The sequence below is a fragment of the Chanos chanos genome, chromosome 3, assembly GCF_902362185.1.
Source record: "Chanos chanos chromosome 3, fChaCha1.1, whole genome shotgun sequence".
NCBI classification, from domain to species: domain Eukaryota; kingdom Metazoa; phylum Chordata; class Actinopteri; order Gonorynchiformes; family Chanidae; genus Chanos; species Chanos chanos.
Genome location: NC_044497.1, coordinates 51,347,913 through 51,420,001, shown reverse-complemented (window position 1 = coordinate 51,420,001; position 72,089 = coordinate 51,347,913). Strand labels below are relative to the sequence as shown.

Genomic DNA, 72,089 nt, shown 5'->3' with positions numbered 1-72,089 from the left:
CCAACGTAAGGCAAGCTATCTACTCTACTCAGACACAGTACAGGCAGCCAGTGACTTGGAACTGTCTGACTGAGAGGCGTTTGTAATTGTTTTGGCAGCTGAGTATCATAATTGATGCATAGACTATGAGCGTTATCAGGCGTGGCAGCTTGACCTTTGTAAGTTACATCACTTAGATTTAATGTGTGGCAGACATTAGCTGCGAGTCAAGCTGCGTCTGTGAGTAGGCCAATCTGCTTCCTGGATAACCTCCTAATTTGCCGTTCCCTTGTATAATTGACATTTTTCGCTAATAACTTTTTCCTCTGTAATTATGGATTGCGGTTTATTTTAATATCCTGGATGATAAATCAAATGACCATACTGCTGCTATCATGCAGTGTAGTAATTTTTTTTTTCTTTCTTTCTTTCTTTTTTTTTGTCCGTGGACCATTTCAGGTGCCTGCATCCATTAAAAATGTAAATGCTGTTGTGGAGTGTGACCAAATGCACAATTTTGTATTTTTCAGACACTAATTGAGGCGAAATGCTTGTAGAAATAACTGACTAATTGTTTATGCCCTGTCAATGACACTTGTCATAATTTAAACCGTACCAGATATGAATGCCTCGACCCGACTCATAAAATTAGCTCCACAGAAATGAAGGGAAATCGACCCATTTCTTACTAACACATAGATTTATGACTTCTGTTGTTTTATTTACATTGCCGTTTTTCTGTAAATCGCTCGCAGACCAACTCAAGGAAAGAGCCAACCTCTTTACTGACTGAAACCACTACAACGACACAGAAGACCTTACTGAAATGTGCATGAATATACATTTGCATACATCTGAATGAAATCTCAGATTGTATCTAGTTCACCTTTACAGGACTGGATGGGAGTGTTAGCACTCAGATGGCTTGTGTGTTTTGAACCGTGGCCCCTGGTCCATCATTCTCTTCTTCACATAATTGCCCCAGTATTTCTCTCAACGTGATTGAATTCATCAGGAGCCCTTTGTGTGCGGCATGCTTCTGTGAGAGTCCGGGTGTGAAGTCGCTTATTTATATTTATGAATTCACACTGTTTGCCCTAGTGTGAAATAATGGGTCATTCCAACACAACATGGAGTGCAGAGGCTGAATTTCAAATGGATTCCCAGTTTCGCACCGCTGAACTCTATGAATGCTGAACGCATAGAGGAGGGAGAGAGAGAGAGAGAGAGAGAGAGAGAGAGAGAGAGAGAGAGAGAGAGAGAGAGAGAGATGATATAGTGAGAGAGAAGCTCTGTAGGGCAGCATATGTTTAAGTACAGGCTTACTCAACGTGGGCCATTGTTCTGGTCTCTGGCTTTATCATCAAGAGTCATGGCACAGACGGACTCTGGTGACACTCACTGCCTGTTACATACAGCTGGAACCTCTGTCATCGTCCCAGTCACTGTGTTTGTTGGAAACATATAGCATGACACAGTAGCATGTTGTCCAAGCAGGATATTCCATTCACAACCTGGCAACGTGGTTTGTTTACCATATGCCAAGGCAATATATTACCACAAATCTGACTCAGGTGTGTTTTTGGTAGACAAGGGAAAGTTGTGGAGTCCGAGCCTGGTGGGCTATGACTCAGGTCGTGGTGAGCCATGGCTGCTAACAGTGTACTCCGCCGAGGTTTCTCTCAGCTGTGACTGACTGTGACAGTGGAATGTTTTTCTGAGATGAGAAATACTGAAGCTTGTAAAGACACAGCTGGGTACTTTGAAGACGGCACCTGGGTACCTTGGCAACCGGAGACAAAACAACGCAGGCCTAGCAAAAATGATATGAGCTTAAAAAACGAACAAAAATAATCATACTCTAAAAAAAAACCCAAAAAAAAAAAAACACAATTATCCTAAAAAAAGAAAATAGGTAATTATTGAAGGTATGTGTTATAGACTGCTGAGATCTAGTTATAAAACTAGGTTGGAGTCTTTTTCTAAGCCCTCCTGCTAATACCCCTACGAAAAAATAAAAAAATAAAATAATAATAATAATTTTTGCAACTGTGCTCTTTCAGCTCAGACTCCGCGTTTTATTCGGTAGTTGTAGACTTCCTTTCATTTCCATTCTTGCACATTTTAAGTCCCTGATGCTAATTTGGAGTTTTTTTTGTTTTGGTTTGGTTTGGGGTTTTTTTGTTTAAAATGAGAGTAAGTCCCATGTGGCTGACATGCAGTTCTTTTGTTACTAGTTGGTTAGTTTTGTTAACACTTTTAATATGCCTCCTTTTCATCTTAGTTTGTTGTCTTAATGGAGTAAGCAGATCCTTAACAAGCTGTTGACATTATTAAGGATGCAGAAGCACCTCCCCATACTGCTTCAATGAATATCTTCGGGGCTGTCCACAGCAAAGCCATTTAGCCAATGAGTGTCAATCACAACTCATGTATTCTCTCAGAGGGTTTGGGGATGGCAAATAACCAAAGAACAGTCTCCACAGAGGATGTCCAGATTTCAAATTAAATTTCCAGATATATATAATTACGGGTCTTTTAGACGTTTTAGTGCGTGATTCTATACCTCAGGCAGCGGTCATTCTTTACGGATGACTATTGCTTAACGTAACAAAAAAAAACAAGCAAAAATCCTGTTCTAAGTTGGCCGTCTCTTGGGATAACAGTTTAGCAAATAAGACGATCAAATTTCCATCCCTTTCGATGCATAAGACTTTTGCTCTTTTTCCCCCCGATGTGTCTCTATTCGTCCTCCGAGTCATAAAGCGCATGATGAGAGTAATGTGACTCCCTCATGTCGTAACTGGCTTTGTATGACAGCAGTGATGTGCGGGGGTCTCAGCAGCTGCCTCTCAGCAGTGAACACTAGGCTTCATGCTGTAATTCACTCCACAGCCGAGCACACCAAAGGAGAACGCAGGTGTTAGACTGCGTTGATGCTTCAGTACACTGTGACGGCTTCTTGGAGATGATTGGATTAGCTCTATGTGACGCCCCGGAGCCGCGAGCGCTATGCCGAGGATTTCAATGACAGTAAATACTGGAGACTCCATTAGCAGCCCGCGCGGCACATGAATGAGTAGAGAATAAAAAGGCTCTCAGGAAAGAAAATGCTCCATGGTTAATTAATTGAGCTGCAAAAAAATAAAATAAAATAAAATAAAAAAATCATCCGTAGCAGTACCGGGGCGCTACAAGAAAATGTGTCAAGAGTTAAGACAGCTTTCGCTGCCCCGAGACCTAGCAACCTGATTAGATTGTGATCCACTGACAGCGTAGTCATGGACAGCTGACATCGCATGTGGTCATATCTGTGGGGGATAAAAAAAAACAAAAAACAAAACCTACATCAGTATTTTTGATAAGACTCAGAGTGAAGGGAGAGGCCAGACGGCTGCCCTCTCCAGCTCCCTCTGTAGGTTTGACATCAAAGTGAAAGAGTGCGGTACCAGTAGACTTATTACAGCTGTCACAGAGTGATGGTTTCTCCAGTGATGCCAAACAGAGGTGTCCTACCAGGGCTGAGAGTTCTCCGCTCATTATTCTCCTCACGAGCCAATTCGGGAAATGATATGGTTGCTGCCAATTCACCACTATTTATGTTTTGCCATTTGGCAACCCACATTCTGTTACTAATGAATTATTGTCAGTTTTAAGGGTTGAACTGCTTGGAAAACAGTGTTTGCGGGAAACAAAAAAATATGTATATGCATACAAACAAAGCTGTTTTGTGGTTGCAACTGAGCCAATGTTCATAATAAAGTCATTAACTGAACAGAGTACAGACTCTTAAAATATATATAGAGAAACATCACTTAGGATAATAAGTGCATTACTGATCTCATTGTTATTGTGGTTAATTGTGACCTTGTTCATCAACACAGAGCTAACATGCTGTGTGCTAATCAGTGAATTATAGCTGTGAGAGGAATATGCAGTTCTAATAATTGATGATGCAGTGGGACATCTGAATATTTTGTAGTCTTGGGGTGAACCAGATGAGCAGCATGTCTCATACTAAAATCTGTATTATTACTTTTAGTATTTTGTAGTTTATTTCACCTGTTTCCATGAAAGACATAAGTGAATTCAGTCTTGTTTCTACGTAAAGTAACTTCAAGGCAGCATTTTGTCATGTCGTTCTCATGAATGTTCACTCTTTGCTGAGGAAGCAAAAAATCAAGTGAACTATAATGTCAAATTATTCACTTGTGTTTTTGAGTGTAGCTCTTTGACCAAGCGCGGGCATGTTCAAAGCTACAGTCTTCAATCAGCTGAACACACATCAATTGATTTTTTTAAACCCTTACCTGAAATATCTTTAATGAAATATCTTCAATTCCGTGTGGTAGCATAAATTACGATGGCATGTTGACAACATCCATAGAAACAGGAATGCTTCTCGCTGAACTTGATAAAACAAAGGTAAATCTCATGACCCTGGGCTTTTACACCACCACCCCTTTGTCCTTGTTCAATACTTGAGCCACTTAATCCCATCTGCTTCCAAATGATAAATAAACCAGTCATTCCGTTGCGAGTCACTCTACTTGATGAATATAGATTTGGAATATAGATTTTTTTAAAAAAAAAAATTCCATCAGGATTATTTTGTGCAACTTTATAGAGCTTCAGAGAAATTCTTGTTTTCTCTTCCGAGTAGTCTCCATTTTTTTTTTTTTTTGTTATTGATATATGTATATATTTTTGGAGTTTTGGTGACAAATCAAAGCTATCTTTCAGTGAGAATTTGAGTTGGGTATGAATGTAATTTTGACTTGCCTGTACAAAGATACGGATTATATTCCCCCGGACTCTCCTGTGAAGCAAAGGTAATTTCATTCTTACAGGCTCAATAGCAAGAATTCCATCTTATTTTTGGGGCTTTGGGCTTTACTGCCAGCGTTCAATGGTAGAAAATTTTCAGCCATTTTCTCTGGCTCGGCTAAACTGCATGACCGCTAGAATGCCTGTTTTTCTCGAGCATTCATATGAAATCGTGTTCTGTGGCCATCTAGAAATACGGTGAAAACATCCACATGACTAATTATTGTTTTTTTCTTGTGTATTGCACATTATGTCATGATTTCTCAGCGTGAGGCTAATATTTTCTCTCTCTCTCTTAGACAGAAATACAGGGTTTTTTTTTTGTCACTGCATCTGCCAATCTTAACAATTCCACTTAAATCCCACTCACTTCTTGAGAGCTTGTTTGTTGGCATGGGAACAGCTAAAAAAAAAAAAAAAAAAGTCCCATTAGATGATATGAAACCGCGTGCACCGTGATTGCCTGAAGCACGCAGGATTGGGTTTAGTTTCCATCGGAGCAGATCTTCAGTGCGTCATCCACTCAGACAGCATGAACAAAAGACAAGTGATGGCTGATCAACCGTTGCCCCATTAAACTGTCAATGCGCTGCTGCCACCGCCATCTCTGCTGGGAGTGGATGAGGGGAGTGGAGTCTAAAGAGTGAAAATTAGTGATCCTCACACTGAGAAGAGTGATTAAAACATTAAAAGAGCCCGAAACAATGTGTAATCAGAATTTACTGGCAAATGATTTCTTTAAATATTACAACATTAGGTATATGTTGATTGTGTATGTTTTTTTGGTTTTTTTTCCTGAAACTGTACTTCATCCCTAGCCCTATCACAGACTCTCCATCTCTCCCCCCCTCTCTCTCTCTCTCTCTCTGTCTCTCTCTCTCTCTCTCTCTTTCTCTCTCTCTCTCTCCCTCTCTCTCTGGCTTCTTCATGCACACATACCACCCACTGCACTCACACACACACACACACACACACACACACACGCACGCACACAAAAGTAAATGACGGAAATGATCTGCCTATTCTCCATTCTCCCTCTCTCCTGCATTGCCAGTGACTGAGCACTGCTGTCCTTCAGTCTCCCTGTCAAGGCTCCATTTTCATAAAAAGCCTTCTCTCTGCCCAGACTGGTGATGGGAATGATCACATGCATTTGTTACAGGAGAGAATCAATACTGTGTTCTCTGTTGATCCTGTCGGTGGAAGGTTACACAGGATATGGTTGGCAGTGTTACGGATGGCTCGGCCAAGACGTAACATACGAAAGGTTGAATGTGATATCAGAAGAGTGCAGCGCTATCTTTACTTCACATTATCATTCCAAGGCTCAAATAATATCAATGCAAGCATTCAAATAAGTCATTTAAATAATGTCCCATTGCCCTTGTGAATGTAATGGATTTATTTACAATTCATGAGGTTGACGACAATACAACACTGTGTTATCATAACATATTGTTTGATCTGGCTTTCTGTTCAACTGAAAGACAGATCACAAAGGTTCGTCTTGTGTTTTGCCTGATGGTGTTTTATATCCATGTGTGTGTGTGTGTGTGTGTGTGTGTCTTCCTGTCCACTGAGCTGTAAAACACTTCCCCCAGCGACATTAATTACCACACCATTTCAGATGCTTCTCCTCTCTCCTGTCCTCTGAAAACAAATGTCAATATTAAATCTTACCCATGTATAAAATGTGTGTTTGTTGTCCAGTGGTCTTTTTAAAACATATACATTTCAAAATTAACACTCTACCTCATCTACAGTCATCTATAGAGCCTTTTTTCCCCCCATTCATCCATAGGTTTACCAGTTATGAATCCATACCAATAGCTACAGACAACAAATGTGTTTTGCTTCATAAAAAAATATATGGCAGTAAAAAATGACCTCAGGTAAGGGTACGTTTTTATTTCGAATCGAAAACGAAAACCGTACTTGTCAAATTGTTCAAATTGTATATTGTCTGCAATGTGAAATGGGCTGTTTATATCCACATTTATATGGAAAACAAGCACACATAATATCCCTTATTTTGTTATCATCCAGTTCAATCTGAGACACACAGAGTCATATAAGATGTGAATACTGCAGTAATGGTTTCAGATTCTCTCATCTGAGGGCATACCCCCTCTCCGCATGTCTCTTTTCAACACAAAGGCGCAGTCTTCTTACAAATAAAACCCGTTACACGTGAAATGACTTTGTGTGTGTGTGTGTGTGTGTGTGTGTGTGTGTGTGTGTGTGTGTGTGTGTGTGTGTGTGTGTGTGAGGACAGCCCTCTAGACAAAGGTACGAGTCCTTTTTCAGTCCCCTTTGCCTGTGCTGTGATAAAGGTGAAGTGTTTGCGTCAAGTCTTGAGGCCTGTTATCTCTAGCTTTAAGAAGATTACATCTCAAGTTGTCTCTCCTGTCCATTTTTCTCCTCTTTTCATATTGCTGCCAGATTGTTTGAGTTAGTAATATATACAGTAAATCTGTGTGTCAAGCTGACTCAGTCCAAGACTGAAATATGGCTTTGAGTTCACACTAATGCAGCACGGACCTTTTTGGCTGCAGTCCTGTCTACATTAGATATTCCCACTTAGTATTCCTCTACTCTTACTGCGTGTTTGTGTGTGTGTGTGTGTGTGTGTGTGTGTGTGTGTGTGTGTGTGTGTGTGTGTGAGAAAGAGACAGAGAGAGCGTGCGAGAGAGAGAGAGAGAGAGAGAGAGTGTGAGGGGGAACCACTAAAAACAAGTTTTAAACCTCATGGAATACCAGTGCATATTGCTTTACATGATTTAAAACAACAAAAACAACATGAATTCTTTGCGAACATTCTGCAACACACACAGCATTTTAAAAGAATGATGGTTACCATCTTTCATTTTTTAACATCTTTACCATCTGTTTCCATTTTTAAATAGACGTAAAGACCAACACGTATGACCTCCAGATGGATGCCCACGCTGAGCCTTCACGTTTGTCTCCTAATTAAAGAATGGCAGATTACATTACAATGCTCCAGAGTCTATATTATTGATTATGTGTGTACAGTCTGTAATAAATATTGTGAAGAAACATTGCATTGCTTTGCTTAATTACTCAACCTTAACGTAATTAATTTTGAGTGATTGGTTTAAAACTCTTGTGAGATTTTCACTTTTCCAAAAAAACAAATCAGGGAATATATACGTTTACAACCTCAGGGGTGAAAATCTATGTCGGACTAACATTACTAAACCAGACATTAGGCGTTCTCAGCATATATCACATACGGATAAAACTTGACCACATCTGTTTAACCTTAAGGCTATTACACGTTTGATCTGAACGAGGGTATTAAAGGAACAGTGACACATTAGCCGTTCTGCATTCCATTAACAGCTTTCTCAGTTTGCTCTCGTTATGGCATCTCAGTCGTCTGGGGAGATTGCAAAGCCTCCATTTGACTTTATGGTAGCATGATATGCACACCGCAGTACTATAACTATCAGCGTAATTCTGTTCCATGAATTACGTTGAGACTTGTGGGGAAATTCCTTTTTTTTTTTTAAATGTAGGTGGATCATACAAAGGTCATAAGATCACTCAGCAACTCATCTGAGCATTGAGAGTAAAGGACCTGAATGCTAGTCTGCAACTACAATTGCTCCATTATTTATGTGAGTTGAAGACAGGATGGGAGCCAAACCTTTTTTTTCTTCTTCTTCTTCTTCTTCTTTTCTCCAAAGGTGCTTCATTTATTTATTCATATTTGATTTACTAATCAGATTTTCCTGGCAACACCGATAGGGTCAACGCACTCGTTCGGGTTGGAGCGTATACTTTTGGAAAATGTCAACGCTTATTTAGGGTTTGTGTAATGGAGTCTAAATGCTGGTATTGCACCTTAGTGGGTGTGATTTATGTGGTATGAGGGGCTTAGTGAATAAATATGAAAACACTGGAATGGCAAGGCTGCCAGCAATAACAGACTGTCTGGTTTCCTGTGCTGGGCTTTGATTGCCTCCTGCCTACAGTCATTAACATGATATAGACCGAGAAAGAGAGAGAGACAGAGAGAGACGGTGGGGGGGGGGCAGAGGGAGATAGAGAAAGGGGGAGAGAGAGAGAAAGAGAGAGAGAAAGAGAGAGAGAGAGAGAGAGAGAGAGAGAGGACATTCCGTGAAAGAGCCAAATGAGAGAGAGGATGAAAAGACTGTGGTGAATGGCTATGAACTGACCTGACGATTAAACTGAAGTGAAATCCTATACACTGTATGCGAAATAGCACTCGGACTTATAAGACCTCTTTATTCCCGCTCTCACCCAAGAAAGATAATTGTCACGGACAGCTAAAACACTTAACACGATACTGTCCACTGAAACTTGACACAAAGTTGGTTTCAAGCGCGATTAAAATGAAGATTTTATACCAGTGGCAAGCCTTTGAATGAAGTGCAGTAGTCGGGAAGTTTTTGCCAAATCCACGACTGTTTCGCTTTGTATTTAACCACACATTTTTATTTTCAAATATCCTTTTTTTGTGTGTGAAATATGACCATCAAACTCTTGTGAATCTGAAACACTTAATTGTTGACACTTTCTAGCATTGTCTCTGTTCTATACAGCTCAGGGCAGCGGGGGACCTGTTTGTTTTCATATGAAGGCTGCGGTTTGTAGGGGTCAAAGTGACCCAGTGCACATGTAAAACCCGGAGCCCTGCTGCTCCACGAGCCCCTGCCATAGAAACCCTCATTATTCTCCTCATGAACCTTCTTCACGAAGGGCTGCAGCAAGGGGACCAGAGACTTCTACATTCATTAGAGTACTGAGGAAACACATACCATTTGTGTGTTTCTGTGTGTGTGTGTGTGTGTGTGTGTGTGTGCGTGTGTGTGTGTGTGTGCGTGTGTGTGTGTGTGTGTGTGTGTGTGTGGATGTGTGTGCCAGTGACGGAAGGTTCATTACAATTCATAATCATCATACAGTGAAACTGTGTCTCTAGGTGTTATTTTAATTGGTACACATGATAATATCGTCCTTTTATTTTCATGGTCTCCATGGTTTATTGATTCGTGCGAATGAGTGTGCACGTGTGTGTACGTGCACACATACGTGCAGCGGTGGTTGAGGTGTTCTCGCCGTAGTTAGGGGTTTTATTGGTTAATGGTATGACACTGAAGGACTGGCTGTATTGGCACAGTGATAGATATGAACACCAGGTGCTCCATCATACACGCTGTGTCGAGCCAGCGAAGGCACATCACTCCTGACACTGCACAAATGGGAGGCATTCATTCCCTGTTAGTATTTCAAATGAGAGAGGACTCTCCATCATTCTCCAACTATGAGGAGAGAGGGGGAGGAGGTGAAGGAGAGGGAGGGAGAGAGAAAGAGAGAGAGAGAGAGGGAGAGACAGAAAGAGAGGGAGAGAGAAAAAGAGAGAGAGAGAGAGAGAAAGAGAGAGAAAGCGCTCAGGGGCTTGAAATGCTATTGTAATTTGTCATGAAAGTCTAAAATTGCATTGATGCCGGACTATAATCTGTCAAGATGCACCTAAAGGCGCGACCATAGATTAAAGCTTTGAACCTAGAATGTAAGCAAAAGACAAACTCTTTTTTTTTCTTTTTTTGGCACCCCTTAAAAAAAGGAACGAAGGTGCCGTTAAAAGCAGGCAGCAGTGAGTCCAGATGGTTCAGATGGATAACCCAGAAAAGAGCGCTCCTTCTCTGTTGCATGTCTGTGGCAGAGGTGCTGTGATATGAAGTCATTCTTTGTCACTCTAAGTCACTACTGATGCTCCCATTGACTGTGTGGCTGGTTTATGCATGGTGATGTATATCGCATGGAGTCAGACTACATAACACTCTGTTGGCAAGGTAACAGCACACGTGCCAAAGCTCTCTTCCTCTGTCTCGGCTCTTAGACAAAAAAAAAAAATAAGTAGGATTAGAGGTGAAGGTATGTTCTCGTTCTGATTCACAAAAGCATGGGAACCAGTTGTTGTTGTTTGTTTGTTTGTTTGTTTGTTTGTTTGTTTTTTCCTCGCTCACACCATACTGCAAATGGAATTTCCTCAAAGTCCATCCGGCATTAAACAGGACGCTTATGAAGATGCACATTCAGCCTCTACTACAGCCCGGGATAACAGCTAGAGGCACAGAAACCAGGGCTTCAGCAGTACTGCGTGCAACAAAGAGCCACAGTTGAGCTTTTAAGAAGTCTGCATAGAAAAGAAAGAAAGGCAAAAGATTTTCTTCTTCAGTCTCTTGGCCGCCAGGCAATGGAGAGGATGTTTGGATTAGGCTCCGAATGATGTAGAGAGTGGAAAAGAGAGAGAAATATGGGAGGGAAGACTTAAGCTTTGGGAACCAACGTTGAATCCGTGCTTTTATAAGGAAAATGATCGACTTCCATGATTTCATGGAAGATCCTCTCCTGCTTAAAGTGTTTTAATGTGCATTAGTACGTCCTTCTCACGTCTTTATCCGTCAGCTTACTGAAACCTCTTGTCAGGGAAAGAATGTTCCATCCCATTCCGCCAGAACTGTTTTAAAAGGAAAATTTAAAACCTCTAAGTCATTTGTTTTACCACTGCAGCAAGTGTCTATGTGCAATGAATGATTATATGTGGAGACTCAGTCAGCAATTAGCTCTCCACACAGCAAAAAGAACGCCTTGTACCACTATTAAAGGTTCAGCTTCAGTTGGTTACTAATTTGTGATCTATTGTCTCTGTAGACCAACTAACACATTAACCCATTGACCCGCCATTCGACCAGAGTGACCTCTGACCTTTAAAGCTGCCGTGCCCTTTCAGAAATTCGTGCCTTTAGCTCTATTGCCAAACTAAAGTGAAGTAATTCCCCCCCACCCACTGTTCCTGCTTCTGCCGTGGATGGCTAATACCCTGCTGAGATACTTCACTAATGCTCAAATTTCTCTTCAGAGAAGTGAATAAGGGATTTTGAAACATATGCTTTCTCACAATGAGTCTTTGAACATTTCAATACAGCCGTAATGTCTCTCCACCCACTGTTGTATGGAGACATAATGATGTGCTCAGACGTTTCATTTGGATACTAATGATGGCACTGCGCTTTACGAATTCTTTTTTTTTCTTTTTCTTTTTTTTCTTTCCTGTAGAACGTACATTACATTTCACTGTATAGTCAGATTATAGATGTCCGTGCAGTGCTCACCAGAATATTCTGGACTACGGTTTTCTGATTTATTTTCCTATGGTAAATCTCAACACGTCAGTACGGATGAGAGAGAGTTAAAGATTTGGGGCTGATTTTTGAAGCACGCTTACTTTGATCTTCAGCTGAAGGCTGTAAATGCTTAGCTCTATTTGGTTTACACAGCTGCACCTTTCATGTGCTCTCTAATATTTATTACTCTTGACAATATAATAGTCTTTGTTGTTTTTAAATGTTGTATTGTAATGGTAGGTAAGCTTAAGAAGTTCACTAACAGCATAGCTTAACTAACAAAAAGAATATTTGGAGAATCTTGTCTTTGGCTTGATAATTTGGAAACTCTGTATGTAGAAATTTGGGTACTAAAGACATATCTGCAGTGCTGGGATGATTCACACCTTGTTGCTTGCCTTAAATACCTCTTCAGGCAGTCCTGCAGTAAGTCCAATTTATTGCGGTGAATGTTTAAAAGAAAGTGATGCACATGTGGTCATTAAGCTCACTTAACATGGAGATAGCTATTTGTTTTTATTTCTCTAAACAGCTCATAGTTGCTTAGCTGTTTTTACAGACAATATTTTGTCTTATTAGGTAGTCAGTACACTCTTTCTCATTTAGGGGGAAAATTCTTGCTGTACTTCCTGTAACCCAAAAAGTTGTTGTTTAGGTTTTTTTGTTTTTTTTTCTGACAAACTGTAAAATTACGGTTTTATCAAACCAAAGATCCATATTCAATAGAGCATGAAAATCATGTGTTTTCTTTCATTTAGTCTGTTTGTTGTTTTGCATTTGCAAGTATTATTACTGATCTATATTCACGCTGTGAGTACACTCAGTGAATATTGTCACTGTACATGCAAAACCATGCCCTCCGTTGTGAAGAACAGCTTGTTCCACACTGTGATAGATAGTCCGTTTTTCCTCGGCCTGGGAAATTGGCTGTTTTTTTTCATATGCATGTGTGTTTGATGGGAACCATTCATCATTATCATGACCGGCTGTAATGGCAAAATTCAGGAATGCTTTTTTTTTTTTTTTCTTTTGGTAACTACAGCAAATTTTGAGTGGCCCCTTCCATACAAAAAAAAAAAAAAAACCCTCTAACTCACATCCACACAAAGTCCCTCTCTGTCCTGTCCTCTTCTACATCCCCTGTCTGTGTTCAAATGAGTTTAATGGTGATCGCTCAAGCTGAAACGCTGAGCTGGTGACGCGACCCTGAAAACAGGCCGACGTGTCAGTCTCTCTCAGGGGTAAAAGCGTTGAAGTGTCAGGCTTGGATAAACTGACCAGGAGCAGGGGATTAAAAGAAGCATTTGAGAAGAAAAGAGCTCTGACTTTGACTAAATCACTGGGAAGTAAAGCAGGGAACATGTGCTTTACACAGGACCGAAGGGGAGAGGGGTCCATACCTGTGGCCCCGCTGATTCGAAAGGCCACTCTGCCTTTGTGAATGTTAAAAGCTATTAGCTAGCAGGTCACTGGTAATAAAGACCCTATTCTATCTAGCTGAGAGCCTCTAACACAGGAATGTAGTTTGACTGTGTCTTTATGAACAGTAGGAGATAATTTGACTGCCATTACTGTCATTAAATAAATTGTGAATAAAACCATGACTAAAATAATTGCGCAGGTTTTGAAATCTCTTCGTGTGTGTGTGTGTGTGTGTGTGTGTGTGTGTGTGTGTGTGTGTATGTTTGAGAGAGAGAGAGAGAGAGAGAGAGAGAGAGAGAACAACAGAGAGACAGTCAGAGAGAGCAGATACATGAATGTGTGCATGTTTGTGTTTATGTTTGTTGTTGCTTTGGATACAGGCTCATGCATTCATGCAGATCTGTAGTGCTTCAGCAGGAGGTAATGCTCGTGCTATTCTGTGTCAGTATGTGTTTGCGTATGTGATATCATCTCCCTTCTCTTATAAGCCCAAGACATCAGTCAGGAAGGAGTGGATCCAGGGGAGAATTCTCTGGTGCGTGCACAGAGAGGATCTCCAGCTGAAATGAAGCAGAGTCCTTTTGAAACAGCCCATGTCCTGTATGCTGATGGAACACACTCCCAGTATCATAAACACTCTCTCAGCTCCATAAACACCCATTATTTAGACTCTGATGGAGAGGACGAGTCATACCATGAGTTTCTCTCCTCCCATTCAGTCTCTCACTTTGCCTCGCCCTGTCTCTCTCTCTCTCTCTCTCTCTCTCTCTCTCACTGTGTGTGTGTGTGTGTGTCTCTCTCTCTCCCTTTCTCTGTCTCTGTCTCTCTCTCTCTCTCTCTCTCACTGTTTGTGTGTGTGTGTCTCTCTCTCTCCCTCTCTCTGTCTCCCTCTCTCTCTCTCTCTCTTTCTCTCTTTCTTTTCAATATGGATGAGAAAAACTGAAGAGATCAGTCTTGTCATTCAGCTTGTTCAACCCACCAATCAGTCAATGGCTGGCACCGGTCTTCCTCTTAACGTCATAGTCAAACGATTATTTGGAAGAGAGTGTCTGCTCTCAACACACAGGTGTGTTCTCTGAGAAGCTGTCCACTTTGAACACAGGCCTTAGTGTGAACTCAGTGTTTACATTCTGTCTTTCTCAGGGAGTAAAGGCTGATTACCACAAGTATGTTAGCTTAGCTTATCTAAATTAGCTCTAATCTCAGAGCTGGATTGGCCTGTTAGAGGAGAGAGAGAGAGAGTCATTGTCTCCCATTTATGGGCCCATTTAGTTTTTTTCTCTTTCAAAACTTTTTATTCCTTCTTCTGCCCCCCTCCCATCTAACCCCCCCCCACTTCTCTTTCTCTCTCTCTCTTGTTCTCACACACACACACACACATACACACTCTCACATACAGAGAGAGAGAGAGAGAGAGAGAGAGAGAGAGAGAGAGAGATTAACATGAGCACACTCACACAAACATGTACAAGTTTCTCATCCATTGAAAAAAAAGAAAAAAGAAAAAAGTGTTTCTGGCTGCTGGGTGTAGCTTAACCTCGGACCTGCTGAAACACTGGGCATAATGGATTGTTTTAGCAGTAACATAAACAGGTTTGGGGACCTGAGGTGGAGGAATGTGAGCTGTGAGGTCGGCTTGTGTGATTTATGTTCCCGTATGATGAATCACCTCCTGTTTCAGAAAGCCTGTAATGATGGAATCAGTCCCACTGAAAAGCAGTTGAGTAATCTGTGGATTCAGCTGTGACCCTAACGCTCTAAGCTCACCTACCTCTGCTGAAAGACTCCCAAAGTTTGTTTAATGTGACCCCCTGCGCTCCCTGAATGTTATCAGTGTGAAGATCTCTCCCTTTACAGGCCAGACAGAGCAGAGCAAAGGGTGAGCTGACCAGACGAGTGGACGGGAAGGTGGAATAGATTCGCTTCAAGGCTAAACTGAACAAAGCTAAGTGCTCAAACATGATTACATGGTGTTGCCCCCCCCCCTCCCCCACCCCCTTCTATCTGTATACACTGGAATCTAAATGTGACTCTTCAGTGAACAGCAAGTCTACGGAATAGCTTGACCATTCTGTTGCTCTTTCTGGAACAGGTTAACCAGCATCATTCAATGACTTGTGGTGGAGAAGCTGGTCATCAGACCTTATCATTGAATTACAGATCATGCAAATCTAATTGAGAATGCCATTTATACAGTCAACATGGTCCTGAGGCATATGACAGGAATGGAATAAGGCAAACAGAGTCTGGCTTTTTGACTCCATTACCTTTCTCAATAAGAGGACTGTTTGTGTTTATTCAGATATCCATGTCTGCTTCCTGGAGGGGTTTCAAAATAACTAATCAGTTCCAGCCGAGACACACACAGAGACCTGAAATCCAGGTCAACTCTGAGCAAATACAATCGCTCAGCCACACAGACATGCAGATGGTCTGAGAACTGTTGGCTAACTCAGACAGGGGGACGGTTTGCCTTCTGGCTTGTTATTCTCATAATCAGAAATGCAATGAACTTTCTTACGGAAATAAACGTACTCGAATTTTTTTACTTGTCACTAGGTTGAATTTTATGATCATTTTTTTTATCCATGCTTTGTCCATATTTCCTATTTGAGTGTAAGAATGTGTGTGTGTGTGTGTGTGTGTGTGTGCGTGCGTGTATGAATAGACTATTGTGCAGAATTAACTAGAAACAGCACATTTATCTGATTGAGGTCAAGTAGATAGCAAAGCAAATGCTTAATTAGCTTGTGGTGAGGGATTGCTGCGTCTCTGCAGGGCCATAGCTGATTAAGGCTCTGTTAAATGAAGTGTACCTGTGGCAGGTTGGTTCTCCTCACTGCATTGGAGATTCTAATTACGACAGAGAAAATGTGTGGCTCTTTGTTTTGTTCCCTCCTTTTCATATGCCAGTCAGGAGAATGGTCACACTCTACTAACTGCCTGAGTAATCTGCTACTCTAAGACATTCTCCTCACACACACACACATACACACACACACACACACAGACACATGCATGCCTACGCACAGACATGCATACAGTCACACACACACACACACACACACACACACACACACACACACACACACACACACACACTCTCTCTCTCTCACACATACACACACACACACACAGAGGGTAATGAGACGATCCCGAAATGAAATCCAATCCCAATTAACATCTAATTAACTGGGTTCTTGTCTATTTCTTGCCCTTTGGCTTATTTTGTGCACACACTCTGGCATACCATCTACTCTAAATGTAATGCGCAGTTATGTAAAATCTAATTTTACAACTGTTAGTCAGAAGTCAGAGGTGTCAAAGAGCAGCATGCCATCTGATGAATGTTTAAATCCCACACATGTGAAGCGTTTTGTTTTTCATTATCATGACAGCATACACAACACGCATTCATGTTAATGGAAAACTCAAGTTTGTTTCCTCGCTGGGTGGTAAACAGCTGCCATGCACACCAGCTTTTAAAGTTTATATATTCAATCGTATGTTACATATTCAATCATAAGTTTAACCGAAGAAAACGCTGTGCATGCGTTTGAAACGGTCAGTAAATTGTAACGACACGAATCATGCCAAAATGCCAGAATTACCCCAAAAATGACACACCAAATACCCCTATTCACTCTTTGTCTGATTTTTTTCCCGTTTCCATGGAAATGAAAGGCTGGGGAAACTTTTTTTTCTTCCCCTTGATATGCTATGCAGGAAATCAGCCATCAAGACTTGTCTTTGAAATGTTTATCTGCTTAAAACTTTCTCATTTTCCATTTTGGTTTTGAGTGTTTGCAACTGATACAGATTTGCTCCAGCTCAATCTGCTAAGCTGCTTGAGGTAAAAAAAAAAGAAAAAAGATCAATACATTTTATTTTTTAAACAGAGAGATGATATTGATTGTAGAAAGTTGCTTTACATGGGACAGAGTCTCATTGTTGTTCACCAAGACGCGTATTATTTTAATCATTGAGATGTTTCATCTTTCAATCTGGCCTCTCCAGAGTGATGGCTGGGGGTTTTTCTGAAATACTACCACACAGAAATATTCTCAAACACAGAGAAATACCTCAGACTCCAACTCTCAAAGTCATGCTGAACAAATTCTTGAGACAGAAAATGTATTTTTCATGCAATTTGCTCTACTATTTTTCCTCTCTCTTGCCTCTCCCCCAAATGCCCTTTTGCTCTTGCCTCTTCTCCTCCCACTCTATCTCTCACTATTTCTCTCTCTCTCTCTCTCTCTCTCACACACACACACACACACACAAACATCCACTGACACACATACACACACAGGGACAAACACACACGCCCCTACCCACCCACCTATATGCACATGCACGCACGCACACAGACACAGACACAGACACAGACACAGACACACAGACACACAGACACACAGATACACACACAAACATCCACTGACACACATACACACACAGGGACAAACACACACGCCTCTACCCACCCACCTATACACACACGCACACACACACACACACACACACACACAGAGGTATGCTACGGGACGTGATGAATGAACCACTCAGATGACTTGATATGTGAATGAAATATTCACTCTAAAATCATTTTCATCTGTAAAGCCTCATTAACCCAATGCGCATCCATCACCAGACCTCAGGAGGGCGGTGGAAACTGTCCATCATTCACAGAGTGGGCAATCAGAAACAATTTCCACCCTGAATCACTGTCATAAAGCCGCTTCTGAACCCTGTGCCTGAGATGCCAACAAATCACGATCCTCTCCAGGGAAAAAGGCCGTGACATCACGGAGGCACCCGATCACTCCTTTATCCTCCAATCTCAATAAACAGCTTGGGGTGGGGGGGTGATGGGGGAGGGTTAGGGGGGCATTCAGAAATCCCAATTCTACTGGTAAATAGCATGGCCATTAGAATAGTGTAGTGCTGATGCGATGAATGACAAAAGACGATCTCAGTGGGAGCAAACTAAATGTCAGGGGGTCAGTGCTGTGACACAGGGGCAAATATCATTGGGCCATATCACAGATGCTTAACCACATGGTAAAAGGGCACATCTTGGTGGTTTGCTGGATGTTGGAGGAGCTTGTTCACATTTTCGTGAAATTTATGTTGGAAAGATCATCTCAGGGAGTCAATGCATAAACTGCAAGACACTGAACATCTTCCCACGATTTTCTGTGTTTTGCTTTTTTTTTTTTCACTTACAAGTGAGCTGAAGAACTTTATTAAGTCTTATTAAGTCTGACTTTACTGGTCCTTTTATGCTGTTATATTTATATCCTCTGTTAATTTGCATGAATCATGGCATCAAAATGACATTAACAGAGCTGAGAAATTGCATGTACGTTTAATTACTTATTAGAGCTCTGTACATTCGTTTAGAGGAGAACATCAATTATGTGTATGTTTTCCAATAATTCATTGTCAGTCTTTGCAATAAATGCCATTCTGTAAAGCTTTACTTAAATTGTTCTGTTTACAGTTGGATGAATCTTTTTTTGTTGTTGTCGACTGTTCTTACTTGTGATCAAGAGTGATCAAGACCCACCTGCATATTTGTCAATCTAGAAAATGTAAAGGATTCATCTGAATGAAAGTATATTCTTATTCCCCTACGTCTGTGATTTTTCTCTTCTGCAAACATTTCTGTCCTATTTTACACCGCTAACTCCAGAAATGTTAATGCCAGAAAAATCTAGGATCACAACATCATATTCAAATGTATTATTTTGAGGCTGAAATAAGCTACTGCTGATATTACTCAATGTGGGATACTGTTCACCTGAATTTAGCTCCCAAAAAAAATCTTTCTCCGCTGTGAGGTTGGTTTGTTTGTTTGTTTGTTTGTTGGGAATGATGAAGTCAATTACGTACAATCACTTGATGTCATTTTTAGGTTTGTCAAGTATATTGATCGGGGGGCGGGGGGGGGGGGGGGGGGGGGGGGGGTGGGTACAGCATCAAAAAATGATTCACATTTTTTTCAACTTGAACCCAGCTATATATTCTACCTGGTGTATTATAATTTTATTCATTGACCAAATTTTCAAATGAAAAGAAAGTCATATTCATAAACTGCAAATAGGGGCAGGCAAAATGCACTCATAAATTGCTCTGCAGCACAAGCTCTGATTCATTGTCTGCTCTCTCTGTTAGCAACGTTCCCTGGTATTCTGAGAGGCTCCTTGTCCAAGGACAAACACAGACACACTGCTTTACCTGGAAACGATCCTATTAAAATGCCGTTTAAACGCAACCCGTGGCTCCCTTTTTCTTTTTTCATTTTATTTTTGACTTTCATTTGTCTACATTTTCCACATTGTAGTCCATGAAGGTAAAAAAAAAAAGAAAAGAAAAGAAAAAAGAAACAAAAAAAACGGTGGCGGTCGCAGTCTCTGTTCTGTTTTGATTAGATTAGATCCATTTAAGATTCCCTTATTGCATGCAATTAATTTTTCAAATCGGAGTCACATGTCTGCTTTGACTGCCAAGCTTTTCAGACAGCTGCTTCCATACCATATCCCTTTTTGAAAAAAAAAAAAAAAAAAAAAAACATATCTCAAAGGGGCTTCGTCGGACCTATCGTTGCTTCAAATGATTTAAACATGACTCTTTTTTTTTTTTTTTTTGCAATGACTCCTCCAGTCCTCTGCTGATTATTCATGCAGGGTTTAGGTATTAAACCCTGAGCATTCATTCCCTCACATGTTCATGCAGCTCTGGTGAAATGTGGAGGCTCTGGCTTCACTTTCGCTGTTATTGGATATGTGAATGATGGTGGCCCATGACCAAGCTGGTAGTGTCTGGCATTGTAATGAGTCCCTTTCTCTCTCTTATATCATTACAGACAGGGCTCAGGGGACTATAAATCTGAGCTCTTGCGCTCATCTCGATGTCCTCTTCCTCTCTCCAAACCACGGCGACGAAAGAGCACGACCAACAAGGGCCTCTGTTTCGTTTCGGGACGGTTCTCTTTAACCGCAGAATTTGCCTCAAAAAATAAATAGAGACAAGAAACAGCTCTTGACGTGACCTCGCCTTGACCCCCCCGCCCTCATTAGAATGTCTTTCTAATCCCTGTGAGCATATTTCTACAGTTACTGCTCAAAAGAAAACAAAACGTTGAGGAAAACACCTTTTCTCCAAACCTCCTTAGGAGATCCATTGGGAACGCAACCAGAGGGGTAAGGTTTCCTTAGCTACCACACTATTACTGCTGTCCTGCTAGCGGCCGTAAACCCGTCTACAATATAATACTGTGTTTGGGGGGGCGCTTGTATGTGTGCCTGTGTCTATGTGCGTATGTTTATATGCTTTTGTGAAACAACGTATGAGATTAAACCCAGCGTGCGTCATGTGAAATTGAATGTACGCAGTGGTTGCGGAAGGAGAAGGCTAAAGTGTCATATATAAACCCCCGACATGATTACTCTCCCCACTGAGAGAAAGGTGTTTGATGCACGAGTGCCGTTCTCGCATTGCAAGCCTGTTTGGGGCATTATCGGCCGTTTGAACAGCACATTGTTTTCTTTTCTGTCCTTTGACTAATGGGCGCATTAAAAAAGTAACCCATTTCATACCGCACGTGTAAAAAAAAAAAAAAAAGAAAGAAAAATAAGGAAAAAAAAAGAAAAAGAAAATGTGAAAAGCGAGCCATGCACTATGTGGTACACCATAGATCTGACAATGTCCAGGCTCCAACAGGCCACCCTCAGCTGAGGGCTTCAGCATTAGCTCCATCTCCACTGTTTACTGATAACTAGATCTCTCTTCCATCTGAGGGATTAGGGAGAAGTAGCCCCTCGCATGACATTCCAGGAATTACACATGATTTACCTATTAAACTGCCAGATATACTTCAAGAAATGTTAATGTAAAAAAAAAAAAAAAAACAGCCTGTTGATCATCAGGGTTGGGAAGAGCAAACTTAACCATACTGGCAGAGGTCTATGCAAGGAGAGTGAAGACAGTGAGGGAGGAGAAAGAGAGTGGGGGGGGGATCGAGGTGCATGAAAGCCAGAGAACTGCAGCGAAGTTGAGGCTGTTTGAGTGCTAATGTGTAGTGACAGGGTGAGTGAAGAGGTAACTCATTATTATGCTACGCATCAGGAGTCTAGCGCTGACCCCTGACTCCACGCTACCTCACTAGATCAGGAGCTGGATCACTAACTGGCTGGAGAAAGAGCTGTTACAGGCAATGTGAGCAGTGTGTTCGAGCGAACCTGAATCCACTTTAAAACACCCACCATCGTGTGTGTGTGTGTGTGTGTGTGTGTGTGTGTGTGTGTGTGCGTGTATACATCAAAACTGCTAGCTGAGCAGAATACCATTTTACTTTGAAATCTGTGAGTCAGTAAAAGCATTCTGTTCAGAAGAGCTTCTGCACACAAACTAATTAATCAAAGTCCTTGGCAGTTATCATAAATCTTCATAAGGAAGCTATTAAACACATCAAGAAACCAATACATTATGTTTTGTGTCATCAGCATTTACCTCATACATCTGTAATGAGATAGGGAAAAAAAATCAAACAAATGACAGTAGCTTTCATGGTATAGTAAGACTGAGTAGTGTGCCAATCATCATTTGCTTTGCTGTCATTTTTAGGGCTTCTGAGCTAAACTGTTCTTTGTTCAGTAGTAGATTCAGATTTTCTCTGTTAACCAATGATTTGTGACAGAGAGAGAGAGAAAGAGAGAGAGAGAGAGAGAGAGAGAGAGAGAGACAGAGACAGAGACAGAGACAGAGAGAAAGCAGCTTGTGGTCATTGTTCAAAATGTTATAATATCTTCATTAAATGATATGAAAGTGCTGCTGTTCCAGACTGCGGAACGGAGAGAAACGTGGTTTATTTTTAACCACAGGAAAACAAGAACATTTGACGATAGATGAGCGTGTGTGAGATTATATCAACTGTCTAGTGGAAATGACTCTTTAAGGACCTCATTTATGAAACTCTCAATAAACTTAATGCACTGTCACAGAAACGTTGCCACACAAACTGACAGCCTGTACAGTAAATTGGAATTCTAACCAGCTTTGGTGTCTTCATTTCTCAAAACAATAGATGGAAGACTCCACGGTTATTATTGACTATACCTTTTCAGACTTGCCTGTTTTTTTAAAAAAAAAAACTGTATGGTTTCCTTACAAATCTGTCAATCATGTGTAGCAGAAACATATAGTGAGTGACTGGAGCAGAATGTGTCTTTTTCAGTCTGTTGAAAAGATCACCTTTGGCCTCCCCTGACTTTATTGAAATGCGTCTGTCTGTTTCATTCACGCTCGTCAGTTCCCACTGGAGGGTCAGGTACCTCTCGGAAATGAAGCCAGACATTCCTTTTTTACTGAATGTATTCCCTCTTGTGTTTCTATAGACCCTGTCACGCCTAGATCAGTGCTCGCACTGGGGAAATCCAGACTGATTTCATTTGATGGGGAGTGTGTTGTTGTCTCTCTCACACGGGTCTTAGATCTGCTCTACATCTGCCAGAGCTTACACTTCTCCACAGATCAAACTCTCAAGTCCCTTAAGGACCGTCCTCAACAAGTACCTATTTCAACAGAAACACTTCCCATCAAAGAAACAAGGGCTTTAAACGTGTCTACGCAATCGTCCTTCTAAAGGAGGTGTTGGCAAAATGAGACTACGAAGTCATTCAGGCATTAAAAAAACATTCTCATGAAAATGAATGACTGTTCCAAGGCACCGTCGGTAAATGTGCTCCAGTAAATCTGTACCGACTTTGTTCTCTCTGCATCCAGACCATTTTGCTGTTTGTTATTCACAATTGGGTCCCGTATTTACTCTGCAGGTGTTTTACCTCATGTTCCAATGTTGTAACTATGATCTTTCCAGTTGAATCTGAATCTAAATTTCCTTCTTGTATAAAAAAAAAGAAAGAAAAGACATAAAGCTCCCCTCCAGATTGACTTGAGTAGAACAAAATTCCTGTTAGGCTTCATGACTTGCATTTCATAATCATACAGTTGTCAGTTCCCGATCAGCTAAAACTGTGTGTAGGGACTGAGCATGGAAGCCATTCCGATTACAGCAACGTAGCCAGCTGAGAATGATAACTTTTGAGTGGAAAGGAATGAATCCAGTGCTTGTTCTGAACTTGTCTGCATGTCGGAAGGAGCTCACAATGGTTACACTTTTCCTGCTCCATGTTGAGGGCTTTGATTTGATCTGTGCTGTCCATCTAGGCAGAAACATAAAACTCGACTGAGAACTTCCCGTTCTGGAATAGCTGGAATTCCGATGTCAGCAGTTCGCTCTTTTCTAACAGTGATCCAAAACAGGGCAGTCTTTATGGGTCGTGTGGATTTTGTACCTCACAGATGGGAGATCTCACTTTTTTTTTTTTTCAAACATGCATTCAGTTCGCCGTCTCCTGTCCGAGAGTATGATACGTGTGAACCATGGGTCAGCGAGAGATAAGAGAGGTCGGTTGCTTTGCCGCACGCACGCGCACGCGCACACACACACACACACACACACACACTACAAAAATAAATCAGATATGTTTATACAAGCTCTACCGCAGTGAGTCAGACTCTGAGCTTATTTCTACCCTACAGGGCTCTGTCTTGTATTGGACAGCATAGAATTATCTCAGGGAATCTGAAAATAACCCAACACTTTATTAGCTGAAATCCTTATCACCTCATTATTCAGATGACTTGGATAAAATAAGATTTTTTCCCCCTTACTTTAGGATAATTGGATAATACAGAACACACTTTGTATAAGGAGTCCATTTACAAAGCTATGACTACGTATTTATAGGCTGCTAAGAACAACTGGTTTATATCGTATTATCGAGCAATGACTTACACTTTTTCCTCAGTTTATTTACCAATGGAATACAGATACGTTTGCATACCTTTATTCTTTGCATGTGTGTTTGAACTTGAACTTTCTCCATTCCATTTGCATCACTCCAAACACTCTTTAACTGGGAATCAGTGGAACATTTGCTGCAAGTCCCATATTAACTAGTTAACTGTAAACTTCAAGAGTAAAGGTATATATTTAGACTTACATTCATACCCATGAATGTATAGCTGCATGGTTCTCTTGTGTAATCACAATAAAAGGTTCAATGGTTGAGACACTAATGGTGGTCAGTTCCTCATAATCCATCTTGACATATAGTCAGTAATCAACCTGATATCCAAGCCCATCAGCACACTAACAATGATCTCATAGCACCCATTCATCATGATGTCCCCCTAACTATTAATGATGGTCTTCCTTTCCTTCACAGTGACACAACTGACCTCTTTTCCCTTCCCGTTTCTCCTACTCATATGGCTTTGGTGGGGACCCTCTCTGTCTCTTCCTTATGTGTCCTTTCTATTTTTTTGTTCACATGAGGAACTACAGATTAGAAGGTCCAGCTGGAATCAGTCACATCAGTTTCAGACCAATTGCCCGAGCTTCAGCACTCCGAGACATAGAGAAATAAACGCCTATGCCGGCGGAGAGATAAACATTTATTCTGCCGAGAGGGGTTTGTGCAGCGGGGTGTGCCACCAGGAGAACAGTGTGGAGACATCCAGCGTATGCGAGGGGGAGAAGTAATGGAATGTGAAGAGAGGAGTGTTGAGCTGAATTTGAGCATCTTAGAATTGTGCTGCTGACGCCAGACAGCTGCTTCAGAGAGGATTATGGGCAGGAAAAAAAAAAAAAAAGGAGCAGAAAAATCGATGGATGATCAATCCATAAATTATTACTCGGACACTGAATTGTGCTGGCATTTACAAAGAACAATCCTTTGTTTACTTGCATGTCTCGAAAAGATAAAAAAAAAAAAAAAAAAACGCTCAAAAAATATGAAGAGAGTAAAAGTCATGATGCATTTTATGAAAAGCAGGAAAATAACAATGATTACAGAAATGCTGTCTGATGCTTAATTTTTCTTAGAGAAGATTATCAAGGTAAAGGGAGTGTATTTGGAGGGTTTTGTTCTCAAGTTGTTCAGTTATTATGAGATTACTGTTAGCTTATCTCTCACAAATGGAACGGGTCTCTGGAGGAAGAACGACCATAATCTTATACAAATTCAGTGGGGCATCTCACGACAGTCACTTCTGTTGTATATCAGTATTACAGTAAAATGAAAAACTGCTCTCCACCCTCTCTATTATCAAGCTCTTTCCCCTTTGTCTGTGTGCATGTGGGTGTGTGTGTGTGTGTGTGTGTGTGTGTGTGTGTGTGTGAGTATGAGAGAGAGAGAGGGAGAGAGAGAAAGAGAGAGAGAGAGAGAGAGAGAGAGAGAGAGAGAGAGAGAGAAGCAGGACAAAGCCAGAAGAAAAGGAGACATTAGGATGCAGTGTGGAGGCACCGACGAGGCCCCTGTGACCCTAATTTTAAAAGACTCCTTTGTTCAAGGAAGCGTAGACATGTATCATACACAAATGAAGCGAGACAGGGCGTTTATCCCGGGGTGAGATGAAGCGATTAACAGTTGAGGATTAGTTTGTGGGGTTTACAGCCTTGGCTTGGTGCTATGACATATTATCCAGGACATCCCATCTCCAGGCCAGTCAGCCCCAACAAACACAACCTGCATGAGATCTGTGACCCATGTATGGCTGGATATAGAACAACAATCACAAACACTTATGTGATATAATTTGATTTCTCTCTCTTTTTTTTTTTTTTAATTTTAAGGGACATTGGTTGCAAATTATGTGAATGTGTACTTGTGTGTGTGCGTGCGTGCAGGAATGTGTGTGTGTGTGTGTACACACGAAGTGGTTTCCCAAACAAGTCTGCTCCTTACTCACAACTTCTACTACACGGTCCTTGTTGTAAAATGGCGCTTTTCGATCGCTCCACTACGGGGCGTGTGAGTGCTTGTTGAGACTGTAAGAGTGACCAACCAGCCGACGCCGACGTCAACTTGAGGTCTACTTAAAATTTATGACACAGTAATAACATTAGCAGACGTTCGTATCTTTATTTAATTACATGTATGTCAGTTTAACAAATGTGACACATGGAATTAAACAAATATACAAATACATATACATCTTGAAATTACCCCTACATTGAGACAGACTGGGAACGCTGGCTCCTATACATCGAATGGCACATGAGCTGCGTATGGAAGACGTCGTGTCTCTGGTGGGCTGATTTGTTGTGTCCTGCTTTTTTCACTTGTGAATGAATCGCTGTGGTTGTGGCAATGGAGAGAGCGATTTATTGAAACGTTTGTTCTTCACTTTTTGCACTTTGAAGACGTATTAATGATGCATTGAAAGGAACTTATTTCTCTAAGATCTCAGCATTGGGACTTCTTCTAAGGTCCGCTTTTGGCCATATAGTACGATTGTGTGGGGGTTTCCTCCAGTTTTTCATGATAATAAAGGAAATAGGATGGTAAACCTTAATAGTGCTTATGTAACTTTAGTCAGCTGGGGTTTCCCCCTTTGTAAACTAAATTTTGAAACGGCCTATGTCTTGTAGAGTTGTTTCCTTACGGAATCCACAGATCACTGTCGGATATTCAAGTGAAACTAAAAGGTCTAACTGTACGTGACATCTAACGACCAGTTGCTACGAACAATAAAAAATATCGTTCTCTGTGAACAAGCACATCGCCCTCGATATTTATTTAAAAGGGCAAAAATGTCAGTTTTCTGACCATGTGAATGACCCTGCGTAATGAATGATCTGATAAAAGGAAGCAGATCTGCCCCCCCTTCAAGGCGGGTTGTTGTTTTTGTAAGCGAGACGCCCATCATTCAAAATTCAAACCAATGAGATTGGGCGAGAGCCCGAAACTGTACTCTCTCTCTCTCAGTAAGAGAGCATGGCTCATGCGGTTTGCTGGTATGCACTCTGACGACCTCAACTGCACGAAGAGGCTACATATTTCCTCACATTCGGGGGTGCTTTAGATTGTTTTTGGCAAAATATTAAAGTTTTCCCGTTGAGCTGAAGGATTTACAAACACATTTTTTCACCATTCTTTCAACGCATACAGATCTTACAGCTTCCGTTTCACGGATTCCTCCTGCTCTCCTGACAGTTTCACGACAACGTTAAGAGAAAAGAGCTCCGTCTCTAAGAGACTGAGAGCTACTGGAACAACTTCAGACCTTTCTTCGTTTTATCACAGATGTTTCAAAATAAGTTAACAACCAACGCGTCCAAGAGAAGTGCGCATTTTCGCAGTGAAGAGTGACTATTGCCACCTTATCACCACTCTCAGACAGCGAACCGATGAGCGGTGAAATACTCTGGAATCTAATTTTATCTTTTAATGCTTAAGGAGAAATCGTCTGAGAATTGCTGAATCCTAGAGGACTCCGCAGCACTCGTATCGTACAAGACTCTGCACAACAGCAAAGAGAAATGCGCTTGAAATGAATACATTATCAGACAGGACTATTGACTGAAACGCAGCAATAGCCAAGGATACGCGTAGACCCATAAACATTGTCGTCCAACAGTGCATTCGTGTTGATGATTTCTCCAGGCTTTCACAGGTGATTTATGGATCAGTATCGATAGATTGACCACTGGGCAATCACCGCAGTTCAGTTGTCAGTTGTGTTAAAACAGAGTAGATATCACACGTGGGAAATATATAAAAATAAAGATTGGGCAAAAGGCCTGCTTTCAAATGTGAATCTCAGTTAATCGATCATATTGCACATTTTATTTCAAACGCCACATCACGGGGACTGCTCTTCAAACTTTTAATCGGGATGCCGCAGGTGGAAATGTTTCTTTTTGTTTTCCTCGTCCTTTGGATGTCTGTATTCAGTCAAGAGCCGGCATCAAAGGTTGTGGCAGATCGCTATGCTGTTTACTGGAACCGCACGAATCCAAGGTGAGTTGTACGTAACCCATTTCGTGGACAAATAGCTTTGGCATTTCACATAAAGGAAACGTTGCCAATTTTAATGCGGTTCAGCTCCCACAAAGTTGTTTTACTTACAACTAAGAGCTGCGACTTTTAGTTAAAATTACTTGTAAACACTGTGCTAGAATGAATCAGTCCAAATAATTCGCAGCAAAGTTTTCTCCGCGCGTCAAAATGCTCTCCTTGTACAACAGTCTCTAGATATACAGTACATATTAAAAACTGAGAATGATTACCCTCGTGACGGTAAACCATTGTTACGCCCTCTGCACATAGCATCGATCCGGCGAAGCAACCTATGTCCTTAGATGCGAGGCTCATCAAACTTGACCGGTTGAAGGTGTTGAGTTGTGAACTTGCTTAAACAAATAGAACGCAATTAAAACAAGATATTAGAAACCAGAAGACGTGCTAAGCTACTGTGATACTATACTTAGTTTATGGAGAGTTTATCGGTTAATGAGATTTTTTTTCTCCCCCTAAATAACTAAAACCTAATTAATAGCCTATAGTGGAATGTTCGTGGTCTTATATGAATGAAACTTTTCGACAATAAACTGAAAAGAAAATGCATAGGTTGTAGATTGTGTTGTAAGCAATCCTTATTAAAAATTAACGCTATCACGCTGCTATGCAATAACAGTGTTATAAAAAGGTATCCATCGTGTTAAAACCGATTTTATAGAGAAACAAGGCCGTTTTTGTGTGCATTCGCAAACTAGATTTGATCACTGTTTCTCTTGCAGATGTACAGCTTTAATGTCTCTTAGATGATTGAAGTTTGAAGTTATTTCAAGGAATTTGGAAATTCTGTGGGTCGGAGGGAGATACATGGTGTTTTTTAAATATTATGTCTGCTTGTATATTTGGCTCTGATTTTCGTGGTTTGATATACAGGGATGATCGTTATTCCTGTTACGCCTTTGGGAAATGAAACAGACCTTGAGCAACAGCTATTTAAAAAAAGATAGCGTCTCTGTATAATGTAAAAATCGTTAAAATCATTCGGTTGGAGTCAGACAAACTTTTAAAAGACCGTAAGTTGATTGATGTATTAGCAAATAAAAAAACCCCCACCTAATCCAGTCGGAGTAGCAGAGTTCTGTACTTTTTATATAAATAATGTTTTATGAATTTTCGCAGAATATTCTCTTGTTTTAACAAGGCAACTATTACATTCAAGAGAATTTAAGCAATATATACTTATATTTTCCAGTGTAATAAAAATAATGAAAGAATATCTGGGTGCACTGCTAAACATGTTACAAACCCTTGAAAACACCATTAAATGGCAGGATCACTGTCTGTGGCTCTGTCCGGGGGGCTCTGGGTCCTGTTCCTGAGATGGCTCTGAAACAAGCTGTTCCTAATTCTCAGGTCGTGCTGTGCTGTTGCTATGGGGCTCCGCTTCTCCCCTGCACCCCAGCTTCATGCTGGGCTTACACAATGCCAGAGACACACAGAGGCATTTTAGTAGTGGTCGGTGCCCAGCTGGGTGCATGCTTATGAGAGAGAAGCACATGTGGAGGTCACACATTTTGTGATAACCAAACAGGGCCTCTGTGAACCATGACTGGAGTACGGCAAGAAGAGGTCCAAACCAGGGTTAAACCCAGGGCGAACCCTGTATGCTAGGCTGGGCACTGTGTGTCAGAAGCCCCCTGCCTTGGTTTTGTCTGAGGAGAATGAGGCCCCTCTGGTAAATAAATGAGTTACTCTAAATGAGTGTCTCTCATTCGCATTCATGCTCTCACCCAGTGGCCTAATCCAAATCAGACCGTGCTGTATAATGTACCAGTGCTCACTATTAAGACCCGGAACCCACGATCTAAGCATGTGTCTGTCTTATGGCCGCTGTGTCTACGGGAGAATCAATTCAGTATGTTACTTTTATATAGATTAAATGCTTGTCAACAGCCTTGAAGCAGAAATTGAGCCATGAAAACGGAACGCTTCAAAGACTTATTTTTATACACATACGTATACATATAAAATTCTGCTTGAAGGAGGTGCATGTTTTTAGGTTTAGAGAGCCTATTTTAAGGTCCTGTAACCATCCAATCTCCCTTTCCCCTCAAGAGCAGCTGCAGCTCCCACTCTGAATATAGCTCATTAGTGTGACTGAATTATAGGAATCAAAAACAGCAGTGCAAGAGTTCAGATCCAAGATTTAGTCCATCATCCTGTGAGACTTTACAGCTCCAGTTGGAGAAAGAAAGCAATTGGCTTCATCAGAACACATTTAATTGAAGTTTTAATTACATTCTTTGACTAATGCCTCTCTGCGATTGTGAAAGATGCAGTGTTTCTTTACTACTTCGCTTTCAGAAGATAACATTTGTCAGAACTACAATAAACGTGGACCAGGAAGGATGTTTCTTACTACTTTGTAGTTCATGCTAATTGCCCCATGTTATTAGGCTCCCAAAACTACCACTCCCACCTAAAAAACTCTCAAACAAATAAACATAAATAAATAAATAACCCAAAACAACAACAACAACAACAACCACAAAACAAATCAGAGAAACTTAATGAGTATAATAGTGTGAAGAGTAAGGAATATGGTAATTATATCCTTATGTCATACAAATGTAATCATTTTGAGAGCTACATGATCTTTGTAGATGTATTTTTGTTTGTTTGTTTGTTTGTTTGTTTGTTTGAGAGAAAGAGGAAGAAGAGGAATCAGGGTTGAGATGTGTAGTGCTACTTTGAAATGATTTGGTGGCTTATATGGATACCAGAAGCACTAGTCACTGGCTAGTCACATTTCAGGCATGGATGTACAGTACTACTTTACAGATAGTGTTCTCTCTCCGCTCTGAGAAATGGTACTCAATCTCTCCTGCTTCTCTGAATCTGGGGCTGCTATGAAATACAAGTCAGGGCTGCTCGCAATTATAAATCAGGCCAGTTCACATTGGCAGATCTCTTCAAGAGCCTCCTGACTCATTTTTAGTCATTTCTTTAAGGCAAGAATCGTATGTTTGTGTAAAAAAAAAAAAAAGAAAAAGAAAAAGAAAAAAAAGGTTCTTTAAAAAAGCAGAGATTTGCAATTTACTGACCAGAGATATTTGTGCCATGTGTAAATAATGATTTTGTCTAGGGTTATCAAGTCATGCGGAGAAACCACCTCTTGTTTGGAATGAGACTTGTTTATTTGTTGCTGATAGCTCGGATCACTCAAGAATCAGTACTGAATTCCATTCTTAATCTTCTGGGTGTTTGTGTATCTGGTACCATGGAAGCTGATACCTTAGCTCGTCAGAGAGGTTCAGCGAATGGGACTAGCCACTCAACAGCTGGACTCAAAGATCACAACATTCTACAATGGAGTCATTCTCGTCTCTGATTCTAATCACTGATAATTCCTCTTAAAGCTTGCGGTAACAGATGTGACACGTTTTTTTCTTTCCCTCTCCAGACAATCAGACACTCTTGAACGTTTGCAAAAGCATCAAGTAATTATTAAGGTGTGAGTTCAATCTCGCAGTAGAGATGCTCTGTGCTATTTATAGACATAAAATTTCCAATTTTTTTCTTTACACTGCCAAAATGGAAAATATTAACAGTTTCTCTCTTGGTCTCTTTCCTATTAGCAGTACTAGCTTCTCAAAGCTTTCTCATAAAGCCGGACTGCATTGCTCATCCTTAGTTAAGCTCTGTGCAAAATGAGCTCATGTGTGTGTGTGTGTGTGTGTGTGTTTTTTTTTTCTTTCTTTCTTTCTTTTTCAAATACCAGCTCATTTTTAATCTCCACTTAAGAGACAAAGGCTCTATTTTGCAGTTCATGGGTCTGTGGCCAGTTGATGTTGTGATAGCTGTTCTTTAGTATTGTGAGGTGTTCAGTTGGTATTGTTCCTTGTGTTTACTCTCCTTTTCCCTCTCTGCCACTCCTGGCTCCCCGCTGCGCGGTTCCGCTTGGATTTTAACCGGCTAGGAAAAAAAAAAAACAAAAAAAAAACGACGCGTCCAAATATTGACTGGGTCTTAGGACCTCAACCTTCTCCCAGCCAGTACCCAACCCCACGTGAAAGGGTGCTATTGTTCCTGTCTTAGTGGGTCTTTGCCAGGGTCTAAAGTATGCGGGCTCTTAAACACAGGAAAAGCGTACTGCAGGACTTGTATGGGAGAATATGCAGGGGCATACAACAGAAGTTAGACACAGCCTCTCGAAGAGGACGCAAAGTGCTACATAATGAAACAACGGGTCTCTGGAATCCCTGGAACCCCCTCAGTACCTCAGCACACCCCGCACAGTCCTCTCGGGACGGGTTTGGCTAGGCATCGTCTTGGCAGTCTTCCGAGGGGCACTGGACGTCCAGGGAACGGCAGAACGAGAGAGACAGAGAGAGAGTTCTCCTCCTGCGGAGGAACTAGCATATCCTGCTGTTTAATGACCCCTTCCACACAAAGAGGTGCTTGGCCCTTTTACCCCCTTCTCTTAACCACTCTGATACGCTAATAAAAGGATTTTTCTTTGTCCTCCCCATCAAATATAACATTAAATTCCTCTAACAAAATAAGAAAAGAATGGACTTGAATTCATTTCACATGTTTTAAGTCCTGGGAATTTCAGTAGATATCACTCTAGAAACACATACTCAATGTTTGTTTGTGGTAAACTCCTCACATTTTTTTTTTGTGTGTGTGTGTGTGAGTGGTGAAATGGCATCTCCAGGGTCTTTGAAGGAATCAGTGAAGGTATTAACAGAGAGGCTCTAAAAGGCTTAAGAGGTCATCAGCCCATTGTGCTGAGACACAAAACACTTCCTCTGAACCCCTTCACCCTTCTGTGTCTTCCTCAGAGATCCCTGGCCTGGCCGACTATTCATATTCATCAGCGTCAGGCCCTAATGACTCCGATAAAGCTCCTGAAAGAACCCTGAAGTTTGCTGAGCCCCCCCACCCAGCCACCCCCTCCCTCCTGATAAGCATTGGTGGAAAATGTTGCTTGTGGTAACAACTCCTCTGTGCATTCTTTCACAGAGCAAGCACAGAGCAGTTTAGCCTTTGTGTTCTGTGGTACGGCACATTTAATCGCAAAAGGAAATAATGTAAGAGGCATTGGTCCTGCAGACTAAGCTAATAAAAATGGACTGACTTTGTGTGTGTGCGTGTGTGTATGTGTGTGTGTGTGTGTGTGAGAGAGAGAGAAAGAGCAAGAGAGTGAGAGAGAAAAGGAGGGGGTGCGTTTATCCCTAGTCTTGCTCCCTGTCTATGTAGAAAGATCATACATTTGTAGTAGAACACACAAAAGACCATTACTATCTAACTTCAGACGTCCTCATTCTTCTGTTTCGGTTAATTTCCACTCTTTTAAAGCAAATCACAGGAAAATACCTCTTAGGTGCACATAATTTGGTGACTGTACAATAATTAAAACTGTTTGTTCTGCCCTGCATTCCATAGTTACAAACCTCAAATCTGTTCAAGGGTTATCAGTGTTGGTAAATTCAGATAAATCTTTGGATCTTCCTTTTGCAAGATGTGACAGACTTAGCACAAACTGTGTAAGTGTCAGCCTCACTGGCAGCAACATCAGATAAATATTGCAGAGAATGTGTCCTTCCAAGTACTTTTGCGATTCTTTCAAAACCACATATTGCTGAATAAACGCGAGTGAGACAACCACATAATCACACATTTGGATCACACTTTGGGAGCTTACATTTTTGGGCTAATTACTAACTTTTTAGCATGTTTCAGTAGTTTTATTTTATCTGTCATATGTGGTACTGCTTTTATGCTGTGATTTGACATTATTCAGGAGAGAGAATCACTACCTGTACACTGGTACTTTTACATCCTATTTTTGATTTTTCACCCACTGAATAGAGGCTTTTTTCCTACAAGCTTTGCATAATAAGAAGAAAATGTTTTCTATAAAAACAGTATTTTTGGTTACCCCATAGTAAAACATTCATGCAAACTGAAACGAAGTAAGAAAAAAAGTTCTTAAACCGAAGAGGCAGTGAAGCGGAGTGTGTGTGTGTGTGTGTGGGTGTGTGTGGTTTTTTTTCCATGTTCTTGGTGTGACTTTGAAGAGCCTTTTGTGTGGATTATTAGCCTGTAGAGAAAGAGATAGAGCATTTTCTTGCGTCGAATTTGAGCACACCCTAAGCATTGGGACCCATGAAATATTAAAAGCTGTTTTGCGATCTTTGAGTTGAGTCTGGCCAACAAACCTTCACACGCAATGCGGGGAAAATGAGGTCAAGATGGCCATGATTGGAATGTCGAGGTCGACATTTTGTCTTAGCCTTGCGCTACACGTGGGTTTCCTTTTGATTTCCATTTTTTTATTAACTGCATCGAAGGCTGATACATTTGTAGAAGTACAGATGTTATAGGTCCTTTAAAGTAATGTTTGCCTTAATTGGGTTTTATTATTAATCACAATCAAAGACTTAAGATCTGTGTCACTCACCAGCGGTGGTTCGTTGTTCTTTGTCTAGCATCAGTTTGGCAAGATGGCGAGAAGCATGGGGCAGCCATTTCCAAACTCGACTCCATTTTGTTCCTTGAGTATTTCGCCTCTCGAAAGTTTGGAAGAATTTGCAGTCTACCGCTTTATAAATACATATGACTGGTGGGACAGAACTGCAATTTTTGTCATTTTTTTATTTGACCCAACCTCCCCTCATTATAACACTAACATTCGTATTAATATACGCCACCGAAAAAGATGATTAATTGTTTTTAACTCCTTACATTACATAGGCGTCATGCCTCTCCTCATTCTTCAAATTTTACGAAGATGTTTTCTGAGTTTGCTGGGTTGTTTATAGTCGTTTTATGGATACCATAGCAATGCCAGTATCCCATTGGGTATCTGTACCCAGTGTGCTAGTATCACTGGTAGAGAGAACATGCAGACAGACACTAGAATCATGCAGGCTTATGCTTTCCTTTTATGCCTTATTTTTTTTTAGCCAGGCCACAGTTATTCTTGTGCATAATTGATGGAAAAGTTAGAATAGCAGAAGTAATGCGCTAGGAGGGTGCAGTGAAGCGGCAAGGCAGACGGGCGCACTACCGCCAGAGGACTGAGGGATCGCGTGCGTCGGGCCACAAACATTGCGAGACGAGAGAGGGCATTCGGAGTAACAGGTCCTGACATAGAGCTGAGATGGAGTGTCACCCTCCAGTCGACCTAGCCTCACATACGCGTAGTGTGACCTTACACACAGCTTGCCAATAGTCAGTCCCCTCAGAGAAACGAAATACTCCTAAGTTATGAACCAGCGAGTGCAAAAATGTGTTAAAAGTTTTTTACTAAGAAACAGGAGATGTTTAATATATCTCCGTAGGTTAATGTGGAATCAGATTTAGCTTTGGTTGGCTTCTTGTACGTGAAAGTCGTGTAGTTGTAATGCCTCTCCATGATACTCATGCAGTATTGATGAGTGTTGTAGGGTGTGGCGACAGCTTTCTTTACCTCAGCTTTGTTACCAGTGTTTTGTGGCTGATTCAGGAAAATACCTTTCCTGGCGTGGTGTCCTGTGACATGGAGTAGATCACACCTCAATCAGGCGCTACAAAAGAGGCGTTAATGAGCAGACAGCTCTACTGTGTCTTTCGAACAATGAATCACAACCGTCGCTAACCTGGATCATCCGGTTTCAAAGCAGACGGAGAAGGCATCGCAGTACCCTGTGAGGAAATTAAAAGGGAGTGCTCCTGAAATACAGGCTAAATATAAGGCACGCTGGTTACACATCACCAGAAACTGAAACTCATCAGTATGAATTGCTCTACATTTTTTCGTATCAGGGAAACCAAAGTCTCACATTATGTTGCACAATATTCTTTTGGAAATACACGGAGGTTTGCCAAGTTCTTTTTGCCTTAGACTTGATTTAAAAGTATAGCAAAAGTCAAAGAGGACAACATTTTTCACTTTAAGTGCTTGACAACTAGGTACTGATGAATGATATCTAAATCTGTTTTATTTTTATTTTTGGCCATTTTACGTTGGATCATCAGAGATCTTAAAATAGAAATCTAGCGATTTTTTTGTCATAATGTTTGAAATTCACAGAAAAGTAAAAGTTGAAATGAACTTTTAAATTCTGTTATTTTTCATTTCTTTTAATAACATGTTTAGTACAACATAACAAAAGACTGATTTGTAGTTTGTTACTTTAAAAAAAAATGTTAGAAGTTCTTAGTCAAGTTAATTCTTGAAATAAAGTTGTCTAAAATTCTATCGTTCTGTTTAAATGATGGTTAGTTTGATTTAGGGAAAGCTGTATGTTACACTTCATTTAACTTTCTATATCACATGAAGCATTGAAGAAATAAAACTTTTGTGATTCAAAGGAACCCATCTGTCATAGGCATAAATATTACAGCTAGGCCGTTAAGACTTCCGATGGAAACATAAGCATGGAATGTGTTCAGGAAACAAATAAACCATCTTTATTACTGTACGTTTTTTCCACTCTCCTGAAAAGACCTAGTGCAAGACTGACATTTTATTAACTTTCATTTTCCTTGCACGCAGGCCTTGCGTACTTAGAGTAATTTACTGTTTTCATTTTTGGACACGCAGCTCGTTCTTATAGTGTATTTTGATCGTACGTTTTTCCATGAGATTTTTCAGGCTGAGGTAGTGTTGATTCTGTCGGTCCGACCAGAACATTGTTATTATTTCAATCTGGGCTATTTTATTTTTTCTGTGCTAAGCCATTTTGGAGTGAAGTGCCCAATTTAATCAAATGAAAGGGTGTTACTCATGCTTGAGTGAACACATTAAGCATAGACGTGAATTGATATTAGCTAAACCATAGCTCGTATCAGCAATTATATGATATTATATCTTATCATGTTATCCGCCAAAAAGCTCTTTCTTTACTGTTACTTTAATGTTTCATTTTTTGTTATCTTATTTGCTATACATCAAAACTCAAAGGTTCAACAGTGTAAACTATGCTTTTTGATTAATATAAATATATGTAGCACAGATAAAATCTTGCTGCCAACAAATGAGAGAAAGAAAGAAAGAAAGAAAGAAAGAAAGAAAGAAAGAAAGAAAGAAAGAAAGAAAGAAAGAAAGAAAGAAAGAAAGAAGTTTTGTATATTTAACCCCATTTAAAATTTTTACTTATTATTTTTATTTATGTCATTTTTTTTGTTCTTATGATTTTTCAGTTTTTGCAGACCACGATTAGATTGGTTTCGTGCTCAGAGGGGTGAGATGCAAGTTTTTCGTTTCTTCGTCTGACACATACCCACCATGTTTGTCTGAGCCACAAAAGAAAAACAAAAAACAATTAGAGATCAAAAGTGAAACTCAGGAGAGAAAACAAAGATGAGTAAAGACAGGTCTTAAGGTCCTGTGACTGTTACTTAGTCACATGGAGCTTAGAGACAAAGGCTATACATACTATACAACACACGGCGAGTTTTAAGTGTCTAGTTAATAGGTTGATTGAATTTATTGTCTTGGTATTTGCACCACCTTATTTAGCATGACTTGTTTTGCCAGAGGTTTGTTCTTGGTCAATATCCATCACTATTGTCATCGTTGTCTAGACTATTCTCTTCATTTACGTCTATGCTATGGTTCTGTTACAGTGTTACACTATATGTGCAAAATGGAGCTTGAAAGAATGAGAGAAATCAGGGGGGGAGTGGTCAAAAAAGCCAAGAAAACACCAATAGGGTTTCTTCAGTGTTGGGTGGACCAATAAGACATAGAGTGACTGAATATCAGATCAGACATATCAGCAAGTTTCTAAGCAGGGTTGGGCTGAACGTAGTGCCAAACATATTCATCAACATCACTATCGGTGTTTTGTCAGTTAACCGCTGATAGTGCCAGAAATTTATTTGTCTTAGTCAAAAACCTAAGAACACTGTTTATCACTGGTTATTATTCATTAGCAACAAAATGAGCTACTACATTTGGAAATGCACTGTTTACTTATAGGAGAGGCTGTGGCCTCAGCTGAGTGTAAGTGGCAGGATATTTTCTCATATGAGTACTCATGTTATTGATATACAATCTTGGACAAACACATGTTCATAAGGCGTTCTCAGTCGGTCTCAGAGATCCGGTGTGAATGTGAGAATGTTACAGGGCGCAAGGGCCTCCCTCAGCAATCCAAACCTCAATTCACCCCTTGTCCCACCTCCTTCTCCCTCTTTACTTCTTTGCCCCCTCCTCCCCCATCTTCTTCTCCTATCTCTTGCTCTCTCTTTCTTTCTCTCCTTCTTCCTCTTCTCCTTGTGCACTCCCTTTCTTCAACTCTTCCTTTAATTTCACTCTTTTCCTCTTTCTGTGTCTCTCTTTCTTGTCTCTCTTGTTCTCTCTCTCTCTCTCTCTCTCTCTCTCTCTCTCTCTCTCTCCCCCTCCCTCTCTCTCTCTCTCTCTCTCTGTCCCGCCGCCAGTCGTCTGCCATGTTCGCTGACTCTGTCTTAATACCTGACATCAGATATGTGAGGGATGAAATGGTTCGGACTTCGCAGTAGTCCTGGCTCGGCCTACGTTCTCACCCTTTTTTATTGTTAGACTTAACTCTGATGTCATTTCCATCCCCCCCGGCGACCCAGCTGAACTGATAATATCTGTCGTCGCCTGGTTCCCAGGAGGAGTAATCCCTGCATGCATACCGCCCTCGCTTCGGCTCTTTGAAAGCTCAGGACCCACTGCTTCCATGGGAGTTATATAAAAGTCCTCTTTGGTCAAAATTGTTGTTACAGAGGGGGTTGAAACCAATTCCTGACCAACTCTGCCTCATCCCATTCTTTTTGTTTTCCCCCCGTAATGATTTTGTATTTTTCTTCTGTCTATGCTTTTTGCATTTGATTATTTTGAGACGTACCTCTTATACTACCTGCCTGGGTGTGATATTACAAGTGAGGTTATTGAATCTTCCCATATGGAGTTGTGCTTAGGGGCCTATTCAGTGCATCAGTGAGTCCAGATGCTCTTGAGAGGATTGTGTAGCACTGCGTGATTTTAATTTGAATCCTCACTCGCACTTAGACAGACATGCTAATTTCATTTCATGTGAAAGTATGGGTGCAGACAGGGTGGAGACACTGTTGAAGCCAAGGAGCGTTTGCAATCGTGCTGCAAGCAAACACATCATCAAGCTGTATTTGTAACCATTTAATCAGCTTTGAAGGTTGCGTTTCATTTCGATGTCCTGATGGATACAGTTGCTGTAGTTTGAAAGATGACCTAATCGCATTGTAATTAGACCCAGACACGATCGTTCAAACAAAACTGAGATTAACTGTCTAATCTTATCTATAGTAAACAAAAAGAAGTCCTTAAATTCATCTGAGTACACTGATGCTAATGTCCTCAAATCGTGTTTCTCACAGACCTTTTGTTACGCTTCAGAATGGAGTTGACGTGTGTGAAACTCGACGTGATATCTGTAGACCAATGGTTCATTATTTGGAGCTTTTTTCTCACAGTGGAAATGAAAAATCGCTCTTTTGTGAAGCAGAAGAAAGAGTTTGACTCTGACCTCATGGCAGCGGACTGATGTTAAAACCAGAAGTTTATGAGTTTGGGTCACGCCCAGATGGCTAAGAGTGCCCTTTGGCCCAGGGTCCAACACATTAACGCTCCCAGTCAACAGGGTGAACGGCCAATGCCGTTCACCACTTTATACCCCTGAGATGTTTAGGATATGTTTCAAATGTTGTACCTAAAAGTGGTGGTGTGTGATATATCAGTTGGCTCTCCTGGAAGTAATCCTTCAGTCCATTTTTGTAGGTTTCCCAAACGTCCAGGTTAAAATTTGTAATATAGAACAAAGGCAACTTTATATGTATCATCTTATTTATATTTATGTGTTTTTTTCCCCCATAAACCAGCGATATGACTTCACTTTAATAAACCTTAATGAAGGGAGACAGCTGTGAGTTTAATTTTTTTTTTTTTTTTTTTTTGATATGGCAGCTCATGTCATTGTGTTTTTACAGACTGAAGTTGCCTGACTGCACTTTTAGAAGCAACTTGGTTTGTTGGATTATTTCAGAGCTTGTGTGTAGTAATTCAAGACATTATTGAGCCCCATTTGCTCATAGATAAATTCAGATGACTGGGAGGGGGAGAGATTTGCAGTGTAAGGGAGAAGTTAGCTCAGTCTTTAGCAGCCAGTAAGGGCTCATTGACCAGCTAAATAACGGAATAGATTAGCAAACCACATCTGACACTGGTTTTATACCCCCGGTAATAAAAAGAACAGCACATTATTACTCTCTGTTCATATTTCTTTATTACACATACATGATTTCACCAGCATTTCTACACACACACACACACACACACACAAATATATATATATATATATATTGATCAGCTCGGCTTTTGGCATGATACTATCGATGACAGAAGCTGAAAATGCTTCATAATGATGAATAACCCTCATGTCTGAAGATATAAAACGGGAAAAAAAAGTCCTTTAATTATCTTTACTGTGAGCTGTAGAATCAGCGCATTCACAGGCAAGTGAAAATGGAATGTTGGACGTCGCACAGAAGCTGGTTGGCCGTGGAACGGCCGTGTTCAACAGAAGGCCCCACAGAACTCTCCAATTAGAGAGCAAAGACGCAGATGACAAAATTACCCCGAGGAGCCCACTGTCTTTCAGGTGCTAATTGAATTGGAGCATTTGCCAAAAATTTCTCCCATCTAACAAACAAGAGCTTTGCCTTGTCCCAAGGGCGGTTTTTCAGAGAGCACGAGGATGGCATTTTTGACAAGAATAATACGCAAACTGCGCGATATGTGATATGGTATATGAATTATACACAGTGCTCCCTCGGGTCTCGTCAAATCGTTAACCCATGTCTCATTAGTGTGCTTATGTGGTAACAGCACTCAACAGATTCAGCCTTGATGAAAGAATACATTTCTATTATGGTCATTGTTAGTAACAGTTCTTCTAGTCCATATGTACATATTCCCAGGATTGTGTGTGTGTGTGTGTGTGTGTGTGTGTGTGTGTACGTGTAAGTGTGTGTGTGTGTATGTGTAAGTGTGTGTGGTTTGCTGCTTGAGGGATAAAGGATTGGTACACTTTCATACAAGTGTGTCCCAAGGTGAAAACAGCTGAAATAGCTTAAAACAGAAGTCTGCACGGCTAGTTAAGCAATTGTAAAGAGATTTGCCCAGACTAAATCACCGTCCTTCCATTCGAATGCATTCTGTTTCAAATTAAATAGATGTTCCGCGGAAGAAGATGAAAAAGCGGTTGAAGAAAATCATTGTAAACGAGGACAGACAAGTGGTACTTTTCTCCATGGCATGTAGGATGTAAGGCATTTAATTGTCCCTGACAACACTTTCAGTGGCACACAGTGGAGATCTGAGTGTGTCGACAAGATCCTAGTAGGACTAGACTCCTATCCAAAATCAAAGTGCACGTTGCAAAGCTCTTTTTAAACTGTGGTTTCTAAAAATTGCAGAGAGTTTGCATCAGTGGGCATAAATTCCACTCCTTTTTTGTGTGGTGTAAATAAACATTAGGCCAAGCCATTTTTTTGCATTGTGTGACAGATAAGTAAACACAAACACTATGAGTGATTGTGATTTCAGGCCAGAGAAACTGCTCCACCCCTGTGTGTTTTCCACAATGTTGGCACAGGCGTTTTCACACAGACGGAGGAAACTATCCACCAGTAGTGCGACTATCGACACCATCACAGAGGCTTTTCCTCTCTCTCTCTCTCTCTCTCTCTCTCTCTCACTCACTCACACTTACGTGGCCTCATTCTCACTGAGGCTGCTAAGGAGGTTGCCATGAATCAAAGCAGGCATTAAATCTGACTCAGAGGTTATCTCTCTCTGTGGACATATGATAGTTAGCAGTTTGCCTTAAAGCGTCTAGTCAAATAGCTGACTTTAATGTCTGGAATGTTCTCCCGCTGTATTCCTTTTGTCCTCTGCATAGATAATCTCACAGTTCTATCCTGCTCATATGGTTTAACCTAAAAAAAAAAAAAATGAAATAGTGGGGGTTTTTTTCAGCTGGAACACCTCAAGGAGCGCTAACATGTGCATATATACACGCGTGAGCTTCCCAGTACCCGGTCACCCACACAGAGAGAGTTTCCAGCTAATTGTGTGTGGCTAAAAAGCCCATTGTTATTGACTTCCTTTACAGAAAACTCAGTGGGCAGGGTTGAGCATCCCAAGATCACCCAGCATGACCAGTACAAGTGGAGCTTTTGTTGCACGCCATGACCCACAACGATCCCGCATCACCATAACAAAGTATTCCGCACTGTCGCCCTCCAAAGAGCCTGTGAAAGACAGGGGACTGGAAGGATTAGAGCAGCACAGTCACTACATTAAAGGATAAGTCACAGAAGTGAGTCGGGATACCAAGCCAAGATAAGGTTGGCATTTATGAGAACAGAAATTACAGCAGCATACCATAAGGAGGGAATGAGGGGAGAAAAAAAAAAGAAAGAAAGAAAGAAAGAAAGAAAAACATTGGTTAATGTTTTCGGGATTCAGCTTCCACCAAGTTCGGCGGTTTTATGTCTCGGGTTAGAGCTCAGCTCTGTTTCGTTTTGCGGCCAAAGACGCGTTCGAGAGATGTACAAATAATCCTTGTGATTAATCCGGCCTGTCTTGTCGCCGTGAACGTGGCGTGGACCGAGAGCTTCTTACGTGAAGCGGTGCTTTGCTTAGCGAACCAGGTCGTAAAGCTGTCTCAGCTTGAGGAACATAGCTTTCAGATGCATATGCAGCTGCCGTTTTAAATATGTCCACCTCATGCTGTTTGTCCTGAATAGTCATTTCCCCTGTAAGATGATATATGAGGTAATATACAGAAACAGGATAGCATTAACCAATACTTTTGCTGTTAGTCAACATCTGGATCTTCTTAGATGCATTAGCCTGTTTTGAACGTAACAAGGAACATTTTGAAATACGTACGACTGCACTAAGAATGCACATGTCAGACGGACTCCGAACTCAGCTCACATGGCTATTCGTAGAGCTGTTGTCATGGCAATGGTAAACATGGTTACATATTTTTTGAAGCTGTGGGCACACCGTGTTTAGACAGACTCCCCTTTTCATTTTCTTTTCTTTTTTTCTTTTTTTTTTTTTTTGAAACGGTTTCATTGAGGGCTGTGAAGCTCTCCACTGACTTTGGCCTTAAAACGTACTCTCAGACATGACTAACCCAAATGAGCTTTACCACAGGCTGATTGACACGCTAAATGGAAGTCTCTGTGCTCACTGTAAGAATTTTCTTTCTTTCTTTTTACTTTCTTTCTTTCTTTTTTTGGGAAAAAAAAAGCATTCTATTCCAGATTTCCTGTGGGAATTACATATACACTCACTACAGGGCAGAGGACAGAATTCCTCCTGTGCCAGGAGATGGTGTATATTGTAATTGTAGCCTTAGTGAACATTGTGAAGGGACGGTTCCCTGCTTTACATTTGTACTCAATGAGTTGAATCGCCTATTAAACCATGAGATGGCCGGGACATGAAAGGCATCGCTGTCACACTAAAGAAATTCTCGTGACACCTAATCACAAGCTAAAGAAAAAAAGATCCCAAAATCTCACAGCAATCTCACTAGGTTATCTTGAGGGAGCGTGACCTTTGTGACACTGATAGGATTTTACACAGAAACACAAATACACACTCACACACACACATACACACACGCACACACACACACGGACACACATGCACACTTTTCATTAGATATCTCTGTGGTTCTTTGGTGTGTATTTCGGGGGGCTGGATTCTTTGAAGTAGTGGGGGTTGTCAGGGTGGACCGTTCCTCTGTGTTGTCCAAGGCTGTGTGTTGCTGTGTGTCAAAGCAGAAAAATAAGCAGAAAACTGATCCCAGAGCTGTGGCTGAACCAAGGAAAATAAGAACTTTGAGCATTCTACAGTTACTTCATATTTCACGAAACACGAAACGAGCAGTGACTTTCTTTTTTCCTTTTTTTTTTTTTCTTTCTTCATGGCCACCGAGCGAATAAAATTTGGTGAGGCATTAAAAACACAGTATTCATGTTGTTAATGTCTCTCTACTGTGGCGATAGCTGGACGGTAACAGAATCAGCAGTTTGGACTCATCCAAACTTTTCCCAGTCTCTCCATTTTCCCTGACGTTCCCCTCTCAAGTCCGTCCAAACATATGCTCGCTTTTAACACAGGCCCAACGATAACCTTCAGCGTCGGCCAATCAGCTGCTGTTATTTTTCCACAAGCCGTAAATAAACGAAACATCTCTTTTCTTTATAGCGTGATTGCATAGCGCCAGATGAATGAGGTGTGTCTGTCTCCAGTTTTTTTTTCTCTCTCTCTCTCTCTCTCTCTTTTTTTTTGTAAATCTGCCAAATCTGACCTCAACACCTCTGCTCTTTTTCTACCTCATCATTGCAGATAAAGCAGAGCATCAAACGCTGGGTGCAACGCCTAGTCGTCCACCCCCCCCCCCCAAAAAAAAAGCCTTGACTCATCTTTCCTCCAAACCGGCTCATCTAGTTGAATAATCTCAAAGCCCTTTAGACTGTCCTATTGCCAAAGGCTATTTTCCGCTGTTGTCACTGTGATGCAGGCTTGTCTCTGCGTGTAGGCAAAGTGACCTGCACTCTTCTGTTTCCCTTTCCCTTTTTTTTTTTCTTTCTTTTCTTTTTTTCTTTTTTTTTCTTGGCCAGCTGTGAAAAAAAAAGGAAATGATGTATATGTCAGTGATAAAATGTTTATTCCAAAAAAGCTTTGAATGGGATTCTAACAAAACTCAGCTGGGTGTGCTTATCAATGTCATCTGCTGCTTTTGGCTAGAAGGCAGGACGGTTTTGTGGTAGTGTTATAATCAGGATGTCTTTTTCGCTCTGCCATGCCGCAGCGTTCTTTGCAAATGAGCGGTCGAAAGCTCTCGTCAGCCGGCTTCTTTGTGCGTTTCGCTTTCGTAGGTGAGTCGTAGCAAATTCGCTAGAGATTTCGTTTCAGGCCTTGACACACTGACCTTTCCTCTGTTCAAAACTGCCAGGTCTCAAATGCCACTCATCAGAACATTACATCAGTCCTTCCACCCTGAACCGTGTGAATGTCAACCTCTCCTAACAAAAACCCACCAATCGCTCTCATATTCTCTCTCTCTCTCTCTCTCTCTCTCTCTCTCTCTCTCTCTCTCTCTCTCGCTGGGTTTGTGTTAGAATCTACATAGGGAGCTTCTATCAACCAGGATGAAAGGGAATATCAGGTACATGGCAGTGGTCCTAACTACTCATTCTTCTCTAGATCAGCTATGAAAAGCCAATTGTTCTCCTGCCAGCAGTGCACTGAGATAATTAGTGTGTACAACAGAATGTCAATCCCCCTAAAAGCTGCCTGTTTTTTTTTTTTTCCTTTTTTTTTTTCTTCCAACCGGATTGTTTTCAGACCTCTTTTGTTAATAGTGTGAGAACTTGAGGCACATGGCGATATCACAGACATTATCAGCATTCCCGTCTATTTATGTGTCTCTAGATCTTATTTACACACGGCATAAGCGTTTGAAAGTACACAAGCTCTCTAATTTACAGCCTGATGGCACCGGGATCGAATGGCTGAAGCGGGTGCCAGCATTGCCTTAGGTGTGGGTTGAGGCAAAAGAGCCTGTGAGTGTTGAACCTCTACAACCAGATATACAGAAACTGGATCAACGAGGATGTCTGGGTCAAACAGCGTCATTCAGTTACAGTAAAAGCCCTCAGGGACACATATCAAAGACATTAACCGCATTAAATGTGCGTGTGTTGTGTGTGTGTGTGTGTGTGTGTTTGTGTGTGTGTGATAGTGTATGTGTGCACGCATGCATGCGTGCATGTATGTATGTGTTAGTAGAAAACTGGAACTGTAGCACAATGTCAAATATGTAAAAAGTTAAAAAAGAATTTGTCATATGGTGAAACTTTGCCTATCTGTCATAGAGGCAGCAAAACGCTACATCGGAATACATCATGCGGCAGTCTTATTGTCCAGAGGGAGTTAAAAAAAAATAAGAAAGAAAAGGATGCTGGCCAAGAAAAAGTAATGCCTTATCTCTAAGTCATGGCTCATGTGCTTTTGATGAAAGCTGCGTGCATTCCTCTTTATCTCCACATAAAAAAAAAAAAAAATGAGTGGATATGACCTCACTGGAGCATGACTTTGCTCCCCTCCGCCGTTCTCCTCTGTACCTAACAGGGTGAGAATGCAGCTCCAATGACTCCTTGTTATCTTAGATCTGTGCAGTGCTCACAAATAGATCAATACGGCACAGAGATGAGCTTTAAAAATCTTTATCTACTGTCAGAGTACTCTAGTTCAGCTACCATCTGCATTTTTTTTTTTTTTCCAGAACGTTTTTCCGTGTGAGTGTCTTACCTGTAATTCCAGAAGTGTTGCGCGGTGAGGAGTGTTTGGCATATAGGGATAGATTTTGAGGCTCTTTCAGGAGTCAAGGATATTTCATATACTGAAGAGAGCTGTTAAAAGCATTCTGGACCCGGAGGAGCTACACTCAATCATGCCAGTGTAGCCACATCTGTATTGTTAACATCACTAGAGAATCAGCCTCAACTTGAGTGAGTTATTGCTGGACTGACTGAAGTCAATGTGGGGCCAAGTTGTTTGTCTCTAAAGGAGTTACATCTTTATCGAAAAAGCACTGGAGTGCAAACATTGCTGTGATGATTCTGAAAGTGTCTCATCCGATAATGCAATAAATCTCTCTTGTTAGTGAATACATTCTTTGTGTGTGTGTGTGTGTGTGTGTGTGTGTGTTTCAGTGTTGTAGGAAAAAGGGTTTTTACGCATGCAAGACACATATATGTCTTTAGCTCTTGCCTGCTTGGTTGTGTCTTTGTATGTGTGTGTGTGTGTGTGTGTGTATTTGTATGTGCGCGCGAGCCTGTGTGTGTGTGTGTATTTGTCTGTGCATGTGTGTGTGTGTGTTTTTGTGTGTGTAAGTGTGTGTGTGTGTGTGTGTGTGTGTGCGCACGGGTGTATTTATGTGTGTGCGCGCTCCCATAAAATGCTTGCCATGCAGAATGGAAACTCCTACCAGCGGGACAGATGAATCATTGACCGTTCTGATGGGTACATTTGGTCGCCATAAAGTTGTGGCAGTCTTTTTTGGCGAGATCAAAAGCAGAGCAAAAAAGCAATGACTCTCCAAATGCGGGAGCGAGGACGCCGAAGAGACAGCGTCTGTTTAAGATAACCGGCGGGTGTCATCTCTCTGTCTGACTCTGAGTATAATCAAGCCAGATTTATTACCCTCTGACTTGTCTGGTTATTACCCACAACGGAGCATTGGCAGGATACAAAGATGAGTGAAAGAGGTTCTGATCAATAACAGCGAAGTGCTCTCCATTTAGATAATGGAAATGACAACGTAACTGTTCTTTTTGAATGAAGTGCCTTGAGGTCAGAGGCTCATCCATTGTGTTAGACAGATGTTTTTTTTTTTTTGTTTTTTTTTTTTTGTCAAGTTGACAGTAAGGTATGATTGGAAGCCGGCCTCCCGTAGGTTCCCTCTTTCTGTGCCGTGTTTTTCCAACTCCTAAAAGCTCCCTGCAATTTAACGCTATTAGCGTCCATGCTCGTCGGAAGGAGGGGAAAAGGCGGTTTAACGGCATTAGTCTTAAATCGACCATTTCATTAATGAGTGCATGGAAGCTAATGTCTCTAATTTGCCAGTCAATCAATCAACTGTTATTTTATGTGCTCTTTGAGGTAAACTACTTTCATTCAGACACCCACTCTGTTCAGTGGGATGAATACGCAAAAGAACTTGAGCTCTTGGCGCTATTTCTGTAAAATAACTGAGTGGGTTAGCTGTCAGGCCACCCAGACAGCTGCCTGTCTGTATGTAGGATCATTTTATGGTACATGTCATGGAAAACTGTGTCCAGACAATTAAGTGGTGTCTCTTTCTTTCTCTCTCTTTCTTTCCATGTGATGTTGCGTGACGTTCTGAATTCCTTCGGGTGCAGGTAAGACAATCCGTATTCGACAACAGTAAAAATACATTACTGTGTTTTGTCTTTGATTTAATTACTCTTCCACAGAGGCTGTGGATAGGCCTATGTCTGTTTGTGGGTTAACTCGGTTTCTGTTTGTCTGAGTTTGGGTTTATTTATGTGTGCGCGCGTGTGTGTGTGTGTGTGTGTGTGTGTGTATGTGTTAGCGTGAAACCACAGACTATTGACTTAGTAATATCTAGCTTGAAACTCAATACGCTTTAGTCTTTCTTGTCCTAGCACCTTACAGGTCACGGTCGTCTTGCCGCAGAAACGCTTTACCGAACATGCACACCGGAAACAGCTGTGCCGTATTACACACAATGGAAGCATGTACAAAAGCCTGGGTAATAAATAAGCAGCCCATCGCTGTGCACTAACAAGGCCAAGCCTAACAGTATGAATTAGCAATGCCGCGCTCGCTCCGAAAGAATTCGGCTTGTTGAGAGGAGAGAAGAGAGCGGAGAGGTGGTTAAGCAGATGTGTGCCGGAGGCTCTTCCTACTCCTTCCTCTGGATCTGCCAGATGGAAGGTTATTGATGGCTAGTCACCGTGTGCCAGCAAACGGCTCGGTCATTAAGAAAGCACTGGAGAGGAGGGCAAGAGAAAGAGAACAGGAGACAACAAATCTCTCTGGAGTCATTCATCAAACAGGTCCACTGTTTGAGAGAGAGAGAGAGAGAGAGAGAGAGAGAGAGAGAGGGAGAGGGAGCGTGAGAGAGAGAGAGAGAGGGAGAGAGAGAGAGAGAGAGAGGGAGGGAGAGAGAGAGAGAGAGAGAGAGAGAGAGCGAGCAAGAAAGAGTCAGAGGGAGAGAGAGAGAGAGAGTGAGAGAGAGAGAGAGAGAGACAGACAGAAAGAGTCAGAGAGAGAGAGAGAGAGAGAGAGAGAGAGAGAGAGAGACAGAAAGAGTCAGAGAGAGAGAGACAGAGGATAGATGGAGTCCGGTGTGGATGGTGATGTGTGGGCCTCCCTTCCCCCTCTCCCCTCTGGACATTTGTTTTAGGAGATAAATCCATTGCAGACAGCCAAGAGACAGGGTGTGTGGCCTTGTGTCAATAGTTACCGATCTCTGTTTTGTTAGCAGATTATAGAGGTTTGAGAGTCAGTGTGAGGAGAAGGTGGAGAGGAGATGGTGCGTGTAGACGTTGTAGTCCCCTGTTCCCCCAGGATAGTCTCACCATCTGTCGGAAACCAAGAGAGGTCTTGTGTGTCCTCTCGAAAAAAAAAAAGCACTTTTAAAATCTTTCTCTGATACCGTTTGCTGTTCTCATTTGTATATTCTTTGTGTATGGAGCTCATTTGTTCTAGATATTGCTTTTGGGAGAGAAAAAAACATGTTTTTCCTGTGATTACATAAGTTCAAAGAACTTGATGTCTTTAGAAGAAGCAGTACACATTCACAAAGAACTGTCATTTAATTGAACATCATCTTTCCTTTTACATAAACGAGCTCTCTGCGTAACCTGTCGAGCTGCTATGTATAATTTAGCTGTGTTTATCTTTCTTTGCCTGTGAGTTATTTGTTTTTCCATTGAATTTTTGGAGTTCAGAGGTTTCTTCAGCCTGTAGCTGTCGCTGGTTGCAGGCCAGGATTATCCCAGAGTTTGGTCAACTGTTGAATGCCACCTGACTCCCACTCTGCAGCTCCAAATTCCTGCACCCACCCCCGAAAAACCAACCAAATCTTGAGACCCCCCTGCCCCACCCCCTCATCAGGTTGTCTCTGAGGGACTGGCAGGCGCAGAGAGACAAAGCTTTGAGCCCGTTCCTAATCAGGTCGCACGGCAGCCCTGGCATTCCGACCAGCCCAAGGTGTCCGTCTAAAGAGACAAGCTGTCAACACGGAGGGTCTTCTCCCAGGCCCCAAGTGTTCCACAGATTAAATTCCCACATTCCAGTGATAAACAGGCTAGTTGCTCATCTCCTGTACTTTAGCGCTAGCTTTAGAAGCCCGCGGGGTGGAGGTGTCTCAGCGGAGTATAGCTAAAGCTTAGATAACTGTATCTCTTTCACATGTGTGACAGACAAAATCCATTTGTTTCAGATGTGGGGTTTTCTGGATGGGGTTTAACAACTTGAACTTCTCTGACTGTTTGAGTAGGTATTTCTGCCACAAGAGACCTAACTGCTCAAACCGACAGAGAAAGAAATGTGAAGGCTTTTTTTAAACACCTAATAGAGTTGATGTGTCACACTGAAACTGTGGCGTATGGATTCCAAGGACGAAAAAGAGGGCGCTTTGTTTCTTCATTCTTTCACTTTTCGTTTTTAGTTTTCTGATGAGGACTGGGTATGTGATGGCTTGTCAAGGTCCTCTTTTTGAGATATTTCACCTTTTCTTTTTTCTTTTTTTTTCCACAGAAAATAATTAGTAGGCCGTTCAAAAACCCTGTCTGTGAAATATCACCCGGGAACAGAACACAAACTTTCAACACCATGCACTTACCACATAGCTAGGACTCTCTGAGATTTAGCCTGCAGGGGTTGGGTATGAGATCAGAGTTAGTTTAGAAAATATTCACACCTGGATCAGTTACACTACGCCATTGTTCTCTCTTCAACATTAAAAAAATGAGGTTTCCTCTCTCTCCTGTCCCACGGGGCTGTAGCAGAGACCATTGACAAAACATCATAGCACATGTCTTTCCTCCTCTACCACTGTACTCTCTCATCTCCAACTCGTGTACAATCATGCTTCAGGCCAGGCAAGCGGAAGAATGTTTGGCTGCTTTAGGTCCGTGGCTGTCAGTATGGGACTGTATCCCATTTTGATGGAGTGTTGTTAGTCTCATTAGATTTGAATTTAAACTGGGCTTGACACTTGTTTGAATTTGGAGGGGTGCCTGATACTCAACGTTGCCAGCTCAGAGGTGTCTTGGTTCTTCTCCTCTCATATTTCAAATCCTCTTAGATGAGAAAAAGGATAGCACTGTGAAATGGAGATCATGTTTACACTAAACAATGCTAAACAACAGGCTCGTGTGGAAAAGCAGGGAAATTCCTGTAATAAAGAGGAATGGTAGGGGGCAAAGAGATAATGAAAGACAGCTATGTACTGCAACTTGGCAGAGGGAGTGGTATTGTATACTTGTTGTACCTAGTGATGAGGAACATTATCAAACCAAAATGCATACAGTATCACACATCCTATCTTTTGGCATTCAGTATGAACATTCTTTTCCACAACGTGAAGACCAGGGCTCCCCCATCTTCAGTGAGAAGCAGTGAGGAGATTTCCTGTTCTTTCACTATTATCAGACGTCAGGCTGCTTCCAAGTCCACGCTGGTGTGAAAAACTAGAACTATGCCGGGCATCCTCTGTTCCAGGCAATCAAACCTCGTTTCCTTATGTTGTTGTTTTTAGATTGTGTGTCTTTAGCTAAATGCTCAACATATACATTTTGTAAGGAATTAACGGCATTTGAGACGTTCTCTGGTGCTGGTGTCCTCTAAACCCTTTTCCATTTCCTGGCATATTTGTACTTGGATTTGTAGAGAAAACAATCAAGTCTTAAGAGCTGTCCATGTATGTTTGCCTGGAGTGAATGGTGCATCTGTCACACATGCAAGGTGGTCTGTCTAAACTGTGTTAAACACCTCAGCATGAGTTGCTGACAGAAAAAGAAGCCTGAAAGCCCTCTGAGATCCCAAACAGCAGAAGACTGGTAAACACTTTAAGGACCCCCCCCCCCCCCCCTGCTTTTTTTTCTTTCTTCCTTTTTTTTTTTCAGTAGTGAAACACAAAGAGAAAGAAAATGAGCCACAGAGAGAGAGAGAGAGAGAGTGGGGAGTGAGAGTAAAGAAAAAAGTGGAAAAGTGGACCAAGAGCCTTTTAAATAAGGAAAAGTAATGAGACGTCAGACTTTTTGAATCCAGAGGCACGGTGCAACGCCTGGTGCACACACTAGAAAGTTTTCAGTCGGGGAATTCACTGTACCATAATAATAATAATAAAAAACTGCCTCTTTGTGTGTTCCGTAATGGAATCCTGTCACACATCTGCTCGGTGTTTAAGAGAGCGCAGTTATTTTTCCCCTCTGCGCCTCAAAACAAAATAAAACACCAGAGATTTACAGCTGACGTATGTTTCCGTCTTGTCGTCTATCTCCATTTTGAAACTGGGGTTGACAGCGGCAGCCTTTGGCAGGAAGTCTTAAATAAAGAAATGTGTAAAGAGCCAGCGAGCATACAGACAGATGGTGCTAAATAGTGATTAAACCCTGGATCTTTGAACCCCATAGATCTCTCCAATTAGCCATTGTGTGAGGAACAGGGTGAAGTGGCGAGGGGCTGGAGGCCCCTCCCGTGTGTCTCCTGGCTCGGCTTTGTCACCTGACACCCCCCCCACGCTAACAGGCTTGTAAGAGACTCTTCAGATGGCTCAAAACCGTTTGAGTGGCTGAATTTCAGTGTGGCAAGTGCAGAGGGATGTGAGCCAGCAGGCACTGAGGAATGCAGTGAAGGGTTTATTGAATGTGTGTCAAACTACCAGCTTGGCACATGTTTGTATGTGTGTGTGTGTGCGTGTGTGTGTGTGTGTGTGTGTGTTTTTGTGTGTGTGTTTGTATTTTCTGGGTCTCAAGTCCCATTGGTCCTGTTTTTGTTCATTTGTTTTTCTTTCATTTCTTCCTCTCTTTGTTTCTACCTTTTTCCCAGTCTGTAAAGCTTTAACTCCATCTGAAGGTGGAGCTGCAATCACCCCCCCCCCCCCCCCCCCCCCCCCGTTGTGTCACCTCTGCTGACCTGGTTTTTGATTAGTTAGGAGAGAAGGAGGATTAGTTCTGCTTTACCTGTCGTGAGAAAAAGCAACATCATCAGTCTAACTGTGACAACACTGCTTAAGTCCTTTTCACGAAATCCTTCAATACTTAACAAGTCTACATGTCAGATCCTGTTCCTCCAGTAAGCCCCCCTCCCCATTCACACCTACAGAAATCGCCACCCTTTACCTGCCCCCCCCCCCCGCTGCCAAACTCACCCCAACAGACTCCTAATCCCACACACACTCACGGTAAACTTTACTCTCTCGACTCGGGGCGAGATGCGAGCGATCGCTGCACTGCTTCTCTGTGGCTTTGAAAAGCATCCAGCTGAATAAGCCAAGGGTGGATTCTTTGTTAGCACAAGGTTGTCTAAGTAATTCATATGTAGACTTCAGGCTGTTGTCTTTGCTGTCTTTCATGACAATGCTAATCATAGTCCCACACAATATGAAATATATGTTTTCGTTTGCTTTCCTTGACTGGTTCAATTAATTGCAATTTGTACTGCGAGTTGCTGTCTCAGTAATAATTGTGCAATTTTAAACAGACCCTTTTTTTTTTTTAAACAACGCTGTCAATAGAGAGTTTTAGCTCAAAAGAGCTTTGTTCGACTCCAGAACAAGTGGAAATAGTACAATATTTCTGTCTGCACAGAGTGTTATTAAAGATTTGAAAGCTGAATTTGGACGAAATATAGTTGTTGAGTTTTGGCATATGCCGGAGGATTCACAGGCCTTAAATACAGTGCTTAGAGAATTGTCTCAGGTTTACTGGTACATGACTTGAGGGCTCATGGAGCTTAAGTGCGTTTCTTACACCACTGAATACCTCACATCCTTGAAAAGGGCTAGGCAGACACAAAGGCTAATCGACAGAGTGTGCTTTTCTTAGAACGCTTAAAACTAAAACAAAAAAAAGGTTTTCCAAAAAGTTCCACATACGGTGCATAATAAAGATACTGCCAGAACATAGACACACTCAAAAAAAAAAAAAAAAACAGTTCATTTTGAAGAATTTGGATCTATGGCCAGTGGATAAGAGAGGAGAGTACCCTGACACCCAAGCATGAAGGGTTGTTATGTAGTCATCTCACCATTTCGTGCTTGTCCATTGGCTAAGTGGGGGAGGAACAGGCCTGTCTGTCAGAAGGGCTGTATATTAATACACTGCAAAGGGCTTGGGCTCGATTTTGCCATGTCCCTGTGCAGCCTCTTAGTGCTCCATTTCTGGTGTCTCGGGGGCAAGGCCGTTCAATCAATCTGTTAAAGCGAGAACAGCAGCAGCAGCAGCAGCAGCATTTGTGATCTAACAATAGAATGCTAACTTCCACATACCAATAACACATAGCCTACATAAGCAATATCAGAAATTTGAAAAGAAATTATAAGAGGCAGTGAATTATGATAATCGCCGTTATTTTTATATTTTTCTTCCCCCCGTTGAGCGTAGTCTGGCCACTAAAAACAAAACTACTGCCGCATCTGCTTTATTTCAAACCAATTTGAGCTGAATGTTGGCGTTAGATTAATGATATGAGCAAACCGATTAATTCACTTATGGAAACAGTACTTGCCAAGCGCTGTTCATTTACATATTAGAAAAAACCGACAATAATCTAATACTCATCACGGTTGTACTGCAATCATTAATTTGTTACCCAGGTGAAAAACAACACGAATATGAAAACGATCAGAAAATGTGTGAATATAGCTTCGCAATTTATTTTCTCGAAGTAGATTGTTGGATTTTGGAGCCATGCATTTAACATCTTTTAAACAGAGTAGTTGAAAAAAAGAAAAAGAAAAAAAAAATATTGCAGCATGGACATCACAGCAGGAATGTTCTGCCCTCGAAGAGTCGTGCGTTTCTCCCGTGTTCCCGATCAAAGCGATAAAGAACACCTACCCGATGGCTCCGTTTCCTTGGCAGCTTCGTCCATTAGGGCCCGAAAGCTGGTTGGCTGAGTGACCAGCAGACATCTGGGAGATGGAGGCATGAACCTTATTGGTTGATTTATGGAAAGGTGCTCTTTTCTTCTTTATCACCAATCATCAAATAGAGATAGTAAATCTCAGTGTTTATGAGGGGAGTGTAATGGGCTCACACAGACACTAAGCAGCGTCTGCGTTGAAGGGTGGACTTGGCACGGAGTCGCAGTGTTGGCTCCAGCGCAATATTCATTTTGGCTTCAGTATCCATACAGAACATTGTGTTTTGCACCATTAGATCAATCTCTGATAGGTTGTAGAAGTTAAAATTTTAACAGAAGCTGCAAGGTTAGCTCTGAGGGAAAAATAAAAAAAAGCTGTTCACCATAGACTTTTTTTCGTAAAATTTGTATGTTACTGCAGGCAACAGAATATTACATTTGCAAGGGTGAAGAAATAGTGTGTCCTCTTGTGATTTGACATATCCAATGAAAACTTTTGTTTTAAGAAGGACTTTGTGATTTGATTTTGGTTTTCCTAAGGTTGTAAAAGTTCAGAATTATGTTCTTTTTTACTCAGAAGGTATTAAAGTATGTGCAATTGAACTCCACCGAATGAAGATATCTTTCAAAGTAATATTTTATGAGAACATTTGTACTACAAATATTATTTTATTTATCTTTTTTTAAATTACAGATTTGAAATAAACCCTGAGACATTTTTATTTCAGCTCATCTCCATAAGAGCCTTTGCGTGAACGTAGGAAACAGCCTCCTAAATCACGGCGTTATGTCTTCTCGAGTCGGTTCGCGCAAATATAAGACACACTCTCCTTTGTCTGAGATATGCGCTCTCGAGGTAACAAAGTGTACGAATATGAGGCTTGTGTAACTGTCTGCCTGGCTTGGAGCCCTGGAGCACAGGCTGTGGAGCTGATGGAGGAGGTTCTGACAGCCGCTGTGGGCCAGGCTGGGTGGGAAGGAGATTGAGGGCACCAGGTGTCCGGGGCCTGAGCGCGGCATGCCTGGCACTCTGAGGGGACGCTATGTTTAGACGTTACATGACATTACATGTGCTGTTTTTTCTGGAGCTGCTGCGTTTGTTGAAGGTAAAAAACCGATTCCCTGCTAGCGCCGGACCACCCTCTCACAGTGATTGAACTCCCTTCGGCGTTGCCAGATGATATCCTTTTCTTTCCACCTTCTCGTTTTGCTCCTCATGCCTTTAAGTGGTCTGTCTTTTGCAATGAGAGACCGACGTGTTACTTTAAAAAAAACATACGTGAAATATTCCCACACTCCAATATCGACGGGACATGTGCAGAAAGCGTTGCGTTGAGTACCATGTAAAATCAGTCGTAAATCAGCCAGAGAATATTGTGGACAATTAGCATGAGTTGTTGATTGAACCCAGGCTTTGTGGTTTTCCCAACTGCTGCTCCTTGCCTTTAATTGATTCAATGTTGTCTTGATTCAATGCAGAGCAGCCTTGCCTGGGGCGCAGTAAAACGATCCGGGAACGGCGAACTCCAGAATGGCCCCTATGGGAGAGGTCAAATCTACAGCCTTCTGTGGGAGGCAGTTTCGTGTTTGCACAAGACGCTGGGAGACTTTGACCGCTCCTTACTCTGTTCGGTGTTGTTTGTGCCGCTGAACCCGTTGCTTGTTTATTTTGCTGAAAGGATAATTTGTTCTTGTTTGTGGAGGTTGGTTATTTGTCTGTTCACTGTGTAAACCGCACTTCCTGGGCCTTGTCTTGTGCGTCGTGTGACCTTCACAGAAGGCATGAGCACGAATGACCTAGAGGTCATCGCTGTCATCTCATTCAGTCTCTCCTGAATGCAAAGGCCTTCATTAATAATGGGCAGTTCATGACCTCTGACCTTTGGGTCTGACCCCCCAGAGTTTCTGTATCCCCTTGGTCCTGCTAGTGTATTTTCTGACAGGCAGTCAGCTTGGTTGGTCTATTTATCCGAGATCTACAAAGTCGCTAACATCATCATCTGGAGGAATTGTTCTTGCTGCCTCAGTCTAAGCAATGGGCTTTTTATTTTAAAAGGTCGTTATTGTAGCAGCATGCGATGTCACCGGCAGTCTCAGGTCTGCGTTAGAGGCTGTATGTTCATTAAAGTAACGCAAGCGTAGCATCCTAAGACAGTACCACGGACACCAGCGTGAAGGTCAGCCGTGTGAGCGAGGGTTTGTGTTATTGGTTGTCAGCCCCTGGGGTGAACCGCTGAGCAAGTGACAGAACCCTGCTGGGTCCCAGGTGATGAGTGATCCTCACCATACTGCAGCGCGGACTCCGTCCCTAATCAGAGGGACATGAGAGCGGTCACACTGACCTGTAATGCCGAATACTTTCCACGTATTCCTCATGTAAAACAACCATGACTCTCATTCCACCCGATATACCCATTCTCACTCACTCAATCTCTCTCTCGCTTTCTTTAGCTGACTGCCCATCACCTTCTCACTTTCTTTCCCTGTCTCACTCACACACACTCACACACTCACACACACACACACACACACACACACACACAGACTGACTGCTTTCTACTTATTTTGCAGTTAAGAATCTTACGGCGGTCTCTCTTGAACGTGTTGAGGACATTATATACCCCCCTCAGATATTCATATGTTTTCCATGTACAGGGCAATATTTCTTAAAGATGTCAATTAAGTTTAAACCAGAGTGCCGGTTTCCCTGGGAAACCCACGGACGGAATAAAATAGCTGTCTCTCATATGTTCTTTTTGCGCCCCCCCCTACCCCCCCCATCTCCCTTTTGAAGCATTTGCCAAACCAGCACAGATTGAAAGGCCTGGCAGACTTTTGTATGTCTGTGATTTAAATGTCTCTGGGCAGGCATCCTGTTGGATGGGAGAGTGAATTATATGTGAGGGGCTTTTGGAGGATGTGCCACCACTTCTGCAAATGAATGAAGAGACAACTGCGAGAGGGCTCTTCCAGCATGGTACACAGGGAGACTGTAACGCGAGGCTGAGATCTTCCATCTGTTGGCTGAACAGCGACTAGAGGGCCACAGGCTTAGCTGACCCGTACCCATGGGAGCCATGTAGTAATTACCTAAAGAGCTCCCTCTAGAGGCTTGGGAGATTAACCACTGGTCTGACATCAGAGTGAGAACAGGTGTGCTGCAGATCTTACTTCTGAACACCAGGCACACAAGGCCTGATTCTCGCTAGCCTCACAATAAGACACATTTATGGAAGACATTTAGACTGCTGTTTATTTATGTCAGTTTCTCTGCTTCCTCATCTCTTACATCGGCGAGGCTTTTTTTTGGTTTTGGTTTTGGGGGGGGGGGGGGGGGGGGTTGTATGTACATTTTTCCTCATAGTAAGGAACATATAAAAAAGATGCTAAAGGATCATTAATTCTTCTTCTTCTTTTTTTTTTTGAGTATATTGGAGCGACCCCCCCCCCCCCCCCCCCCATATTTTTACAATCCATTGTTAAGTCTCAGGAATCTGACCCCATATTGACCCACCTTCAATCAGAGGCTGCAGAGAGCACTGGGAGAGCATTCCCTGCCAGATTGTCAGTCCTCAGCAGACATGAAATGCCCCGGTCATCACCTATCAGCCCCTGTATGAGCAGGGCTATACATACAGAGGCTTTGAAAAGAGGGATTATCATTATGAGAAAGCCTTGTTCAAGGGTTTGTACTGAAGCAGACATGCGCTGTGTTTGGCTAAGAGGCCATGATCGATGTAGTTAATGAAGGAGGTTTTTTTTTTTTTTTTCATCTTCGTGATAAATGAAGATAGCATTGTATGGCTTATTGACCAGATGACTCATCGCTCGTCGGCAAATGAATGCAAACTTGAATGAACGTCATGTTGATGAGTTGTTTGTTTTGTTCAGTGTTTTAATAGGGTCAGTTCTCTTTTTGATTCTTCATAGTGAATCACTTAGTCACCAAGGACATGGGACTGAGGTGAACTTTGAATAAACCCCGCAACCATGAAATGATACAATGTGGACTCATTATTTAAGCCTTTTGTTTTGTGATGTTCAAATCCTCTCAAGAATGCCAATATAATCTTGTGGAGAGGTTTTTTTTTTTTGAGGAGAATGGTAATCCCTTTCTATTTGTTTTGAAACTTTTGACACAAATCACCCCAGGGGGCATTGGATGCTGACCACTCGGTGTCTGCCACCAGATGGATGTTTTTTTTTTTGTACATGTTGATGTTTATCCTAGCTGAGGATTCGTCAGTCCTGGGATACAGCTCATTGACTGACAGGTGAATGCTGCAATGGTGCGACAGGAAGCCTTACAGGTATAATTTAAAGCTTAGCAGATTTACCGAATGATGAAAACAGCATTTCCCGTGGTGATAATGGCTGTGAAACTGACACCCCCTCTCTCCTATGAGAGAAGACTTTGGCCTTTAAGACACAAACACACGCACAAGTAATTGCTTTTCAACGACTGCCCTGAGCAAAATCGTTTGACCTGGAAATACAGGAAATGTAAAACACCTTCACATTTAAGGAGAAGATCACAGCTTTTCCCGACATCTTGATAGGTTTCAAACTTGCTCACACTCGTTTACAAGTCGGACGTATCATTTCAATATGCAGAGTTGTCAAAGTGATACACATACACGTCACCTCATTCATATTTTCCTTTTTTCAGTGTCATAGTTTCCTTTTGTCAAAATCTTATTTCAGTACCTGAAATAAGATTTAACGCTTTTTTTACGTGACAATCAGAATATCACTTTAGAATCCTCATCAAGAGGGGGCAGCGACGATGAATGCCGATATTGAAGGATGAGCCGCTCTGTTATGCTCAATGAGAAAGCGAATAAAAGAACTCCGATTGGGTTTTTCACACACACACACACACACACACTCACACACACACACACACACACACGCACACACGTGTGCATACAAACCCACTAAAAACCGCGCTTCCGAACCTACACGGCCTTTCAGTATTCCAGCAGTGCCTTTGAACAGAACATAATGATAATCCGATAGCTCTTGAGCTCCATCTGCTCTCAATAGTCTTTTATTGTCCTTAATGAGTGGAAATCTTTGTGTCACTGGGCACAGCTGTGCTTCTGCTATCCACAGCAGGATCTCTCCTGCACTCATGGATTAGTATTGGAGCTCCCCACACTCTCTCTCTCTTTCCAGACCCACTACTGACCGCTCACTGGCCCCACTCCCCGGGGTTGGTGAGTCAGTACACGTCCCTTAAACCTCCCACTGACTCCAACCACATCATATCTTCTTCCCATACGTGCACACATCACAAGGGCCCCGCAGTGTTACTGCGTTACATCAGACCGCCGTGTGGAAAACGGGGCATATCTCCAGTACGGCTCTCGGTGGCGAGTCGGGGCTAACAGAGGCCGTTAGGGTTCGTAAGTTAACTCAACCCAGCCCTGTCTCAGCTAAGAAAAAAAAAAGAAAAAAAGAAAAAAGCTTTGTAAATGCAACCTTATATGGTGCCTTCGGGAGTATATGTTTTTCAATCGTTTCCTTGGAACGAATACCTCGCATATCTGTCCGATGTTCTTGGTCTGTTAAAAACCTCTCGAGATCCTCTCATTTTACTATAAACAAGATGTGGATCTCTAACCGTGGACTGTTAAAATGCTGGCTATGCAATTTTTTTTTTCCCTCTCCTCTCTGAAATTCCTCCAAGCTCCATGTATCAAGTTGTCATATTTTAGCCCTATCTCATTCTTTTAAGGGTGTTTAAAACCTTGAATGTCAAAAAATTGGGTTATTAATTACCCGATGATTCCCAGCAGAAACTGGACAGCCTTTATAATAATTAACAAAAAAAAAAATGAATACTGAATGCCTGAAGGTTTTTTTTTTTTTTTAACTAAAGATGACTCTGTTAATGATTTTTAAAAATGAAGAAAAAAAAATTTGAATGGGTATAATGGAGAGAGAAATATTGTATTTCTGTGTTTTGCTCTGGCCTCTAGTTCTCTTGTGTCGGGCTTCCCAATTCATCTTCCCCATCTTTAAATCGTTTTTTTTTTCCCTCCCTCCCCCCCCACAGATTCTACCGCGGAGACTACCACATCGACGTGTGTATAAACGATTACCTGGATGTTTACTGTCCCCATTACATGGACTCCGTTCCTGAGGAGAGAACCGAGCGTTATATTCTTTACATGGTGAACTACGACGGCTTCATCTCCTGTGACCACACCGCCAAGGGCTTCAAACGCTGGGAGTGCAACCGGCCGCACTCGCCTAACGGTCCTCTCAAGTTCTCCGAAAAATTTCAGCTCTTCACACCATTCTCTCTGGGCTTTGAGTTCCGGCCAGGCAGAGAATATTATTACATATGTGAGTATGCATGGTTTATAAACCCCGGACGAGCGCCGGCGTGCCGTGCCGTCTGAGCGTTTTAAAAAAAAAAAAAACCCTCACGAGTTGGTTCTCGCATCATACTATCAGGAAACAAAGAAAAAACAAGCAAAACAAAAACAAAATGAAAACCAAAACATGCTGTCATTGAACAAAAAAAAAAAAAAAGGTCTGCCGTGTTTGACAAATATGAGGCTTAGTCTCAAGTTTAACGGTATGATTAGAGGACAAACATCTAATTCGGAGCGTGGAGGAGAAAAAGGCATTGCCAAGTGTGACTTTTTTTTTTTTGTTTTTTCAGAAGTCTTGGCAAATAGACGGAAACAAAAACATTAACCTTGGGGAAAAACATCTTGTCTCTCGTGGTCTCTATCTAAAAAGAGTCTTTGTTACAAAAATTCCCCTGTCTCAGCTTTCTCTGGCTCGTGAGAGGGGCCTTAAAAACAAGTATCTAAAAGCCGTGTTTTTACAACTGGAGTCAGATCCCTACAGGGCGGGAGAGGGAAGACAAAATAAGACACAGGGGTGGTTCAGATGTTCAGCCTGCTCATGGTCGAGATGTCTGCTCTTGTGTGCAGATCCGTGCATGCGATAGGCAGCGCATTTAGTGAAGCTCAATCACATCTGACAGTTCTGAAAGGAATAAAACAATGGAATTTTCTTTTTGTGATGAGACACCACCACAGAATGAAGGAGGGACAGAGAAAGAGGCAGAGAGAGAGAGAAAGAGCGAGAGAGAGAATGAGAGAGGGGGAGTGAGAGAGAAAGAGAGAGAGAGAGAAAGAGAGTAAGGTGTGTGACCGGTGATTAACTAAATTACGCGTGGAATGCAATCTGACATAGGTAAACATGCGCACTGTCACATGAGGTAAATGAGTTTCTTTCCTCTGGGCTGTTGAGTCAGGACCATTAGAGGTGAAGTATTTGTGAGGAAACACTGGCACTGTCAGTTAATACCAATGTCTTACAGTAACAACAGCAGCAGCTTCATGCCACCCACAGATACATTCCTCAATGACTCAGTTTTATGACTCAACAGTTACCGACTCTCCCTCAACAAAAAGCCTGTTTCTCCCAAACTACAACCCAAAAAAAAAAAGAAAGTAAGAAAGAAAGAAAGAAAAAGAGCCGCACATAATAAACACTGTCAATGACAAAGCATTTTGGAAAAAAAAAATAAAAAAATAATAAAATAAATAAATAAAGCGTAGCGTCTCGCTGAGAGTAATCATACGCTCAGAGTCCAAGGAATTTAATCTGTAGCAGACAGCGGCTGAGTAGCTTTCACCAAACCTGATCATATCAGCATAAGCACGTCACAAATGTTTGAGTAGCTTTTAAAAGGAGCACTCATGAGATTTACCGCAAGCCCAAAAAAAAAAAAAAAAGCCCCCCCCTAAAAAAAAAAAAGAGAGACTTGTACAGTAGCATGCCCTAGTATCCGGACCTCTTTTATTTACTCGGTCGGTGGATTATGTTCGATGTCCTTCTCTGCTGCTGAATACGCTGGGACTTTTCTCACTCCTCGTCCTGTCTTGGTTTGGTAGACAGAGTGCCTTTGTTAACCTGTGAGATGGTTAATCACCCCGGGTCAGTCATATAGCCGACGGGTGACACATGCGATCGCTCTGCTGTCAGTCAGCGGGAGAGGCGTGTTCAGGAAGCCATCAAGAGGGATCAGAGGGCCGACCCTCAGGGGTCAAATGTGAACATGCGCCGATGACTGGAGTTGAACCCTGAATCCCGGAAGGCTTAGGAAAGCATGTTTTTCCAATATGGCCAATGTGGAAGTCTGATCTTAATCTCCAAGGATAAAAATCCAATTTCAGGGTTTTTTTTTTAGTCTACTCTCTCTCTCTCTCTCTCTCTCTCTCTCTCTCTCTCTCCCTCTCTGTGTGAGAGAAGTTGGCTGTCGCGTACACTGTCTGATAGGAACCTGTTTCAAAAGCCTGGGCCGGACATTTGTAGTCTAGACCCCCGTCTTGATAGTAAGATAGATGGTCTAAGGGAAAGATAAGCATATTTTGGGGGGACATTACAGTATGCTTGTGCACTCACTGCTGATTGGCTTAACCTCATTCTCTTTACCATTCATAAGAGCCTTGGTGAGTTCAACAGTGTGACAGAAGTTGCAAAGGAGAAATTCGCAGGTCGTGAAGACAGGGGATAAATCTATCTCTGTCTCATTTATCAGACTTCTCAGTTTCATCACATCTGATCTCTGGGCCCAGGGCTGAGCTCTCACTGCCTGTTAGCTTTACTACCTCCAGGCAGTCTGCAATGCAGGGGAGGGGGGGCAGATAACCGGGGAAGGATCCAGTGACAGCTGTGTGAGACTCCAGCCGTAGAGTAGCAGCTCTAATATGCCAGTCTACGTGGCTGTGTTACCGAGGGGTAGGCGTGATTCAGTCTAGCCTACATGTCTGCCAAGATAAGAGTGTGAAGAAGGTTATATGATACTTGCTGACAACAGCAGAAGCCCTGTGATTGATACAAGGCTTTTGTTTAAAGTCACTGAGAAAGAAAAAAAAAAAGAAAGATTATGTTAATGTGATCTACAGGGTAAACTTTCTTCTTTTTTTTTCCCTCCCCTCCCTCATTGTCTTTACAGAAATTGTGAACTTGTTTTAACAAGCACACATTAGAAAACACAGAGGTTTTTCAGAGTGTTTGACTGTGGTGATTCTGACTATGCATTTTCATTTTCTTTTTTTTTTTTTTTTGAAGTTATGTTTCCAATCAGCGGTAGGATTCTGCTCCAAAACCAGACCAGACTGAAGGAACGAGACAAAAGCAATTTTGCCCAAATCAAAGTAAATATGCTTGTGGGGACATGATTAAGGGTTCACAAACCCCCAGCCCCACCCCCCACCCCCACCCCACCCCACCCCCAGTATGACAGGGTAGACAGCACATAAGCACTTTGATATAACCCATCCTCTGCCTTTGGCCATGGCCTGAATGGAAATGTTACACGAGGGGCCAGATTAGCAGCAGCTGGAGACCCCACACAGCAGGGAACCATGGAAGTGTTTAGACATGGCCCAACTGCATTATGGTAATATGGGTCAAACTTAGGCAGAAACCAGTGAGGAAAAATGACCAAATCTGTTTGCAGAGATTGGATATGTTTTGGTTCATTTGAAAAACAAAGCGCTTTGATATCCAGTCCAATACGGTAACGCGTTCCAAGCTAGCTCAAGAGCAGATTGTTTTAAAAGATTTGTTGTTTTTCTTTATTGTAAATGTTGTGTTAAATCAATGGGCAGTGAACAGGGTAGAGGTGAAATTATATCATTAATCTCTATTAATGATATAATAGAGCAGATACAGATATTTCTGGAGTCAGTATCGTGAGAATAGATGGTTTAATAACAAGTTGGAGGTCTGGTTTATAAGTGTCAGATGGCATTGTTTACGTCGTTGACTGTCGGTGGGCGTTTAATTTGTGGTGTTTTTTGTCTCTTGCAGCCAGCTCTGCTTTGTGATTATGCCAGTCTCAGTCAGCTGAACCTTTTAACTCTGGTAGCTTGTTTTCTGATGCCAGTCTTACTTGTTTGGACACGTTTTGAGCCGCAGGTGTCAGTGACGTAGCGCCGGCATACGTTTGAGAGGCAGGTGCCAACGTAGCCGACAGCAATACGGGGTTTGAAAGCAGCCGAGACTTTGAAACAGGTTCGAAAGAGTAAGTTTTGTAGCAGGTGTTTGTGAGTTTTCCAATATTTATCTGACCCAGTCAAAGACGGAGACTAAATAACAAACAGGAGCCGTCCCTCCCTCCCAAGAAAAAGAACGAGTTTGTGGACGTCCCAACCCACATCGCGCCAGAATACGCATTCGCAACCGCGTAAGAAAGAGCGCTCGACAAACGCATCAACAAGAACAAAGATGTATGTATGTAACGTAGCCTGTTTTAGGGGAAGTATTTTCAATGTGGTTTTGATTTGAGGGCTTTATTGGAATGTTTTCCACTCCTCATTACCTAGTCACCTTTAGCAGCAGAATGATCTGTGAGAGAAATACGAAACCACTTCTGCACGCTCCTCTCGACTCTAATTTCCATACGCTCTTGACAGCACCAGATTGCATTACCTGCAACACAAAGCCAGCAGGCTGGGGAACAGAGCCATTTCCTTGTTCCTCTTTAAGCACTAATAGGCTTTTCTTTATGGAGAGGACAAATTGAGAAACATGGCCCTTAGCTGAGATGACAGGGGAAAACGGCATACCTAATGTAAGTCTGCCTGTGTATTTCAGTCACAAATGGAATGAATGCTGATTGTCTATTCCTCCAGAGATTCTGGAGCTCATACAAGTATTCAGATGAGCAGTGCGCGGTCCCGACCCCCCTGGTCGTCAAACGTGAGAGCAATGCTCTCTGCCAGCTACTGAATCCTCTCAAAGCAAACAAAGTGTTTTTTCCTTTTCTTAAATGTGGTTTTTGTTTTGTTTCGTGATTTGTTTTTGATTCCGTGTTTTTTTTTTTTTGTTTCTTTTTTCTTTTGTTACTTTAGTTTGTCTCGCAGCAGGATAATTCTAGTTTGTAGACATGGCAGTAATTTGAATAAGAAGAATATCCTTTTCTGCTCCTCTGTGTTTTTTTTGCTGTGTGAAACCTCTGTGCCCTGGTATTTGTGGTTCCAGACTGCAGGGAGATCCTTTGGCACGTCGGAGAACATGTGGGACAGATTTGCTTAGCCATATAATAAACATCTTAATTGTTTTCACAGCATCCACAGTTGCTGAGAATGGGAGAAAAACGTGCCTACGGTTGAAGGTTTTTGTCAGGCCTGGAGGTGAGTATTGTAATCCCCATCAAATGTACAGTGTATAACGTTGTCAGCATTTTGTCATGTATTCTAAACTGTAGGCAGCAGATTTTTACTATGTTGCAAAGCCTTTTAAAATGCTCTTTTATGGATCAGATGGTGATAAGACACTTCACAAGCTTTTTTGGTCTTTTTTTTTTTTTGTTACAGCCACTTGTGTGAAAACCACCACCGTTCATGATCGAGTCTTTGATGTCAATGACAGAGTTGATAACTCTATAGAGCCAAGAGGTCTGTACGCCTGACTTCCATTATACTGCTGTTTATGATGAGAGACCAAGGGGGAGAGAGGGAGGGATTTAATAAGCTTCAATTCAGTTTGTGTGAAATGCCTGTCATTGTGTTTAAACAGATTTGAGTTTTAATAAATATGTATATAAATCACACACAGCAAATTTCCTGTTGTTAAAATAATCCTAAGAGTGTTTCTGTTGTCCTGCTTGAAAGAGAATCCAAACTCTTTTAGAGTCAGCTTAACAATTTTTGCTAGATTTGCTTACATTTATATTGTATTCATTGATTGATTTTTTTTTCTTTTTCTCTTAGACGACACAAGTCACGAGTCTGCCGAGCCATCTCGAGGCGGCGTGAACTCTGCAGGAAGTCTCCGGACTGCTGCCGTTTTGGTGGTTTCAGCGCTGGTTCTTCTAGCTGCTCTCTCATCTTCATAGCGCTCAGAATTTTGCACAGTGACAGGAGTTAGTTAATCTGAGCATACAGAGGGACTCACCAAGAGCACTTTTTCCTCACTGACATTTAAAGTCCTCCCTCTGTCAGCAGAGATCTGGGATATGTCCGTCCTCCAGTGGGATGCCAAAACTGATTCGACGCTGTCATTCGCTGTTTCGTATTGTCCCGAATGAGAACGAACGGTTGACTTTCCCCTTCCCCTCGACAGTACCTTTTCCTCATCCTCCTCTCTCTTCTTCTCTCTGCCATGCACACACACAAACACACACACACATACACACACACACACACACACATACACACACACACAGAGTCCTGTACATGTCCCATAAGTTCTGCCCTTTGGGGGTGTTTCTTCATTAAAAAAAAGAAGGGCCATAAACGGTAATGACTTTGTTTATAGAAAGACAGCTTACCACGTCACCGACTGACTTTTGCTGACAAAGTGAAGAAGTCATATGGTGGAGGACTCATACCAGTGAGAGTGTGAAGACAGTTTGCAGGCGGAGGCATCCGCCCACACAGAAGTAAAGCTGTCTGTTTACCGTGGACACCACACAAACACTCCTATCAAAATCAAAATATGCGTACCATCACCATATGGAAGAATTATCTCCTGTCAACAAAAGAGTTAATGAGGGCTCTTTCTCAGTTGGAAAGGCTTTGTAAATTTAAACGAATATTGTCTAAGGAAAGGAAAAAAAAGATAAGCACTCGTTTTTTGTTTTTGTTTTTTTACCTTGCGTAGAGTTATGGGAAGATAAGACGGATACTGTAATCTTGAAATTTCTAAATTCAAGTGTAGCAGCCAAAATCGGTGTTTTGTTAAGATATGTTGAGCTTCATTGTTCAGTTGTTAGAGTGAATATACTAATTTTGTTTGGCGAAGCGTTTTTTTTTTTTTTTCCTTATTTATTGTTCAATCTTCGTGCTCGCTTTACATCGCCACAATGCCATCAACAACAATAACTATGTTTTAGGAAGGAAGAGATAAAAGATGCCTAACTTTAACATTTATTTGGTTACTCAGTACTTTCAGTATTTTGTTGGGGTTACTAAGTGATAATGTTACATGTTGATATTTCAGCGTAAGCTGATGTTTAGGTTATTATAATAATTTTTTTTTGAGCAGATATCAGGGATTGAAGTGTCTGAGTATGTCATTATGTTTGTAATCAGACTCAGCTTTGTGTATGATCACTTCAAATTTAACATAATAAATACACATGAAAATATATCAGAATACAGTTTTTCAGACATTTCTAAAAGCATGACGTCAAAGCGAATGTATTTTAATCAAACGTGCAGCAGTTGGAATTCTCATTTGGACTTGGAAGTAGCACACTTTGGCCCTTTTAACCGATCTCTGTTAACATGGTGCTGAGCAGGTCCCGCACGTCATCCGAGCGTTGCTAAAACAGTGCTGAAACGTTGACAGAACGTTGTGTCTACTCCCAGTGGCAGCTGCCACCATGGCGTGATTTAATAGGTTCTTTGATGTTGTCCAGAGCGTCAGGCATGCAGGCCACATACTGCGAGGCCTCGTGTGGGTTATTTCTGGAATTAAAAATCGACAGCCGCATGGGTGAACGGTGTCCGGTTCAGCCGGAGGCTAGCGTTACTGCCATGAACTTGGGTGAGAAGGGGGAAAGACGAGAGCTCCTGCGGTGATCAATAGTAATAGGCTTCACGGACACAAAAAAAAAACAGGGTAAATATTTGCCTCCATCTTCGCTATGCCCAGTGCACACTTTTCTTGTTCTGATGATAGGACCAGCACTGCTAAGTCCCACAGTGATGGTCTCTGTCCCTCCTCCTTTAACGGATAGGCTGCAGAGGCGAAGTAACTCTTTTTTTCTTGTAGGCTTTCATATAGTATGTAATGATGTTTGAAAACCATTTTTGGAACACTGTAATTTTGATTGAATTTTATCACTGTTATCAAGCATGTAACTTAGCAGAGAAGGATCAACCTGTTTCCTGGATACTGTGTATCCGTAGTTTGTCTAATGTAACATGCAATGTTAGAGCAGTGAGAATTTGCACCTTACCAAAGGGCAAAGTATGATAATTGTGGCATTTAGTAAGCATCAAGTGAATAATGTTTAATATCAATGAGTTAATATTTCTTTTATATTTACAAGTCAATGTCACAATCCTTGTCATTATAGTAAATCAAATTGTGGACAATTTTTTTTTTTTCCTTCTGAATAGGATTCTTTAACATGACATCTGTCACTTGTGTTGTGTTGATAAAGAGCCATACCAATTTTGTCCATTCTATGGTCCCATCTCAAAAGCAAGCTTTCATGTCCTCAGCTGGAGTTTTTATATGTAGCTATGTTGACTTAGGTGATTTTTAATGATTTGAAGTCTAAAATTTGCCAACGTTGCACCTAAAAGGAAAGTCCATTTGGTGCCTGCTGTTTCGTCGACAAGATTAGAGTCTTGTTGATACAAAAGTGACATGTTACAAGAAATTGATTTAGGATACTCCATTACTGGAAACCCTTTTAGGAATTCCTTCTCGTGTTTTGCGTTTAGCAAGATGGTATCGGAACACGCCTTGCGTTGTTGCTTTCGACTGAAAAGTTGGTATTTTTCAGAGGAAGAGCATGACAATGATCCGCTATCATAGTCATATAACTGCGTCAATGTTGCTGTGTCCATATCCAGGGCTTTTTTTTTGTCTTTTTTTTTTTTTTCTTTTTTTTTTTTTTGTGTGTCCCTCAGAGAGCCCTTTCTCTTCATTTTCAGCTGTAGCTCCACGCCATTATTTAAACCATGTATTTGACCACCAATTTCTTCTGCGTACTCGATGTGTTCATACTCCTTTGTGTTAGTCACAATCTATTGAAGTTCTTTCTGTAACCTTCTTCTATGGTGCAGCATTAACGTACATTTTGTATCAATTCATTTTCATCTCTTCAGATGCCGTCTTTTTTTTTTTTTTTTGTAAATACACTTGTTGGAGCAGCTAAAACTAATTACAAAAAAAAAAAAAAAAAAAAAGATTCGAATAAATCTTTGTCATTGTTGTAAACATTTGCCTCTTGCCACATTGTTTTCTTCCGCTCAAATCTAAATATTGTTTTATTTATATAAACAGCTCTAATGACGTTGTCAAAGATAGCCATCATATGTTTTCAGCCACATCCTTTCCAATCTCACATGAAATTCTGCCAAAAAAAAAAAAAAACGAAAGCCGGGAAAGATCAAGAACAGTCGACCAGTTTGACTGTAAAAGCAAGCTGTGATAAACGATGATTGTTTGAGTGAAAAGCTGAAAATGCGATTTCCTCTGACATATCCAAGTTACATTTAAATATTAGTCAGCCCATTGAGTGCTTCACGTTGATAAGCCTGTAGTAAAATGTTTTGTCAGTTCTGATGATTTTGCCGTGTTATCTCCAGGGATCACTTAGCCTCCATCTGCAGAGAGTCACGAATCAAAAGATAAATGCCTGCGCATTTTTTGCTTGGTATATTAATATCTCTAATGGTCTTTACCCAGTCCACAAGGTCGTCCTGCCCTGCACAGTTCTGTTTCACCCCTACTCCAGCACACTTGATTCAAATAACCCACCGCTTAATAATTAGACAACTGGCTGAATCAGGCGTCTTTGTGCCAAGCTGACATAAAACAAGAGAATCCACAGAGCTAGGGGATGCTGGGAACCAGGCTAGTGAGACAGGGGTCTAGACCAGTTTTATCCAGTCCTGCATCTGGAGGCCCACGGCAATGCACATTTTAGGTCTCACCTGTTCCAACGACTTCATTAAATTGATTAAATTCATCAGCTAATTATCAAAGCCTTGATTAGCTGAAGCAGGTGTGTCAGAGCAGAGAGAGAGAGAGAGAGACCACAGATGAGCAGCAGTACTGTGGGCCTCGAGGAACAGAATTTGGAAACAATGGTCTACACAGTGGCTGTGGTAGTGAAGTTCTTGCTGTAATAGCAAAAAATGTGAACTTGAGCGTACAGCAAACGCAGACTCTGAAAAAATGACAGCGCCTTAGTTATGATGAAGTGACTCTACTGTCTGTAAAAGCAAAGCTCTTAGAAAAGAGTAGTTCTGGGACGGCGTCTCAGGGAATTTTGTTGGCTTTGGTTGCCTTGGGAACTATCTGCTCAGTGACATGTCTGAAGGATGCGCCCGCACAGCTATCCTGGCTCAAAAGGTTATTAATCATGTCACAGTGTCATATTACAAAGCAAAAAAAAAAACAACTCAAGGGAATATTAATTTAATTCTTTCCATTTTGACTTGACCGAGAACGGAAATTGATTAACCCTCTCAAACACCAGTGTTTGCATAATATGAGGCATTGTTGCGCGTCTGAGATGAAATGGTCGGCGATAACATCAGTTAATATTAGCACAGCGGGGTCAGTGTCTTCATTACCATTTGTCTTTTGCATAATGGCCAACACTAATCTCCTACCTTTAACCGCAATCTGCTCTAAAGAGCATACACAGTGTCGTCGAAGTGCCAGGATATATCTAAACTAAACTAAACTGAACTGAATTCAATTACACCAAGCTAAACTGAGCTAAACTAAGTGGGGCAGCTGGCTAGCCAGTGAAATTAAATGTACCATCCAGTTAACAGAAATTAGTCTGCAATTAAAGTCATTCATGTTTTATATATGAAATACAATCGATTATTCAATGTTACACATTAAATTGTCCAATCTTAACCACTAATATGTAAATATACAGTTGTAAAGATTACACTATGTCACAACAGGTAATGCTCGTAAGCGTATTACATTTATTTAATATGAATATGCTTAATATGCTTGCTGGAGAAACTCATCAGATCCACACTTCTCTCTTCCCCTTGGACATCTGTCATTACTGTTCTAAATGTCTTCAGCATATGTTTACAAAAATATCAGGAAGATAAATGGAGAGAAATAATGTGGTCTTAGTGTTTATCAGATGACACAGAATCTCAGACTTTCCCTTCGGTTTTCTTTTCTGACTTATGAACTCTGAGCCTCAGGAAAAAAAAACTGGATGATATTAAAATTGTAATACCATATGCGTTGAGGATAACGTTTCTGGCCCACTGATAAAAGCTCTTACAATGGCTCAAATGGTCAACTTCAGACCTTATTTCTGAAAGAGAACACTATTCGGCTTTATATGGCCCATCTGCAATTCTATTCAGCATTCTA

At 41.6% G+C, this 72,089-nt stretch overlaps 1 protein-coding gene across 1 annotated transcript; it reads left to right on the top strand.

The window, feature by feature from the left end:
• The first annotated feature begins 28,154 nt into the window (after positions 1-28,154).
• efna5a (ephrin-A5a) lies at positions 28,155-66,885 on the top strand. The gene is made up of 5 exons (XM_030768033.1): positions 28,155-28,279; positions 61,072-61,364; positions 66,116-66,181; positions 66,365-66,445; positions 66,761-66,885. The coding sequence occupies exons 1-5, from the start codon at positions 28,155-28,157 to the stop codon at positions 66,883-66,885; spliced, it is 690 nt and encodes a 229-aa protein (XP_030623893.1).
• The last annotated feature ends 5,204 nt before the right edge of the window (positions 66,886-72,089 follow it).

Coding starts and splice junctions, on each gene's coding strand:
- efna5a (XM_030768033.1), top strand. CDS start 28,155: ATGCCGCAGGTGGAAATGTTTCTTTTTGTTTTCCTCGTCCTTTGGATG. Junction 61,365..66,115: donor CAGAGAATATTATTACATAT/GTGAGTATGCAT, acceptor TTGTTTTCACAG/CATCCACAGTTGCTGAGAAT. Junction 66,182..66,364: donor GGTTTTTGTCAGGCCTGGAG/GTGAGTATTGTA, acceptor TTTTTGTTACAG/CCACTTGTGTGAAAACCACC.